A 72,089-nucleotide genomic window follows, 5' to 3' on the forward strand; every position below is an offset into this window, starting at 1 on the left:
ATTTATAATAATATATTTTATAACTGTATAGTATATAATAATAAAATAATATTCTATTGGTTTGATTTCAACTGGTGTTGAAGGGTTTGATAAAATTTATAGACTTTTCTTAGTGATTGTGACTTTGATATTCATCATAATATTAGGTGCTATTAAAAGAAAATAACTAATAACAATAGCTAACATTTATAGAGATCTTTAAAATTTGCTAAGCATTTTAAAATTAGCATTTCATTTTATCTTCAAAATCCTGAGAAGAAAGTGTTATGATTATTCTCATTTTACAAATAAGGAAACTGAGAAAGTCAGAGATTAAATGGCCTGACTAAGTTGACCCAGGTAAGTTGACACACTTACCCAAGTGTGTAAAGCCAGATTTGAATTTGGGGATCAATGCTCTATGTACTATACCATCTGTGAGCTGCCATCTCTATCCTGTGTGAGTTGAAATTACTTCTCCTCTATCCAATTCCTTCTCTGTAAAATGAGGAGTTGGACTAGATCAAGAATTCCTACCCTTTTTTATGGCATGGACATCTTTGGAAATTTGGTGATATCTATGGACCCTTTTTCAGAAGAAGTTTTTTGTTTGTTTTTTTGATGATATTCTTAAATTCACAATTTAAAGAAATGCTAAATTTCATTTAGAAGTTTGGTAAATATCATATCTAATTGCAAAGCCCAGAAAGCCTAAAGGGTTACAGGGGACTATACCATTAAGGGTGGGGTGGTGTTCTCCAAAGCACCCCAAACTGTAAATGATAACACATTTGAAGGAATTGCAAATCAGCCTTTACTGATGCAGATGTTGTTTGTAATTTGGGAATGAAATAAATGGGAGGCAAGAGGAAAGAGGAGGGAGGTCAGAGAATGCAACTGCTTCTCAGTATGTTTATATCATTATCAATGTCTCACATGAAGGTATCTATTCTGCTGATCAGAATTAGATCCCCATCAGCCACTAGCAGGTGGCTCCCATAAGAAATGGCGCCCAATGTGGGGCACAAGAAACAAAGAAGCAGTAGCAACAGCATGAGAGCTGTTTGTGAGTAGGATCCTCCCAGGAAAGTTCCTACGGTAACCATAGGGAAGGAAATGGAGAAGAAACCCCGTAAGACTTTTTCAGTCAGGGTAATTAAAATGGGCCAACACATCAGGAGACTGATTATTAAAAATGCCTACTCTAACTACAATCCTACTTCTCTGTTTTTCAGAAAGTTTGCCTCCACAATGAACTATTATGATCTTAGAGCAAATTACATCTCACAAGATTCAATAGCTGCTATAGCGACTCACTCTGCAACCATCCAGAGGAACAGGATGGAAAAGACATTGATAGTACTCTTTGCATTCCTCAGCATGCAGACTCGGACTACACAATATTGGACAAACTCATTGACTATGCTGTTGGAGAAAAAATAATTGAATTCCCATAAAACAAACAAACAAAAAATGGGGAATTGTTAAGGACCACACCTAAGTGTGAAACACAGAAAGCCTATAAAGAGTTAAAGAGGACTGTACCATTAAAGGGAGGTGTGGTTCTCCAAAATCCCCACAGCTGTGAATCATAACACACTTGAAAGAATTGCAAGGCAACCTTAACTGATGTAGATGTTATTTGTGAATTGGGAATGAAATAAATCAGAAGCAATAGGGAAGAGGAGAGAGATCAGAAAATGCGACTGCCTCTCAGTCTCCTTGTATTGTTACCGACCTCTCATATTAAGGGATCTATTCTGCTGGTCAGAATTAGATTCCCACTAGCAGGTGGCTCCTGTAATAGAAATTAAAGATAAAGTTGTGCAGTTATCCCTTCCATATCACAGGAATTAGGGGCACAGCCCCTCTATGATCTGGAAAAACCATGTAAAAAATTTTGTAACTTTCTTGGTATCAGAAATTTGAATTTTTTTCTTTCTCTTCTATGGGGTGTTTATAGTATCTATTGGAAATTTTATGTTGATGTTATATAATACTATATGTATACCTTATGCAATTATAAGTTTATAAACTATTTCTGTATCATCTATTGGCCTTTGCATGTTATATGCAGTTCCTGGAAAACTCCCCCTAAAGTTCCAATTTAATTTCTTATGCCGACTAGGAATATATTGAGACCATGATTGGAAAAGTCACAATGTGACTGTGTGACACAATGTGGAGTGATAACTGTAATTTTTTTTCATCCAAGTTCATAAACTCCATGAAAGCTATTCATGAATGTCTTAGGAGTCTTTAGAATAGAGGATGAGAACTCCTGGACTAGATGAGCATTTAAGTGACTTCCAGCTTTAACCTTCTGTTAGACATCCAAGTACACAGAGGAACATCAACCATGATCTTTAGAAAACAAGAAGATTCCTATTTTTTACGATTAGGTTGCATACCACAATCCATCAAGCAGCTCACCTACTTTTATCAAGTACAGACCATATGGTCAACCCTATGTTAAGCACCAATGCAGATACCAAAAGGCAGCTGGTTGGGGCTGGGGAAGAGAAAATTGCCTCTAGTAATCAGAATCCCAGGAAGCCCTGTGGCACTCGTGGTAAATGTCATCAGGACTCAGATGTGGGCTGGAGAGGGCTGCAAAGCTTTGATGGAAGAGGTAGTACTTGAGCTGGGCCTTGAAAAATCATATTAGCATCCAGTTATCCAGAGCTTTATGGACACAAATCATTTTTACTTTTCAATGATATAATGAGGTACACAAGGTGCTTTGTAAACTATCACATAAATGCAAGTTATTATTGTGATTTCCCATTTGTTCTCATTTGCTCCTTAAAACAAATTGTGTTGCAGGTGCAATTATTATTAACTCCCATTATACAGATGAGAAGCTCAGCCTCAGAGGGGTGAAACATTAGGGCCTGAACCCAATTCTGCTGAATCTAAGCCAAGTGCTCTTTCCCTTATGACACAGTGACAGAAAGGATGTAAATGAGCGGATTAGCTCCGTGATACATCAGCCATCCATCAAATAAAGGCCATGGTTTCTGTCCCAGTTTTCTAGATGGTTCACGCAGCCTACAATTTCTATTCCCTGAGAACTCTAATCTCTAATGCTTATTGTCTAAGCCACTCATTGGACACTTGGCATATGTTAAATATATTGTTGTAGTGTTCACACAGGACATTTACCCCTTTTTGCCTCATATGTAGTAAATATTAAATAGAATACTGTATTGATTGAATGATTTATCTGGATTAAACCTTAGAAAATTCTTGTTTATTTAGAGCTCTTACATGACCAAGTCTAAGCATAAGACTGACTGACTCTGGAAAGTATACAGATACCCAAGAGATAAATGGTCAAAGTATATAAAGGTTTCCAAAGAAATCAAATGGTCAACAACAATATGGAGGATGATTCCAAGACACCAATAAGAGAAATATACTTAAACCACTTTCAGGTTACATCTCAAACCCATCAGGCTAACAATGATGAGTCACAGAAATAGTCAATGTTGGGAGAGCAGTGAGAAAATAAGTAGACTAGTACACTGTAAACTGGTCTAACCATTCTTCAAAATTATTTGGAATCATGCAAGAAAAACCATTTAATTGTTTATTGCCTTTGGACCACTGATTTCATTGCTATGCAAATATGCCAAGGGTGTCAGTGACAGAAGTTCCATAGATAACAATATATACATAGCTGAACTCTTTGTGGCTGTAAAAACTGAGAACAAAAAAAAAATGCCTAGATATTGAGGAAGGGTGAAAAAAATGGTGGTACATGAGAGTACCATATTTATTGAACCATGAGAAATTATGAAAATATATAATTCAAAGAAGACTCATAAAGAAAGAACTAAGAGATATGTACACAAAATGACTCCAGTAAAAGCAATTTTGGCGCTGAAAAATTAATGAGCAAATTATACATTCTTTCTCTTGGTAGAGAGGTGGAATAGTGGGGTATATGATAGTTTTGTGTATTGTCAATCCAGTCGTTGTGACAGATGGCTCTATTTAATTTTTTTCTTTGTAAAAGGACAAGATCAGTGACTGAGGGATGGGATGGAATGGGGGAAATTATATAAAAATAAAAAGGCAATGATAAATCCTTTCTTAAAAAAAAAACTAAGAAATCTAGAATTATACAATCAGAGAATTCCTCAGAAATGACCTATTCTGACTTCTTATACACTGCAGGAATCTCCTTGACAACATTTCTGATTGATGGTCTTCCAGACTATTCATATGAGGGGAAGACTTACTATCTTTCTATCTCACAAGTCACCCCCATTCTGTTGCTGGACAGCTCCAATTGATTTTTTTTTAATTTCTTATTTTTATTGAGCCAAAATCTGTCCTCTGGAGCATCACAAAACATCTAATCTCTTTTTTTCTATGACAGCTTTTCTAATACTTAAAGGCTCTAGCAGCTCTTTCCCCAAATCTTCTCTGTACTAAATATCCCCTTTTTTCTACATCCTCATATGGCTTGATTCAGAATCTCTTTACTGTCCTGGGCTTTAGACCCTCTGAGAATAGAGGAAATACTCCTACTTGAGCTTGGAGATGGAAGTAATGGAAAAAAAAAGATCTTTGTATCAGGAGTCAGCTATAGACTAGAAGTCATTTATAGAAGTATACAGTGTGATTTAAAAATCAATTAAAGTCCCTTCATCCACCCAAATATGTGTATTTGTATATGTATGCTTTTAAAAACTCAGTGGTCTTTAATTGGTGGTCTTTAAAATGAGTCTGACAAAGTGAAGAATTTCAGTGCTATGAGGGAAATTATATGTATATGTGCATACATGTATATATGTATGTAAATGCAAGAAAGATAATTAAATTGTTTATACTCTGACTCAATGTTCCTGAAAATTGCTTTGAAAATTGCAAAGACATCTACACTTTAGCATAAATTTGTTTAATCAAATACTTTTTCTCTTTATAATAACCAAGATCATCTCTGAGGAAATGAGAGTTTTATTTCCATGGTAGGGAAGAGGAAAGGAAAGAAGAAGGCAAATTTATGCATGGTGAGCAAAATTGAGCTCCTCATCTCAACCACTTAGAATTCATAGATTCCTTCAAGATTCAGCTCAAGTACCACCTCCTTCATGAAGTCCCTCTTGATCTCTAGTTCTTAATGTTCCCCCTCTTCCCACAAATTTTTGTTATTCGGTCATTTCTGTAGTAAATCACTCTCCTTGACCCCATTTAAGGTTTTCTTGGCAGAGATACTGGAGTGGTTTGCCATTTCTTTCTCTAGTTCATTTCACAGCTCATTTTACATTATATTATACAGAGATTTAAGTGACTTGTCTAGGGTCACCTGCCTAGTAAGTATCTGAGGGCAGATTTAAACTCAGGAAGATATCTTCCTGATTTGAAGAACAGCACTGTATCCACTATACACTGCCCCCCAAATTACTGAGTATTAATTTTGTGCATATTTCACTTGTGTGGATATATATAATGATTCTTCCCACCTAAGTATAAGCTCATTGAGAGAAGTCACTCTCCTATTATCCTTTATCCCCAATACCTATCATAGCTATTTAATGCTTCTTGAATTGAACCAAACTGAATTGGCACATTGGAGACAGAGAAGAGGGAGTGTTAGGATTTTTACAAGGGGCTAAGTCACTGGAATGGATAGAGACAATAATTATCTAGTTTAGCATGGTTCAGTATGATTAATCCGACCCTACAAGGAGATGTTATGGGCCAGAACTTGAAACAAGGTATTGAGTGGAATTGAGGAGACAATGGTTAAATCTATTTTAGCATTGATTTAATTCAACAACAAATAATGGTTTCCTAGGGATGAAATGATTGGTATGTATTCAGTGGGCAGCACATAAAGAAGCAGCTCTCAAGGCCAAAGAGAACTTTGGGAGATTCAGAGTCAAGATTCATTCTAACTTCCACCTTTGTGCTGGCTGGAGACATTGAAAGGACGAGAGGCCAAAGCTGGCTAGAGAGATTTGGAGGGAGCTCTTGGAAGCAAGGAGAGAGATAACCGGGATCAGGAAAAGATTCAGGACTTTGAAGGACACAATACAGGATCTGAACTTTAACTCCTGGCTGCATTTGGGATTATTGAACTGAACTAAAATTAAGGCTGCCTCCAGAAGCTCCCCAAGAAACCTGCTCCCAGAGAACGATTAGAGAAAAGAACATTACAAGGGAGCATGTGGAAATCTTGTGGAAGACACATGCAAAAAGAGGGGTAGAAAGGTCACAAAAGACCAACATTGAGCATTTGTCTCAAGCCTGTTCTGGCCAAGTATAGCTCTGGACCTTGATATTTGGCCTCAGCTTCATTTTAACAAGTATGACTTTTCCAACTGGTAGGCTTGAAGAAGGGAGAGCTGACCTAGATAACTCCTGAGGGAACCTCCAACCTGGACTCTGAGTCTATTAAATTTATGACAGATCTTCCAAAGCTAGAAATCTATTTTCCCCCTCACCAGTAGATATCTTGATGGTCTCCTCTTTTAGGAAGTCAGACTGGGAAAATCCCATTAACAGTTCAGAATAGAATCTGTCCTGGAGTTATGTAACAGTTCAAATCTTCTGAGGAGTAGAAATGCATCTTCCATGTCAGGATGCAGCCTGGCATAAAAGGAAGAATATATTACTTGGATAAGAAACAGTGATTTTTGTCTTAATTCATGGCTATTATATCACTTTCAAAGAGAGATAATAAAGGCCTGAGGTAGGCACAAGATAATGGATATTACATTAATCTGCCCATAACCACCACTAATCTGGATTGTATGTACAAGATAATCAGGTTTTTGGCTGAATCTTACATCTGGTATTTGAATCCCTACAAATAAAATACTAGAAATATTGTAGCAATAGAAGAAAATCCCCAAGAGAAGTCTTTCTGGGTACCTCTAAACCACATCCCTCCCTAACATGCTTTCTGGCATGTAACTACCATTGCAGGAAAAATGTCTCTTAAATGTAGTTAGCTCTGCAGACTCAACGAAATAGGACACATCTTGAGGGATTTTAAAATTTTGTCAGGGACTGTATTTTCATGCAACAGGAAAATGAGTATACCTTAATATTAGCAAATAGTCTGGAGCATATAAGAACTTCTTCTGACTTATTTATAAGGGCAGAAGTCCATGGATCACAATGTCGGGGAGGTTCCAAAGAGAAACTGGGTTTTGTCAATCATTTGTACCTATGTCTCCCAAATCAAGGACCTCAGTGTCTGTGTTATGGGATACCTCTCAGATAATAATAAGTCTTTTGGCTATATTTTGGATGAGGTCAAAAATGGTTCCACCTTATTTATGAATTCCATTCTATTGCCTCTCTCATAATGTTTGGCTGTGTCATTATTTACTATTCCTCTGTTTTCAAATTTTTTAAGGGTTATTATACTAAAGAAAATTATTTTTGTTAATGCAAAGGGCAGAATTAGATCAAAATGGGGGAGTTATAGGAACACAAATGGTGGCTCTTTTCCAAAAAAGAATGGATGCCTCATTAGATATTAACTCTTTAGTTATTGTTTCCCACAACTGGAGGGGTATTCGTTTGTTGTTGTTGTTCAGTCACTCTTCAGTCTTCATGACCCCAGTTAGGGTTTTCTTGTCAAAGATAATGGAGTAGTGGACTATTTCCTTTTCTAGCTCATTTTAGAAGTGAAAACTGAGGTGAATACAGTTAAATGACTTGCCCAGGTTTACTCAACTAGTAAGTATATGAGGTCAGATTTGAATTTAGAAAGATGAAAGACTCCAACCCAGTGCTCTATCCACTACCTACCTGCCAGGAGGTATTCAAGCCAGGTTTTATTGGGGGTGATTAAGAGGTGATTCAACTATCAGATCATGGATTATTCAAAATAACCCCTAAGAGCCATTTGGCCTTCTTATGAATTTATCATTTGGCTCTCAAACTCTCCTAACAGAAGATATCATTAGGTTGAAAAGGAGCATACTAAGTGTCTTGACATACTAGAAAATTGGGATGACTCTAGTAAAATGAAATTCATATATTTGGGTTCAAAAAATCAACCCTACAAGTAAAGGAGCTGGGAGACATAGCTAGAATAGCAAATAACATTTTGGTCTCATTAAGACAGGCATAGGTTCCAAGAATAAGGAGATCATTATTCCTCTGGGCTCTATCCTGGTCACACCATATCTGGAGGGCCACAGTTTAAGAACACTGTGAAGCTGGGAAAAATCTCACAGAAGGGCACTGAAATTGGTAAAGAGACTGAGTCCTGGCCATGCACAGGTTAGCCAAAGGAATGACTGGGGTTTAATTTGGTGATGAGAAGACTTAGGCTTCGGAGCCATGAGAGCTATCTTTGAGTATTCGATTGGTTATTGTGTGTAAATGGGTTCATTTTATGTTATTTGGATCCAGAGAGAAGAACCAAGCACAAAGCTTGGAAAGAGTAGTGATGGACAAATTTAATTTTGATGACTGAGAAAAAACCTTCCTAACAATTAGTGCTGTCCAAAGGTGGAACTGCACACCTTCAGAATCTCTTTTATTGGCAATTTTCAAGCAGAGGTTGGATGAGCTCCTGTGAGATATGTCATAATAGACTCCATTTTCCTGTGGGATTCGGTTAGTCATTGAAGTGCCTTCCATTTCTAAATATTCTGTTATTTTGGATTCCATAACTTTTCTAAAAGGCAACAGTAAGTATAACATGATGAAAAGGACACTCACACCTGAGTCAGAAAAGAATTAAGTTGAAATTCTGGCTCTGCCACTTATTGGGCAAATGACAATCTCAGTTTCATCATCAGAAAAATGGAGATAATAATAATGTCACATTTCTGTAGCATGTTGTAAGCCTTAAAATGTTATAAAAATATGGCATTATCATATGTTATTATCATCATTGAACTGCCTCCCTACCGAGGTATTGTAAGGAAACCTTTTGTAGACTTCAAAGTTCTACATGAATGGGAGTGACTGTTTTTTTCTGTAAGGATGGACTATGCTCCATTTGTCCAAAGCTTTGGAGATTACCAGAGGGATAACTGGCAAGGAAACTATGTTAACAGAGCACTTCCTGAGAGGGAGGGAAGGAAAGCTATTTCCTCAATATCAGCCCTTCCTCATTGAGAAACCTGTAAAATTGTGGAGAGTGTCAACACAAATAGAAAAACTGTCCCCTGGTCATTAAAGGTTAAAAAACTAAGAACATTTATTCCAGAGAGCCTGATGGAAGAATCGTTTGTTGGGGGGCTTTGTTCAACTAGCAGAGCTGAAGGAGGCTTTGCTGGCTTGTTTCAGAATAGTCCTCATGGTAGAAGAAGCAGTATGGCAGCCAACTTGTCACTCTGACAATCTAAGCTGCAGACAAAGTACCAACCTGCACTGAGATGGGAGCTTCCCCATTTGGAGCTCCTGAAACGAATGGCATCCAGACTAGTTCATGTTTCTTTCTCTTTCTCTTTCTTTTCTTTTCTTTTCTTTTCTTTTCTTTTCTTTTCTTTTCTTTTCTTTTCTTTTCTTTTCTTTTCTTTTCTTTTCTTTTCTTTTTTCTTTTCTTTTCTTTTCTTTTCTTTTCTTTTCTTTTCTTTTCTTTTTCTTTTCTTTTCTTTTCTTTTCTTTTCTCTCTCTCTCTCTCTCTCTCTCTCTCTCTCTCTCTCTCTCTCTCTCTCTCTCTCTCTCTCTCCTCATAGAATGTATGTTCTGCCCTAATTGTCTTTCTGTTCTCTGTGACATCCCATCTCCTGTCCCCATACCTTTGCACAGACTGACAGAGCGCATGAAACATACTCCCTTCTCACTTCTACCTCATCAGATCCCCAGGTTCTTTGCATGCCCAAGTTCCATCTCCTGCAGGAAATCTATTGTGGACCCCACACACACACACACAGCTCCTAGTGCTCTCCTTACCTCTACCACAGATATTACTTTGTAGATATTTTCTATTTATTTAACTATGAACATATTGTTTCCCCAAATTATTATTAACATCAATAAGAGCAGATTTTTTTTCATCTCTCTGTCTTCAGCACAATAGCACAGTGTCTGGCACATAGTAAATGCTAATAAATCCTTATTAAATTTGAGCTGTGTCATGATTTGAAAAGGAAGAAATCAGATTTTTGAGGACAAGAAAGATTTTTGGTTTGTTGTTATTTTTTTTCCTCCCGGGCTACCACGGCTTAGAATCCCTGGCTATTTCCTCCTGCCACGTGTGTCTGTGTCCAGACTGTGGCTAACGATTCCCTGAAGACACCGGAAACAGCCATGCTGTGTATGCTCACCCTAAGGAGCTCTTTATTAGAGCTGCTCAGAGTGAGCACCACAGGGAACGGTCTGTGAGGAATTTGTGTTTTCAGGTTCAGCAGAAGCTACGTGTCTGGCAAATGTGCACGGAGGCCACTTGCTTCCTTTGAAGGGTGTCAGAAAGGGCTAGTAACATGATAGAGAAAAGGATGCAGTAGAACCAAAGGCTTGGACATCTAGGAAGGGAGAGATCTACCAAGAGATCTCCATCAACTGTTCAGAGATTCTTCTGCTAAAGTGCTAAGCCATTTCTGGACTCTCTGTGTCATTTGGACTTGGCTCTAAATAACTGTAACAAATTTTCAGCAGCTTTGAAATGTGCATTGAGAAGTTCTGAGCTTTTCACTTTGAAATGATTCTTCAACAAGGGCTCAGAACAGCCTACACTTCCCACAGTCCAAAGATCCGGCTGCCAGACTAATAGCCTAAGCACATCCAAGATTCCACAGAATCTTCAAGTGTAGACAATGAAAATATATCTGGTCTCTATTCTATCCCAGCACTAAGAACAATGGAGATCATGTTCATTGAAATTAACTTGATGTGGATTCTCAAACAGGATGGGTGGATCACCAACAAAATGGAGAAAGAAAGAAAGAAAGAAAGAAAGAAAGAAAGAAAGAAAGAAAGAAAGGAAAGAAAGAAAGAAAGAAAGAAAGAAAGAAAGAAAGAAAGAAAGAAAGAAAGAAAGAAAGAAGAAAGAAAGAAAGAAAGAAAAGAAAGAAGAAAGAAAGAAAGAAAGAAAGAAAGAAAGAAAGAAAGAAAGAAGAAGAAAGAAAGAAAGAAAGAAAGAGAAGAGAGAAAGAGAGAGAGAAAGAGAGAGAGAAAGAGAGAGAGAAAGAGAGAGAGGAAAGAGAGAGAGAAAGAGAGAGAGAAAGAGAGAAGAGAAAGAGAGAGAGAAAGAGAGAGAGAGAAAGAGAGAGAGAAAGAGAGAGAGAAGAGAGAGAGAGAAAGAAGAGAGAGAAAGAGAGAGAGAAAGAGAGAGAAGAGAAAGAGAGAGAGAAAGAGAAGAAGGAGAGAAAGAAAGAGAGAGAGAGAGAGAAAGAGAGAGAGAGAAGAGATGAGAGAGAGAGAGAGAGAAGAGAAGAGAGAGAGAGAGAAGAGAGAGAGAGAGAGAAGAAAGAAAGAAAGAAAGAAAGAGAAAGAAAGAAGAAAGAAAGAAAGAAAGAAAGAAAGAGAAAGAAAGAAGAAAGAAAGAAAGAAAGAAAGAAAGAAAGAAAGAAAGAAAGAAAGAAAGAAAGAAAGAAAGAAAGAAAGAAAGAAAGAAAGAAAGAAAGAAAGAAGAGAAAAAGAAAGAAAGAAGAAAAGAAGGAAGAAAGGAAGGAAGGAGGAAGGAAGGAAGAAGGAAGGAAGGAAGGAAGGAAGGAAGGAAGGAAGGAAGGAAGGAAGGAAGAAGGAAGGAAGGAAGGAAGGAAGAGGAAGGAAGAAGGAAGGAAGGAAAGGAAGAAGAAAGAAGAAAGAAAGAAAGAAAGAAAGAAAAGAAAAGAAGAAAGAAAGAAAGAAAAGAAAGAAAGAAAGAAAGAAAGAAAGAAAGAAAGAAAGAAAGAAAGAAAGAAAGAAAGAAAGAAAGAAAGAAATTTTAACAAACAGCACAGAATTGTGATTTGATGTGTGATAGAACATTCACGGCATTGCTAATGAGATCTGCAAGTCCTCCTTCCCTTGAAGGTTAGGTTTCCTAACCTGGGGAAAGTGTACCAGGACAGCCAGAAAACAAGAGTTCAAATCCAGGTTCATGTATAACTTTACACAAGTCACTGAGCCTCTCTATATAAAATGAAGTGAAAGAATCTACACTAATGAGTCTCCATAGTTCTTTTCAACTATAAATCTATGATTGCAGCACAATGGAGCTGGAAGATGGCAGCAGGGAAGAATTGGAGAGGAAAGCCACCAGCATCATTTCAAGATGCTGAGGACCCAAATCTGGGAGACTGGCAAAAGCCCAAGGTTGGCCCGTCATTTATTTGGGTAGCCATTTTCCAATGGCTGTAGAGCAAGAACTCTGTCTTTAAAACTTAGAAATTCTTTTTCTGGCATCTCTTTTAAGATAGACTAACCTTCATTCCCATCAGCAGGTGAGAAAGGCGGCAGGGGAAGCCTTTGAAGGCCATCTCTTCCTCTCTCTTTAGGTCATTTGCTGCCCCTTCACTCCCAAATAGGCTTCTCAGTACAGGGAGTCTACCACTCCCATATGCTTATACAGATAGGAGGCCCAAGCCTCTTTAGAAGCACTGTAAAAGAGTGCAGAGTCTAGGCTCAGAGTCCACACTACAACATAGTATTTGAACTCTTTCTGTTATTGTTTGCTTGTAATTTAGTTTTTCTTCCCAGATTATTTTACCTTATTTCTAAATTCGATTTTTCTTATGCAGCAAGATAATTGTATAAATATGTATACATATATTGCATTTAACATATACTTTAACATGTTTAATATGTGTGGGACTGCCTGCCATGTAAGGGAGGGGGTGGAGGGAAGGAGGGGAAAAGTTGGAACAGAAGTTTTTGCAAGGGCCAATGTTGAAAAATTACCCATACATATGTTCTGTCAATTAATAATAATAATAATAAAGAAGAACAAATTATGCTAGACTAACCGCCTTTCCTTTTTTGAAAAGATGAACGAAATAACCCATGGTGGAGAAAGCATGTGAATATATTTTACCTAAATTTTTGCAAAACTTTTGAGAAAGTATCTCATACTGTTCTTGTGAGGAGTGCATGCTAGTAGATGATAATACAATGAGAAGAATTCAGAACTGGTTGGAGCAAGCAGGGAAGGGTCTTAAGTTCATGACATATAAGAATCAGGTGAAAGAATTTGACATCTTTAGCATGAATAAAATGCAAGTATTTGGAGGATTGTCCAGTAAAGGGAGATTTGTCTTGTTCTAATCAGTTCCACAGGGCAAAACCAGGAAAAATAAATGAAATTCATAAAAAGGAAAATTCAGGTTTTAAGCCAGGAGAATCTTCCTAACAACTAGAGATGTCCAAGAGCAGAATGTCTTGGTTTTAAATCATTCATCCTTTGGAGGTCTTCGAAAAGAGCCTGGCTGACCAATTTTCAGCTACGTTATAGTGGGGATTCCTCCATATATAAGTTGGACTGGATGGTTATTGCATTCCCTTCCAATTCTCAAATTCTGTGATTTTGTAATTCTTATACTCCATTCTTCTACTTTGGCCACTTTTCCTTTCTTCCTTCTAATCAAAGGCTCCATCTTTGACCCTTTTTCTATCATTTGCTTGCTGGGCTTTAACTTTTAACTCATCATGGATGATTCCCATCATCATTCCCCCATTTCTAGCTACCTGCAAGTCATCTCTACCTGTATATACCAGCAATTCTTCACAAGCTCACTACATTCAACTCATCCTCTCCTTCCTCCCTCCCTCCACTCTCTGCTTCCGAGGAGCCATAGCTATGTCTGTTGTATTGCATTCATCAATTGGCCACTTGAAAGCAGGGACTATTTCAGTCTTTGTATGTCTTATCCCCATTCCTGGAATACAGTAAATGATCATAAATGTTTGTTGACTGATTAGTCACCTAAGCCCCAAACTCAGTTTTCTTTGGCTGCTTCGTCTGTATTTCTCATGTACGATAAATCATAAAGTCATCTTGATTCTACCCATGGGAGTGGTGTGGAATGCTACATAGTGATCAAGGAGATTAAGTCGAATAAGGATAAAGAGATCAGGCACAATGCAAACCTCCCTTCTTTCTGTCTTCAAGAGAATTTTTCTAAAGTAGTGAGATTAGAGACAATCTGTCTGAAATGTCAGTAACCTATCTACTCAGCTGAAACATTTGTTATTAAATAAAACATGTTGATAAACTTCTAAAACTTATATTTTCTCACAGACAGCTACCAAATTTTCTTTCCAAAACTGTTTTCTCTCTCCTCATTCTTCTGAGTTTATGGAATTAGCAACCCCACATGAACTGGGAACATTAAACTTTCCTCTGGAGGCTTTTGCTTCTTGCAAACAATGATTTCATCACAATTTAAGTATGATAAATTGCCATTATTTATGCTCATGAGCATGAAACTTTCCGAATGTTTTCCACAGAACCTACCCTGAAGTTGGCCTGGTTATTCTTGAAAACTTTTTCTAGGCCATGAAAACACAAGGTAGCAAATTCAGTTTTTCATCCCAGAAAATACATTCAAACTTTACTGTAATCCTCTTCATCAGAGACCTGGGATAAAGTGAGCCATAATGAATTATATCCAACCACAATAGCAATAGGATTTGATACTTACCAAAGTAACCTCTCTAGAAAAAGTCTATCTACAAAATGTGAGTAATCAATCCTGGGGCATCTGAAGGCATCCATTACAGTAGAGACCTTCAATTAGATATGTTCGATGGCTGTCATGTTTAACCTATAGTAGATAGGAAAGAGAGATAAAACAATTGGAATACACGGTTTTGCAAGATTTGGAATGTTGAAGGCAAATGTGGGAAACTATCTTTGCATGTATTTCAAAAATTAAGAGCTATTATTAAAAAAAAAAAAGTCCAGCAATTGTTCCTTATTTTGTCCATCATGGTCAAACAGAACCCAGTTAACCTTTTTTTATGGTGAGAACTCTTCAGAGATTTGAGAATAGCAATAATATTCCTCCCTGTTCCTTGTCTTCTCTTCTCCTAGATAAATATTCCTAGATCCATGAATTGATTCTTAGAAGCACAGTAGGAAGAGACAGGCGGACTAGAAATCAGAAAGAGATGAATCGAGTTCAAATCCAGCCACATATATGTACTAGTTGGACAGCCTTTCCCACTTTCCTCATCTATAAAATGGAATAATAAAAGTACATATCTCATGGGATATCATACAGGATGAAATGAAATCATTCTGATAAAGCACATGCAAGCTTGGAAGCACTGTATAAAGATGATCTATCATGATATTCATAGTTATATTCAGAGCACTTTCCCAGTTCTATTAACCCTTCTCTGGACATCTTCCAGCCAATCAAGACATGTGAAATTGAGAACTAAAAATAATAGCACCGATGAGGTATAACTAGGGAGAGTGCAAAAGACTCTTCCATGTCACTGCAGCCTAAAAATCAAGGTCCCCATCTTCCCAAATGCCGAATTAAGCCTTAGAGCATCCCCCAAGTATTAGCTAGTACTTCTCATTTACATATTAAACATTTTAGAGAGCCTCGTGCTTTTCAAAATACCTTCATGCTCATTTATCTTTGACATCTATATAGTATCTGAAACCTGTGAGGTAGCTGGGTTTAGCGTTGTTATCCCCATCTTAGAGGGAAAGCAAGAGAGGTCAAAGAGATTTGTGTTTTTGTTGAGGTCACCACAGCAATGAAATAATGTAATTGGACTTAGAATTCAGAATTTTTGGTCTTTTAGGCTTTTCAATGTTATCATGTTTGATAAGTACTTCAGTTCACACCATCTCAGGCTCCATCAAATTCAGACATTATTACCAAGTATATACTATGGGAGCAGCACGGGACTGGATACTAAGAAATGCAAATAAGTCGAAGACATAGCCTTGCCTTCCTGGATCTTACAGTCTATAGAGAGAGAGAGAGAGATGAGCTAAACATAGGAAAGATAGCTAATTGTGTATAAAGTCATTCATTTATTCATGCTACAAGCATTTTAAGTGCCAGCCACTTGCCAGACATTTATAAAAGGGCATCGTGGGATAGAGAGCCAGATTTGGAGAACTGAGATGACATATTCTGTCCTTGGGTAAACCATTTAATTTTTCAAGAGAGTAACCAGAAGCACAAGCAGGATATTAAAAGGTCTTGGGTCCATGTCACATGAGACACAGTTGAAGGCATTGGGACTATTTAGGCTGAAAAAGATTCATTAAGAACACTGGTGGTTTAATGGGGGAAGAGTGGTTTGATGTAGTCTGTTTGGCCCCAAAGGGCATAATCAGGAATAATCCAAGGAAAGTCTAAAGAGACACATTTAGGCTTGATTCCAGGAAAGCTTCCAAACAGTTGGAGCTTTATAAGTCAAGTCAGCTGCCGCAGGAGGTAGAAGGTTCCCCTCCTCTGCACTATTCAAATGGACACTGGATGGCCACTTGTGTTAGAGCAGGGATTTCCTTGGATCAGACTAGATGGCTGCTAAGGTTTTCTGATTTTAAAATCCTGTGATTTTTATGAACTATTCCTCATCTACCATTTTATAATTTCATTTGCTACAGGTGCAAGTGGTTTGTGAATCAAGCATCAGAGCAGTACAGTGGAAAAAATTTAAATCCAACTTCTCTATTTGCCTTCTGTATAACCTTTGGGAAAATATTCTTTGCTTTTCCTGGCTCCCATTTTCTCATCTATTAAAAAAGGAATTTTTAAGACTAAATGATCTCTATACAGAAAAAAAAGAGTACCCAACTGACCCAGGTCCAAATCTGGCTTCAGATACCAATAATGGATGATTTGAGGAAGTCAGGGAGCCTCTTTCTGTCTCAGTGTCTTCATCAGTACAATGATGGGGCTGGATCAGATGGTATCTTCCCACTCTAGATCTAGGATACCATGATCCTCTCCTCAAATCAGAGATGTAAGGAACCCTCTTAAGATACCCATTTCCTGGCACATTTTTACTACTAACTCACGGAGCCAATAAACTAAGTGCTGGAGTTCATGCTTTTCCAGGAAAGATTGAATCAAGAAGACTTAATCTATGGCCATTCACCAAATAAGCAGAAGACAGGGATGAAGGTGACCCAAAAAAGCCAGAGCTCCAGAGTGATGGGCTGTGCTCAATGAACAGTTGACTCCCTAAGATTCTGAATTGAGCATTCTTAGGTTAGGGAAGAATTCTTAGGTTAGAGAAGAATTAGAGCATTCTTCTCTACTCGGATCTGAAGCAAACTGTCTCCTACTTCCCCCATTTAATGTTGTACCTGTATTTTGTAATAGTTCACATCTGCACAGAACCTTATAATTTCAAAACACTCTACCAAAATAGCCTTCTCTCTTGACTAGTAAATGTTCCTTTTCTGGGATATTCCATTCCTAAATAGAAAAGCTTGGCTGACACCAGTGGACCTGATGAAACAAACTGAGAGAGCCAAATGGATTGTCTAATTTTAGCCTATGTCTTTAAGGATGTTTCTGTTTGAGAGTACTCTGAATTTTAAGACAATCATTGACATAGTAATTATTTTTATTACCTGAAACTTTATGTAAAAATTAATATGAACAATTCAGTAATGATTAGTATTGATGCAGTATTAATTAACCTCTCAGGCATAATGGTCCAAAAGTAGCTTAAACATATCTCAATGGGTTGACCCTGTGGCCTGATCAAGTCTCATTCTTATCTCATTTGGGTGATCTAAAGATTTTTCTTAGAGAGAAGTTTTTTCATGGTTTCTAATGGTGTTCTACAAAGTGTATGGTTCTTAGACCAATGCAAAAAATAATGGACATGGCAAGTGTCCCTCACTGTAACTTTGCCACATCTCTCTATTGCTATATCATAAATCTTCCCTATTTCCACAATAATAACAGCTAGATTTTATAAAGCATCTACTATCTGCCAGACACTTTATAAATATCTCATTTAATCCTCAAAACAACTCTGTGAAAATGCATTATTATTACCATTTTGCTTATGAGGAAACTGAGGCTGAGAGAAATTAAATAACTTGCTCAAGTTCACACAACTAATACATGTCTGAAAGAGGATTTGAACTTAGTTCTTCCTTCCCTGGGACCAAGTACTCAATTAACTGTGCCACTTTATGGGAACTCTGAAAATAATCAAAATTAAATAGATTTACAATTGCTATGTAGGCTATCACAGTTGGCAATTTTTATTTGAAATACTTTCTTAATATTTTTAAAGTGGGAACTAGATGATTTATGCTGCTGGAATTGGAAATCAGGAAAACCTGAGTTAAAATACAGCCTCACAAAGTTAATAAATAGCTCTGTAACTCTGGATAAGTCACTTAATTTCTCTCAGCCTCAGTTTCCTCATTTACAAATGGGTGATCATGACATCACCTATCTCACCAGATTCCTGTAAAGACTCAATGAGATCAGAGATATAAAATCCTTTGCATACCATAAAGCACTATACAGATGGTGGTGGTGGCAGTGGCAGTGGTTTAGTGATAATGGAAATGGTGATAATGAAGATGATGATGATGATGATAGTGAGAATAATGATAATGATGCTTGAGAAGAAGATCATGGTTACAATGATGCTGATGATTACTCTGATGTTGATCATGATGATGATAATAATGTTGTTAATGATGGTGATCATAGTGATGATAAGGTGATAAAGTGACAAAGATGTTAATGTTATGTACTGAGAGTCAGGAAGCTTGATATTTTGTCTAGATTTAGTCTAGTCTGGTCTAGCTTTATTCTATCACTAACTATATTTACAACTTTAGGAAAGTCACTCAAGCTTTTGGGGTCCCAAGAGTTTTGGGCTAGAAAAAGGAGATAAGTTGAACAATGGATTAAAGCCTTCCATTTGGAGTTGAAAGGTCTGGGTTCAAAACTCAATCTTTGTTCTTCTTCTCTATGATGGACAAATCACTTACCCTGAATTTCTCTGCTTGTAAAATGAGGTTTTGAGATAAAAAGGACATTTCTAGCTCTGAATCTCTAATGTTAAATGAGTCCTCAACTTCCCATTAGCTTCTAATATGCTATATTTTTGCCCTAAGGTCCTTGTAGGTCTAAAGTTTTGAGTTCTAAGATATTTTCCTTCCATAACATGTACCAAAGTCCCTTCTAATTTAACATTTTAAAATTCTAAGAATTCTCATTCCCTATAACCGTTAATTATCTATACCATACATTCAAATATTTGACGATATAGTGCAGTGGAAAGAGCATTGGATTTGAAGTGAAAGAACCTAGATTCAAATCCTAATGCTGTTACATGCTCTCTTTGAAAACTTGGAGCTCATTTAACCCCTTTGAGTCCCAGTTTGTTCAACTTTAAAATTGGGAACTTGGACAAGATTACCACAAGTGTTTCTTCCATATCTCTATGCTATGTTCTTCCTTGTCCAAATAGAAGCCATTACTAAATATAGACTGTACCACTAAAAGAAGATCTGATTTAAAAGAATATGTATGTGTATACACACACACACACACACACACACACACACACACACACACACACACACTAAATAATAGTTAGAATTACAGGTCACATTCAGAATTTATCCAAACCAGATTTTAAGAGGAAGGGAGTGAGGAATAGAGAGGTAGAAAAAAGAACCTGATGTATATAGACTAAAAGTAGTTATTATAATGAACAGAGAAATCTAGAAAAAGAAGAGTCTTACACACTCTGGCTGTGTGGCTCTGAGTTACTCATTTAGCTTTTCAAAAACACAGACAACTTTCTAAAACTATAACATCTAGAACAGGTACTGATCTGTTTTGCTAGGAAAGTAACCTCAACAAAAGTCCGCTATAACAGTGGAATCATGGGAAAGCTGTTACAAAAAAATTCAGACCACTGTAGTACTTCACAAGTGTTAATTTTCCCAATGATTCTAAAATCCAGAAGGATGAGGAATGTGATATATAATTCCTTTGTATCCCCCATCAGTATTTGACATAGGATGACCTCTCAGGTCTTCATTAGTTGTTCTGCAGATATTTGCCAAAATAAGTTAAAAACTACTACCACCTGTAGTTTTCATCACATTTTTCAAAATTCACTATCATTTTAGCAATTACAGCCAAAAGCATCTACTCTGATATTTAATCCATTTTATTCAATGACTCATTTCCTATTAATTTTTTTAATATATTGACACCTTGCAAAGTTGATAACTGGCAAACTAATCAGATAATTTCCTCTACATCTCCTCCATCAATATCCTACTAAGAATTCAAGGTCCCTCAGGTAGCCAGAATTTTAAATAATTATGACCATATAGTCCTAGAGAACAAAAGATGAAATATACTTTCTCCTCAAAAGAGAAGTAGGTGACTACATATATGGAGCATGGTATATGCTGCCAGATATGATGATCATGTTAGTTTTATTCTGTCATCTGTTACAAGGGAGAGTTCAGCAGAGTTAATAAACATTTATGAAGCACCTACTCTGTGACAGACACTATACTAAATGAAAAGATTCTGGCATAAACGCAAAGGAATTAATATAAAATTTACCATTTAAAAACAGAAATATGTGTTTTAAAATTCCACGAAATGGCTGAACAAGTTGTGATATATGATTATGATGGAATACTATTGTTCCATCAGATGAGGGTGGTTTCAGAAAAACCTGGAAAGATTTACATGAACTAATGCAAAGTCAAATGGGCAGAACCAGGATAACAGTGGACAAGTAAAAGCAATATTATATGATGATCAACTGTGACTGACTTAGTTATTCTGAACAAAACAATGATCCAAGAAAATTTCAAAGGACTTTCAGAAAAAAAAAAAGAATTGATGGAGCTTGGATGCAAATGGGAGCATAATTTTTTTATTTTTTTGTTTTTCTTGAGTTTGGTTTTTTTCCTTGATCTATGTTTTTTTTTTCGTAACATGTACGTTTTGCATGACTGCACATGAATAATCTAGAGCAAATTGTTTGCCTTCTCAAAGAGGAAGGAAAAGAAGAGAGAGAACTTGGAACTCAAAAATTTTAAAAACAGATGTTAAAATTGTTTTTCATGTAATTGGAAGTATATATATGTATATATAAAAATTTTCACATAAAAAATCCATAATCTTGAATAAAATCTATTTAAGAGTTCAGGAGAGATAGAAGAATTTCCTTGTTGCTCTGGGTCTACTGAAAATAATTCACTAAGCACTATGAATGAAAAAGAAGTACATTATTCTTGAACTAAATTAATCTATATGAATTAGGCTGATATTTAAATTGTTTTCTTTATGTGAATTTCATTATGGTTACTCAAAACATCATGCTGTGCTAGGGTGTTAAGTGATTCAGGAATAGAGTAGAAATGCCAAAATTAATAGCACAGCTGTGCACCAAACAGAATCTGTATTTTGACTCCATTAGGCTTTTCATTTCTGGGGGAAAAAACAGTACCATAAAAATTTAAAGTTTGTGAGAAGAAAATGATAAAGGAGTGCTTGTGAGATGCATGACAAAAGCAGAGCTGGACTTTTGATTCAGAAATGGTAAATAAAATAAAGCCTTTAGTCCAACTTTTTAAATTTTTAGGTGGAGACATCTAAAAAGGTGAAGCAGTTTTCTCCAAGGGAATATAATGAATTAGAATGATTCTAAACCAGAGCTTCTGACTCCAAGACACCATGATATCCTTCCACTATGAGACTTCAGGCAGTCTAGGAGCCCTACATACTATTGGGATAAAAGTACTTTACAGATCATCTTATAAACAGGAAGTATTAATTATAATAGCTAATATCTGGATAGAGTTTTGTAAGTTTGCAAAACTCCTGGCACACATTAGCTCACCTTCTTATATTCAAATTTGAAGGTCACTTAAAGGGTGATGAGATACTTGATGAGTAGGAGTTGGCTGAAACAAATTACCAACAAGGACGTGCATGGGAGAAATCACAGAAAAGATGTAATATGTCATCAGAGCTGTGCAAACAGAAAAAAAGTGAGCAAAGAATAACTGATAGACAAGTTTTATGCTCCACTAGTAAGCACACAGTGATAAAAGATTTAGACAAAGACTCAATTCCTTACTCTAAAACATGATGAGAAAATTTGGGAGAGGGTATGAATAAGACCTGCCCAGCATAGAAAAGCATAAATGGACTGAAATCTTCACTAGTGGAAGCAGTTCTAATGTTAATGAAATCCACAGGTGTGCTGACAAGGGGAGGAGCGCAGTGAATAGCATGCCCTTTCAGTTTAATCTACATTAACATTTTCTCCTCCCTTTTTTAAATCTAAATGACCAAGAAAACAATATATCAAACTTTGATTTATAGTGTATGCTGGTTTCCAAGGTGTAAATCAAAAACTGCTGAAAATTTAACAATTGGCTCTTGAGAATTTGAGTTGTACACAGCATACTCCTGAGATCACCCTTCCACTGAAATTTCAGATATGTATTATTATTAAAGGGACTAAGGTGAACTGTGATCATATAATAGCTAACATTTCTGAAACACTTAGATTTACAAAGTTTTTTACATTTGTAATCTCATTTGATCCAAAAAGAAACCTGTAAAGTAGATGCTAGAATTTTCCCCATTTCACTGGTCTGAAAACTTGAGATTTGCAGTGGTCCAGAGTCACCCAACTAGTAAATGTGTGAAGAAGAATTAGAATTCAGATCTTTCTGACTCTTAGTTCAGTCATCTATCCTCTATGCTGTCTAGATTAGATAAAGAAAAGCTATAGGTTTTTCATGGTAAATGGAAACCATTATAATGATCAAAGGTCACTAAGATTCTAGGAACCCAGAAAGATTCAGAAATATTGTCAATAATAGAGCAAACATAAATGTATTACCAGAAATCTACATCTTAGCCCTATATACATTATATCACTGCTAATGCAATTACATGTCAAGGATTAATTCAACAGGGACTTACTAAGTAAATATTTAGAGAAAAGTTGAATTCTTACTTTCAAGAAACTTTAGTCTAGGTGGGGGAAAATTCTGGGAAGATGGTGGAGTAAGTAGATGGGTATATTTTTAAGTTCCCCCACAAACAGGACAAATTTGTGCCTCAGTGTGAACACAGACTGAGGAAAAAACAAGAAAAGTTGGGACAGAACCGGGGTCCTCCTGGGAAAACCCAAGAATATCTGAAGAAAGATCCCAGACTAATCACAGGATTAGCTCCTGTGAAGTACAAACACCTTCAGGCTGGCTCTGCTGAAACACTAAGTGGGGAGCCCTGGGGTGAGCTGGGTTTGGCTGGAGCCTCAGCAGGAGCCACAGAGACTTTCATCTCCTGGACTATGTAGAGTTGGGGGTCTGTATCCATGCAGACTGAGGGAACCTCTGCTGATCAGGAACACTAGGCCCAGCTGTCCTGCAGAGATGCAGTCCTGGGAGGACAGGAACAAGCTCCCAGTGAGTGGGGAGGGGATGCTGCTGGCCATAGACATTTGCAAGAGTGGGGAGCTCTTGGTTTGGGGTTCCAGATCAGAAGGGAGAGCTGAAGTGAAGCCAGGGGCAGTATCCCCCACTCCACAATTACATATGTTTACACTAATACTTCTCACTTTTTAAAATTGGATAGACAAATAAGAAACAATTAACCATAGAAATTTACTATGGGAATAGGGAAGACCAGGGTTCATCTTCAAAGAAGGACACTGAAGTTTAAAAAAGCTTCTTCTATCCTCAAAGAGTAACATTAAGTGGCTCTCTGCCCAGAGAGAATTTATAGAACTTAAAAAAGAATTTAAAAATCAAATGAGAGACACAGAAAAAATAAAAAATGAAAACCATCCAAGAAAAACAAGATTTTATGAAAAAAGTTAATCAATTAGAAAAGGAGATACAGAATCTCAAAAATGAAAATAACTCCTTGAAATTTAGAAATGGGAAAATAGAGATTAGTGAAGCTATGAGAGACCAAAAAATAACAAAACAGAATATAAAAAATGAAAAAATAGAACAGAATGTGAAACATCTTCAAAGAAAAATGTCACATTTGGAGAACAAATCAAATAGAGAAAAAATAAGAATAATTGGACTACTTGAAAGTTGCAAACAATAAAAGAACCTTAACATAATAATGGAAGAAATAATCTAAGAAAACTATCCTGAGATGAATGGATGTCCATCAATTGGAGAATGGTTGGGTAAATTATGGTATATGAAGGTTATGGAATATTATTGCTCTGTAAGAAATGACCAGCAGGATGAATTCAGAAAGTTTTGGAGAGACTGATGCTGAGTGAAATGAGCAGAACCAGAAGATCGCTGTACACTTCAACAACAATACTGTATGAGGATGTATTCTGATGGAAGTGGAAATCTTCAACATAAAGAAGATCCAACTCACTTCCAGTTGATCAATGATGGACAGAAACAACTACACCCAGAGAAGGAACACTGGGAACTGAATGTAAACTGTTTGCACTACTGTCGATCTACCCAGGGTACTTATACCTTCGGAATCTAATACTTAACATGCAACAAGAAAATTGGATTTACACACATATATTGTATCTAGGTTATACTGTAACACATGTAAAATGTATGGGATTGCCTGTCATCTAGGGGAGGGAATAAAGGGAGGGAGAAGAAAATTTGGAAAAATGAATACAAGGGATAATGTTATAAAAAAAAATTACTCATGCATATGTACTGTCAAAAAAATTGTAATTATAAAATTTAAAAAAGAAAAAGAAAAAAAATAAGAAAAAAGAAAGAAAAAAGAAAAAGAAAACTATCCTGGAGTGATACAACATGAAGGGAAAGTAGAAACAGAAAAAATTCCACCAATCACAGCCTCAAAGAGATCCTTTGTGAAAAACACATAGGAATATTATTGCCAAATTTCAAAATCCCCAGGTTAAAAAGAAAATTCTGCAAGAAACAAGGAAAAAACAATTCAAATATGCTAGAGGTACAATTAGAATTGTACAGAACTTCTCAGCAGTCACATTAAAAGACCTCAGATTCTAGAATCATATATATCAGCAATCAAAAGAGTTGGGCCTGCAATCAAACATATAATATCCAACAAAATTATCCATAATATTGAATGAAAAGAAATGAACATTCCATAAAATTGCAGATTTTTTCTTTCAACCAAATCCAAACTCAATAGAAAATTTAACATATAAGAAGCAATATAAAAAATCAGTTTCAAAGAACTTGAATATGGACAAACCATTTGCTTTTTGCATGGAAATATATAACCATATGTTTAAGATTGACATTAGCAACTGAGTAGCTCAAAAGAAAGTTTGTGGCAGAGTTGAGTAGATTCTAAAAAGCAAACTTCCTAGAAAAAGGTAAAAATAGTAATTATGTCATGTTATATTACGTTATGAGGACAGAGAAAGAATAGAGAGAAACAGGCATTAAAGGAAGAAGGAGAGCTCTAATCATATAGAAAGTGTGTTAATTAGGCAACACTATATACATACCATAAAGGGAATAGCACCCTCCAAAAATCTCTAAAGAAATAAAGGGGGAGGGATAAGCGGAAGCAGAAGCAAAAGATGAATAAAGGAAATAAGGGAGGGATTTATGAACAGGGGAGGTTAAGTAATAGCAAGACAAGCAGAATTATAGCAAAAGAGTTAGCAGGGATAAGAAAGAACATAAGTCAAACCTAAAAATTCAATTAAGAGAGAAATCTACGTTATATATCAGCCATATTGATGTTTTGGATGCACATTTGCATGTGGATGGATGCCTGTGTATATATATGTCTGAATATATGTAGATTTGTATGCATATTGCTCTAGATATGTGTGTATGTATGAGTGGGTCTGTGGGTGGGTGTGAATGTGTATGTATATGAATATGTATGTGTGTGTGAGTGGGTGGGTGGGAAGTGTGTACATGTGTGTATGTATATATCTATTTAACATATAACTAAAGCCTGCTTAGGGGAGGTGAGAGGGGAAGAAAGGAGAAAAAAAGGAATAAAGTTTAAAAGTATGCAGCAGAGAACAAAAGAATAATCTACAAGGAAGCAAAGAAAAGATAGATACCCGTGAATATAATTTCTTCTACTATTACATATCCTTGGCAATTTATAGTTATATATTTTGAATCCTCCCTGATATTTTGCTGGACCCTTGACAATGTTATATTTTTTCTGTTTTGTTTTCCTTTTTTCTATTTCAAAATAAAGGAAAAACAGAAACAAAATTAAAAAGAAAATATTTTTTAAAAAAGAAAGAAACTTCAATCTAGTAGAAAAATAATAAACCAAATAAAATAGCTACAATGAGCACAGAAAGGACAAAATAAATCCCCCCTCTGCTTCTTGATTTAAAAAAAGCTGCCCAAAACAATGGTGATTTTCCTGTGGCAGAAGGTCCCTGAGGAGTTGACAGAGTGTTGTCATGGCTATTTCTCTGTCTATAAAAATTACTACTTTTTTGAGACATGGGTTAAAAACTCAAGGCATTTGAATCATAACCCACCCCTGATCAGAGTAGCCACAGTAAAAACATGGTATGTGGGAAAGGTCCTCTAGCCCAAGCTACACACTAGCAGGAATCCCTGCTACATCACTTAACACAAATATTCGTTTACCCTTTGCCAGAGGAGCACCGATAGTGGGAAGCTCCCTGTGTCCTGGGACAACCAGGTCCACCTTGGTAGAATTCTGATCCGCTAGGCAGTTTTCACTCCAAAATCTGCCTCTCTGCAAACATCAAAAAGCATTTATTAGGAGATGGATCCAAGATGGAGAAGTAGAGGACGCACTACAATCAGACTCCTCTAAACAACTTTAAATAATGATCCAGATCAAATTCTGGAGCAGCAGAGCCAACAGAAGGTCAGGGTGAGACATTATTCCATTCCTAGACAATCTGGAGATAGGAAGGAAAGGTCTGTCATATTCAGTATGAGCATACACTGCAGTAACCCCAGATGGGAGCTTTGAAGGTAGAAGCTGCAGCCTTGAGAGCTCTGCAGAGATTTTAAGGGATCCATTAGCTATTAGAAAGAGCCTAGATAGGACTCCCAGACATGCACCAGACAAGAAAACAGTATTTTTGCAGTCACAAGGAAGCAGTGTTTCACATCTCTCCCTAAATCACACTGCTTTGGAAGCACCAAAAACTTCCAAACCCCCAAAACTAGTTCTGAAAACAGCTCAGGAAAAAACCCAAAAGTTCCCCCTTTTCTTTCTATGCTGTGGAAGAAGCCCAACTATAACAAAAAGTTTAATGGCTCAATAGGTTGAGCAAAATCTAACCATAAAAAACTGCTATAGTGATAGAAGAGATCAAGTCACGAACTCAGAAGACAATGATGTCTAAATAGCTACAAGGGAAAAAAAAGTTGATTAGACACAAGTCCAATAAGAATTTCTGGAAGTAGCTTTACAAATTAAAATTCAAATAAGGGTGGAAGAGGGAAATTTGGGGAACAAATGAGAAGCCAGCAAAAAAAAAAAAAAAAACACAATTAATAGCTTGACAAAAAAAAAAAAAAAAAAAAAAAAAGGTATAAAAATACCAGGAAAAAAACAACAACACACACACACACACTAAAAACTGGGATTGGCCACAAGGAGGGGAAAGGTATAAAAATACACTGAAAAGAAAACAACTTTTTGAAAAAGCAAAATTGGCAAAATTAAAAAGTACAAAAGTTCTTTGAAGAAAATAATCCTTTAAGAATTACAAGGGAGAAGTGGAAACTAATGATTCCATTACACATCAAGAAACAATCAAAATTAAAAGAATGAAGAAATGGAAGAAATTGGAAAAACCGACTCAGATGGATAACAGATCCTGAAGAAATGATGTAAGATTGTTGGACTGGGGGCAATTAGATGGTTCAGTGGATAGAGTAGATGGATAGGATTGGAGTCAAAAGGACCTGAATTCAAATATGGCTTGAGACACTTAATGGTTACTAGCTGTGTGACCTTGGGCAAGTCATTTAACCCAACTGCCTCTTAAAAAAATAACACCAAACCAAGAATTAGTGACTACCTAAAAACAATGATCAAAAAAAGAGACTAGCCATAATATCATCATATTCCAAGAAAGTATAAGGGGAAACTACCCAATATCCTAAATATAGAGGGTATAATAGAAATTTTACAAACCCATCACTCAATCCCTGAGATTCCAAAATGAAAATTCTGAGATACGTTATAGCTAAATTCCAGAGCTGCCAGGAAAAAGAGAAAATACTTCAAGCAGCCAAATACCAAATATCATAAAGTCAGTATCACCCCAAATTTAGCAGCTACCACACTGACAGAGCAGAGGGCTTAAAAGATATTCCAGAAGGCAAATAAAATATAATTACAACCAAGAATAACCTATCCAGCAAAATGGAATATAATCCTTCAGGATATAAAGTGATCATGTAATGAAATAGAGAACTTTCAAGTTTTCCTGATTAAAAGACAAGAAATTAGTAGACTCAAGAAAAACATAAAAAGGTAAATGTGGAAGAAAAATTGTAAACAACTCAGCAGGGTTGAATTGTTTGCATAGGAAGAAGATACACGTATCTCCTAAAAACTTTGCTATTATTAAAGCAGGAGTAACAGAGCACAGATACAATTCAATTATGTTGGAATTTTCACCCACATGCACACAAAACAAAAAACTTTATGAGCAAAAAAGAGGGATGCACTGGGAGAACTATTTCAAATAAAAGAGGTATCCAAAGATGACCTTTTACAGTGAAGGATGAATTGGGAAGGGACAGACAATGCTTAAATCTTCTCATGTTTATCTGAACTGGTTTGAAGAGGAAAAGATATATTCAGTTGATATAGAAATCTAGGGTAGCTAAGTGGTACAGAGGGTAGAGTCCCTGGTCTGAAGTCAGACCATCTTTATGAATACAAATCTAACCTTAAACAATTATTTTCTCTGTAACTCTGGGCAAGTCACTTAACCATGAACCTTAACCTCAGTTTACTCATCTGTAAAATGAACAGGAAAAGGAAATGGCCAACCATTCCAGTCTCTTTGCCAAGAAAATCCTGTATGTGGTCACAAAGAACCAAACATAAATGAAATAACTGCACAACAGATAGAAATCTAACTCATCCAACAAAGAAGTAGGAGGAAAAGGGAATAATAGAAAGGAGAGAGAGATGAAAAAGAGAGGGCAGATTAAAAGAGGGAATGGTCAGATGCAAAACAGATTTGAGGAGAAGCAAAGTAGAAAGAGAGAAAGGACAAATACAAGAAAATAGGATGGAAAGTAATGAACAATTAATAATCATTGCAGTGAATGTAAATGGGAGGAATTCACTCATTAAACAGAAGCAGATATCAGAATGGATTCTAACAATATGCTGTTTACAACAAGCACATTTGAAACAGGGAGACATAAACAGTATTTAAATAAGGGTCTGAAGCAGGATTTATTATGTTTCAGCTGAATCTCAGAAAAAGGAAAAGCAAATATAGACCCAATTAAAGAGATAAACAGAAACTACAGCTTACTAAAAAGCACCACAGACATTAAAGTAATACTAAAATATGCCCCAAAGAGCATTGCATCCAAGTTCGGAAAAGTTAAATGATTTACAGTAGGAAATAGACTGTAGTGTAAAACTACACTAATGAGAGGATCCTAACTTTGTCTTCTCAAAGCAAGACAAATCTAATAATTAAATAAACTAAAAACAAGTTAAAGAAATGAACAGAATCTGGGAAGTGTTATATATGATAAATTTCTGGAGAAAACTGAATAGGATTAGAACAAAATATATCTTTCTCTCAACTACATTGAGTTATTAATGAAATATACAAATGTACACATAGCACTTTCATAAAAATTGATTTTAAGACATAAAGCTTCATAAACAAATGGAGAAAAATAAATGCATCTTTTTCAAACAATAATTCCATAAGAATTAAATTCAATGAAGGCCATGGAAATATAAATTAAAAATTAATTGGAAACTAAATAATCTCATAGTAAGAATGAATGGATCAAGAACAAATCATAGATGCAATCAATAGTTTCATTTAAGAGAACAAAAACAATGAGACAACATAGCAAAATTTGTAAAATGCATTTAAATCAACATCTAGGGGAAATTTTTATGTTTCTAAATGTATACACCAATAGAAGATAAAGAAAGGAAATCAATGATATCAATGATTGGGCATTTGATTAAAAGAAAAACTAGAAAAAAGAACAAATTTTAAATCCCCAATTAAATACCAAAATACATATCCTAAACATCAAAGGAGAGACTAAAGAAATTGAAAATTTTTAAAAGTTCAACTGATAAAACTAAAAGAAGATTTTATTGGAAAAAATATATAAAATATTGGTTAATTTGGTTTTTAAAAATAAATAATAAAATCAAATTACTAGTATCAAAAAATGAAAAAACTGAATGCACTGCCTGCCAATAAAAATAAAGTGAAAACATTTATTAAGAATTATTTTGCTCCATTTTATGCCAGTAAAATTGATAATCTAAGTAAAATGGATGAATATTTACAAAAAAATATAAAATACTCAGATTAACAGAAAAGGAAGTAGAATTCATAAATATTCTCATTTAGAAAAAAAGAAAAATTAAACAAGTCAGAAATGAGGTCCTTAAGAAAAAATTCCCAGTCTACATAGATTTACAAGTGAGTTCTACCAAACATTTAAGTAATAATCAATTCCAATATTATATAAACTATTTGGGGGAAAAATAAGAAAAGGACTCCTACCACATTCCTTATATGATATAAATATGAGTTTGGTGCCTAAACCAAGAGAGCAAAAACAAAAGTAACTATAGATCAAAGTCTTTAATGAATATAAATGCAAAAATGTTAAATGAAATTCTAGCAAGAAGATAATAGAAATATGTGGGATTTATGTCAGGAATTCATGGCTGATTTCAAAATTAGAAAAACTATAAACATCACTGACCACATTAATAAGAAAAACAACAAAAATCATATGATCATATCAATAGATGCAGAAAATAGATGCAGACAAAATACAACACCCATTCACATTTGAAACACCAAAAAGCCTAGGAACTAATAGAATTGTCCTTAAGATAATAAGTAATATCTATCTAAAATCAAGAGCAAATTTTATCTGAATGGGGAAAAACTAGATGCTTTCTCAATAAGAACAGGGGTTTACTAAGGATGTCATCATTATTTATTGAATATTGTATTAGAAATGCTATCCATAAATATTATTTTTCTATAGGAAATGACCAGCAGGATGAATACAGAGAGGCCTGGAAAGATTTACATGAGCTGAGGCTAAGTGAAATGAGCAGAACCAGGAGATCATTATACATTTCAACAGCAATACGATATGAGGATCAATTCCTATGGAAGTGGCTATCTTCAACAATGAGAGGATCCAAATCAGTTTCAGTTGATCAGTAATGAACAGAACCAGCTAAACCCAATGAAAGAACACTGGGAAATGAGTGTGGACCACAACATAGCATTCTTTCTGTTATTGTTTGCTTGCATTATTGTTTTTTTCTTCTCAGGTTATTTTTACCTTCTTTCTAAATCCAATCTTTCTTGTGCAGCAAGGTAACTGCATAAATATGTACACATATATTGTATTTTATATTTTATTTAGCATATACTTTAACCTTTAACATGTATGGGATTGCCTACCATCTAGAAGGAGTGGAAAAATTGGAACAAAAGTTTTTTTACAAGGGTTAATGTTGAAAAATTACCCATGTATATGTTTTGTCAATAAAAAGATATAATAAAAAGGTAAATAAATAAAAAGAAATGCTACCCATAGCAATATGACAAGAAAAAGAAAATGATGAAATAAAAACAGGCAAAGTGGGAGCAAAAGTATCCCTCTTTGCAGATGATATGGTGGTATACTTAGAAAACCCTAAAGATACGAAACAATTAGCAAGTTTGTCATCGTATATGAAATAAACCCTTATAAATCATCACCACTTCTACATATTTCCATACATATTTCCAACAAAACCCAGAAGAAAGAGATAGAGAAATTTCTTTTAAAATTACTGCAGACAATATAAACTATATGGAAGTTCCTCTGCCAAGACAAACCCAGGAACTAATGGAATACAATTTACACAAAGATAAATCTGAATAACTGCATAAATAGTAATTGTTCATGAGTAGACTGAGTCAATATAATAAAAAATTATTTTCCATCTAAGTTATTTAATGCCATACCAACTACCAGAAAATTATTATATAGAACCATAAATTTTAAAAAAATTTATCTGAAAGAACAAAAGGTAAAAAATAACAAGAGAATCCATGAGAAAATATATATCTAAAGGAACATATCCTGGCAATAGCAGATTATAAGCTATATTACAAAGTAATAATCATAAAATCAATCTGGAACAGGCTAAGAAATAAAGTGATTGAGAATGATACACAATACACTGCACTAATAACCACAGAAATGTAATATTTGATAAACCCAAAGTTCCAAGCTTTGAGGGAAAGAAGTTACTGTCTAACAAAATGTATGGGAAAACTGGAAAGCAGTTTGACAGAAACTAGAGATAGACTAATAGCTCACATACACCAAAATAAGGTAAAAGTGAATAAATGACTTACACATTTATACATATCATAAGTAGATTAGGAGGGCATGGAAAATTTTACCCGTTAGATCTATTGATAAAGTAAATGTAACCAAACAAGAGAAACAAGAGAAAGAAAGAAGCATTTGTTAAGTACCCACTATGTGCCAGATACTGTTCTAAGCTCTGGGACTACAAAATTCAAACAAATAAACAAGTCTTACCCTTAAAGAGCTTACATTCTATATGGGGATAATAGATATCTAATCTAATAGATAATCTAATAAAAAAATAAATTACTGAATGAATAAAGATGAATGCACATTAACTGGAGAAGGGCAGTTCTACCTGAGAGGACCAAAAGGATCTGCAGAATATGGATATCTTGAAGGAAGAGTGAGGCTCTTTGGAGGCAAAAGTGAGCAGAATAAATTGCAAGTATGAAAGGCAGTTAGTACCAAGTATCAGAGACAGGAAAAGCCCTGAAAGGAACAGAAAGAAATTCATCTTGGCTGGAATACAGGGCATAAAGAGAGGAACATCACCAATTATCAGACAGTTAACAGGCACTTAAGTCCTTACTATGTGACAGATGCTCTGCTAAATGCTGAGGGCTCAAATACCAGGAAAAAGTGAGGAAGGAGCTTACATAAAAAGAAGCCAAAAGAGGGGGGATGGGAGAATAGACTCCAATCACCTGCCCAGGTAGGAGATAGAAAAGGTCTGGAGGGTAGCCATCCAATCAGAGGCTGATTGCTAAGGGGGAGTCCCTGAGCCAGAGTGAGGCTTCCCAACAAAGATCTGGGGCAGGGAAATCTGGAGAAGTACATGGGACTGGAAATAGAGCTCGGCTCAGGTTGTGAAGAACTGAAAAGCCAAAGAGGAAATTTATACAGGATTCTAGAGGCAACAGGGAACTGCTGATTTGTTGCACAGAGAAATGATGTGGTCAGGTCTGAGCTGAAGGAACGGCAACAGCATGGAAGGTTGCGATGGACACAGACTTGAGGCAGAAACACTCAGTAGGAAATCATTGCAATCGTCTGGGTGAGAGCTGCTGAGGGCCTGAAGTAAGGGAGGGACTTGTGAGTAGAGCCAGGGGGTTAGAAGCGAGTGTTTGTGGGGGTGTATGGAACAGCAAGATTGGGCAATGGGTTTAGAGATGTGGGGCGAGATAGGAGGATGGAGCCAGGGCACAAATGCAGGCGAATAAAAGGATAGAAGGGCCTTGGCAGGAATGGGGAAGTCTGGACAGGGGCCAGGGTGGGTGGGAGGAATACTAAGATCTGTTCTGCCAACTGTAGTGTTCTCCCCAAAATGCACTGTTCTCTTGTTGGGTTTTCTTGGGGTCTCTGGAGGCAGCCTTCCTTTCAGTTCAGTAATCACCACACGAGTAGCTGGGGTTAAAGTCCAAATCCTTAATTGTCTCTTTCCAAGTCTCGCCTCCTTTCCTGGGTCCTGGTTAGCTTTCTTAGAGGCCTGCCTCTCTCCTTGGTTCCGAGATCTTGAGCTCCCGCCTCCTTCTCTGCCTCTGAATCTCTCCGAATCCAAAGGTTGGTGCTTCGGCCTCAGCCACCACAAAGGTGGACGATGGGATGCATGTGTCTCAGCCTCCAAGAGCTTCTAGTGCGCTTGTCCTTCTGGCCCTCAGAGCTCCTCCTTATATGCTCACACTGAGTATACAACAATCATTATATCACTAGGAAACCATTATTTGTTGTAGGATTAAATCAAACATCCTGAGCCATGCTAAATTAGATAACCATTGTCTCATCAATTCCACTGAGTTAGTACAAAGAATCCTTTGTTTCAAGTTCAGAGTTCCGGCCCATAACAGCCAACTTCTACTGAAATGTCTTCATGACATCCTGCTTTGGGATGCCACGTCTGCCAGCTCCAAGTCCAGTGCTCATCCCACTGTGACATTTTACAGGCTACAGCCCGACCATTCCTTCCAGCCAGGATGCTCATGACTCCCGCCATCTAAAACCCATGGCGGGGATTGTCACTGAGGAGGATTTTTGCAGCCGCTCCTGTCTCAAGACAGCGGGGAAAGCATGACTAATGATTGGGAATTCACTGGGAGCCGGTGGGAGAGTGACAAATCCTCCTTCCACCCCGACTCCTCGAGCCCTTGTCATCGGCAGGATGAGCCACTCCCCCTTCAGCAGCTCATAATTGGGTTTCTGCACTCTCACTCTTCTCCAAAGGCTTCATAAATCTGGAAGTGACTGCACCTGAGTGGGTGTATTTGGGTGGTAACTGCACCGATAATGCTGAAATCTCATTCCTTCCGAACCTGAAGGAGATAGAAGATGGATGGTGAAAAGTGCCACTAATCGGAAGAGTTCCTTTGGTTGGGTCCCCAACCATTCTGCCGCCTTTCAAAGCAGCAATTTATGTGGAAGGAACGAACCACATCCCAGCCACCAAACTGTTCTGTGGGGTCACCTCCGTCTCTCTCCAAGATTGTTTGGAAAAAATGGGGAACAGCCTATAGTGATTGCTCAAATCCACGAATTTCAACTGTAGTACTTGACAGATAGAAACAACTAGAACTCAAATCTTCCTCTCCAGCCATTTCTTTCTCCACCCAAAAATGGTTAAAAGAGCGTTAAAGGAAAAATAAACTATACCCCAAAGAGGCAGCAACAAAGCAGGCTGCACCCCGCTCTGCCACTCACTCCCAACCCCTTCACAACTCAGTGAGTCCAGGGCCTGCATCCAGGGCCTGCATCCTACTCACCGAGCAGGATGCTAGATCTTCAAATTGTTTATTAAAATGATACAATTGAATTGTGATGTTGCTCACCGCCATCAATCCAGTGCTGCGCTGCACAGGGGCTGCCTTTGGGCAGCTTTTTTTCCCTTCATAAAATCAGTAACACGACCCCGCCGCTCCGCCTGGTCAGCCATCCAGAAACTCCATGCATCAGTAAATCCTCCCCGGTCAGAGAGCTCCGGTTTGGAGCTGGCGAACGTCTGCAGGAAGGGCGACCAGAAAACTAGAGAAAGAGGGTGGGCAAGGGCTGGGAGGGCCTTCAGTGTGTCTGCAGGACTTTCACAGAGAACCAAGGAGAGATTTTGATGTCTCCCAAAAAAAGCCAAGTTGGGTAAAAAAAATCATTTTTGTCCCCCCTACCCCCAGGAACTAGGTCTCTATAAATCACAGGATCTGAGCTCTGGAGCTGAAAGGAAGCCCCTCTTTACAGATAAAGAAACTGTCCTAGAGAAGTTAAATGTCCTATGCAAGACCCTCAGAGAGCAATGGCAGAGTGAGGATCTGAAAACAAATTGCCTGAATCTTGGGCACCTTATACTATATCCTGCTACAGGGTTGGTGGTACTCCTGCCTTTCAGTGCCAGTGAAGGACTCCATCCACGTGGGAGAAAGGCAGCCGCATTTGCCGGGGGCTATGAATCCTTCTGGCTCCTTGGTTTCAGGAGGAGTGGGATTTGGAGGACAAAAGTCTCTTTCAGTAGACAACTTGACACGACCCATCCATAGCTGGGAACTGATGTGCTTGCTTTTGCTCCCCATTCCCCACTCTGAACAATATCTCTCAGAACACTTGGGATTAACAGTGCTGGCGTTCCCCCTAAAGCTCTATCTTCCCAGGAGACCATGCAAACATAGATCTTGGTAAGTGGGACTTCCTGAGGTGGGGACAGAAAAAGAATGGAGACCTGTGAGAGAATCTCCCTCCGTATCTTAGCCAGCCCCTGGATCTAGGGAATGGAATTCTAGTTACACTAACGGGAAAACCAGCAGGCACAAACCCAAATTCACATTGAAGGATAAATAGAGAGGAATAAAAGAGAGGTGAGAGAGAGATGAAAAGAAAGACAGAGAGAAACAGAGACAGAGCACTTTCAAGTGCTTCTGATGTACAAGGGATTGTGCTAAGCAATTGGGATACAAAGAGGAGTAACCACAATGGTCCCTGTCTTCAAGGAGCTTACATGTGAATGAGGAAAGAACATGTAAAGAAAAAGTAAAAGATACAGTAGAGAGAGAGAACACTGGCCCTGGAGTCAGGGGGACCTGTGTTTAGATCGGGTCTCAGACATTCAATCTTTATTTTGGGCCATTCACTTAGCCCCAACTGACTCACCAAATAAATTGTAAATAAATAAAAAATAAGTGAATGAATAAATAAATAAGAAAAGTTAGAGCAGTCGTTGGAGGGAGTCCCTCATGAGAAGAGGAGCTTTCTTAGACGCTGGTCAAGTCAACAAAAGCAATGGGGAGATGCTACAGGGTAGAACCAAGTTCCTTGTTGTGTTGAGCTATATTACAGATTATAGATCTAAAGCTAAAAAGGAATTGGAGGTCATGTAGAACAAATGCATCATCTTACTTAGAGAGGTTAAATATGAGAATAAAATGCAATACCATATAAAAGTGCTTAGCAAATCTTAAAGCACTCTGCACGTGTTAGCTATTATTAAATAATCGCCCCGCCATTACATCACTCGGCAACGTCAGGTAGGGAATCCAACGATCTCCTTTTCTGAAATGAAGAGCAGTGATGGCCCATGAAAAATAAGAGTTTACAAACTGAGAGCTGAGCGTGTGACGTTTATACTAGGACATTCGAGATATAATTATTAGGTTACACAGGTAACTTTAAATGTGCAGGAAATTGCAGCTTGGATCAGGTATCCCAAATCTCATCATGTGGTACCGCTCTTATTATAATGAAGTTATTTCAACCAAAGCTTCTTAATTGTGAGGCATGACCCCATTTGGAATTGCACAACTAAATGGGGATGTCACAGAATTATGATTCATCAATAAATGTTTGATTTGAATAACTGTTTTATCTCCCTGTACACTGGATATTTCTCAGGCAAAGATGGGTCCCAAATGAAACAGTTTAAAAAGTCCTGATTTAGACAACAATAATATTTCATATTTATGTGGTATTTTGCTATCACAAAATGTTTTATATGCATTTATTTATTTCATAAATTTCCTCTAATCTTGGCAACAATCCTCTGTGGTATTGATTAGTGCAAGTGTTATCATTCTTATTTTACAGAGGATTTTAAACCTCAAAAGTAGTGAGTTCCTCAAGATCACCTAGTGACCAAGCTAGACCTTTGAGTCAGCAATTATTAATACTAGAAGGGCTATTCTCAATAGGTCATTTGCTATCAGGACTTCTTAATGGGAAGTAGGGAGTGGGGAAAGGGACATTTAAAAAAAAATTCTCCTGACTATATTTCAGTATAATTGCTTTCCTTTACAATTCCGTACATTTTGTACAGTGAAAAACATGTTTCTGAGACATGTTCCATGGACCTCAGCAGGATGCCAGAGTCCCAGGGACTAATCTGTTTGCTCCTTGGAAGAAGGTCAGCTTGGTATAGAGCAAATTTGGAGTCAAAAAATCCAAGCTTTTCAGGTTCTAATCCTCAAAGAGTTTTGTGAGCAACTCATTTGACTTTTATGAGCCTTGGTCTCTACACATGTAAGATGGCAAAAATATTATTTCTATTGACTCACAAGATTATCATGAGGGAAGCTCTCATTATTTAATCACATATTTAATATTATTAATTAGTACATGTCATTTAATAGCTGCAGAATGCATACCTCAAGGCAGGAAAGACTGGAAGCCAGAGCCTCCCTCTGGTGCTCTTTCAGCCCAGCCACGCTGCCTCCATGGGAAGTCTTGACTAAGATGTTGATGTGATGGTCCAGATCATATTTCCATGCGAGCATCTCGAGATTGACAAAGTCCTTCCTTCATAATAACTTGTAAACCAATGGGCAAGTCTCCCTCATATGCCTTATTCCCTGGGAGGCTAAATGCAATTAGGAAGAGGGAAGGGAAGAACTTGTCAGAATATAGCAATTCAGACTAAGATAGTACCCATGTAGCTGAGGCCATAGAAAGAAAAAAGCGCCCAACAAGCGCTCACTGGAGGCTCCCAAAGGCGAGGTACTCTCGAAGCCACTCGGAGCCTTTGGGGAAGAAGGCTGTTGTTTCAAAGGAGAGCCCGTAAAGGCTTATGTGGGAGAACCCCAGAGAGAGAGTGTTCTGTAGAACATGAAGGGCAGCGGAGCATTAGCAGTCATACAGAAAACCCAAGGCTCCTGACAGGCTCTGAATGCCACACTGGGCATTGGATCTTGATACGAATGCCCTGAAAACAGGCAAGCCCTGATTCTCATTTGTAAGCCCAATTCTCCTGGCCCAGAACAGACAGGCAGTCCCTGCCCCTTCCCATCCTCAAAGACCCAGCTTCATTTCCTGCCATGGCTGGGGATCTGCCCGATGGCCAGCCCAGGGATGCTGGGCTGACCAAAGACAAGACGAGGAAAAGCATCTCCAGCCTGGTCGTGGCGGAGTGGGGATAGCTCCGAGGCTGCTCCGTGACAATCTGCTCCCAGGCTCGCCTTCCAGGAATTCATTTGTCGTGGAGCTCTTCAGAGTAAAAAGAAACTGGCTCTGAGCTGGCTCTGTGACACTGATGCTCCCCCTCTCTGAGCTTTAGTTCCTTCATCTGTACACAAGGTTATGGCGCCGGGTTAGTAGGAGCAAAGACAGGGTCCCCTTCTGAGTGACCGAGAAATGTGAGTTTTTATTATAAAAAGGATTATTTCATTTCATCCTCACATCCACCCTAGAGAAGCATAGCATCTCTCCTACCTTACAGTAATGGTGATAGGACTCCAATCCAAGTCTCCTGACTGAAACCGCTTCCATGGGCTAAGGGAGGGCAGCGGGAGGACCACTCATCTTCCAACTGGGTCAGTCCCAGCCATGACACTTGCTACAGGAGGCAGCATGGGGTAGTGGAAAGATCAGCATCAGGAACATTTGAACTCAAACCTCTAACTCAGACATTTTCCAGCTAAATGACCCTGGAACGTCACTTTGAACATCTTTTTCTTCACCTATCAAATAAAATAATAAATTAGTGTCAATTGAGCTCCTGCATGGGTTGGTCTTAGGAAAAACCCTACCTGAATTTTAGAGCACTCCCAGGATCAGTTACTAATTTAAATGTGAAGTCTAAAACTAGTGTAGGGAGCCACTTGGGCAGAAGAATTACCACAGAGTAGAGTCCTAGACCCTAAGCTAAGACCTCAGCAAGCATTGCTAGTCCACCCTCCCAGGGACTCGTCCTCGCTTCCATAGGCAACAAAGATGGGGTGGGAATCCAGGTTTTCCAAACCACAGGCAGAGTTATTCCCATCAAATCACTGACTCTGCTGAGCTCTACTGTCCCACAACGAAGGTCTTTGTCACAGCATGGCTCCCAATGAGTTGGCAAGCCATCGAGATCTGGATTGAGTTGCAAGTAAACAGGTATGCTGACTCTGCCAATTTGATGATACAAATCCAAGCTATATCCTAGCAGGCCTAACCTGCCTCCCACGTGTGCCTTTATCACGTCTCTGTCATCCTGGGCTGGATGGCTGGGCTCACCGCCCTACGGAGTTATTTTTAATCCACCTGAATTGTATTCAAGTATAGTTCAGATGTGATTATTGCAAACAATTGCAGGAAGAGATTCTTTCCCAATCACACAACATTCATCGGTGAAGATCTAGGAGACAAATGAAAAAAGGGCTAAGACAAAATAATACTCTGTGTGTGTGAGAGAGAGACAGACAGAAATAGAGACAGAGACAGAGAGAGAGAGACAGAGAGAGAGAGAGAGAGACAGAGAGACAGAGAGAGAGAGAGAGAGAGAGAGAGAGAGAGAGAGAGAGAGAGAGAGAGAGAGAGAGAGGGGAGAGGAAGAGAGAGAGACAGAGACAGAGAGACAGAGACAGAGACAGAGACAGAGAGAGAGACAGAGAGAGAGAGAGAGGAGAGGAAGAGAGAGAGAGAGAGACAGAGACAGAGAGACAGAGACAGAGACAGAGACAGAGAGAGAGAGAGAGACAGAGAGAGAGAGAGAGAGAGACAGAGACAGAGAGAGACAGAGAGAGACAGAGAGACAGAGAGAGGAAGAGAGAGAGAGAGAAGGAGGGAAGGAGAGGTGGGAGAAAGGAAGGGAGGGAGAGAAGGATGGAAAGATGAAGGGAAGGAAGAAGGGAGGGAAAGAAGAAGGGAGGGAAGGAGGAAGGAAGGAAGGAAGGAAGGAAGGAAGGAAGGAAGGAAGGAAGGAAGGAAGGAAGGAAGGAAGGAAGGAAGGAAGGAAGGAAGGAAGGAAGGAAGGAAGGAAGGAAGGAAGGAAGGAAGGAAGGAAGGAAGGAAGGAAGGAAGGAAGGAAGGAAGGAAGGAAGGAAGGAAGGAAAGAGAGAGACAGAGAGAGTGGGGGAGAAAGAGAGAGAGAGACAGAGACAGAGAAGTTATCCAACTTTTGTTTTTGTTCTTCCCTTGGCTGTTTCCATTAACTGTGAAAAAGAGAGAGATTTGGCCACCTAGCCACCTTTCAAAGAGACTAAAATAAAGACTATCTCCTAGAGAGCCACATGGTATGTTCCAGCTTGGAAACAGAATGTACCAGAGCCCAAGCCAGTCTGTCTGTCCACAAACATTTATTTAGTACTTACTATGGCACCTAGTACTAAGCACTAGGAACATAAAGAAAGAGAAAACAGGCCTTGCTTGAGGGAGCTCACTTCCAAATGAGAGAGGCATTGTATTAATAACCAGGCTCGTATATGCAGAGAAAACAGTCTGAGGAGCCGGGTGAGGGACAACCTCTTAGAGGAGTTTCTTGAGATTTGAGCTGAGTCTTAAGGGAAGCCAGGGAAAGTAGGACGTGCAGGTGGGAAGGTAAAGCCCACCAGACATCAGATACCTCAAGAAGGAAGACAGAGATGAGAGATGGGCTACCGGGTTCAAGAAAGAGCAAGCGAGTCATTGTAGACCATCCATGCAGAGTGTTTGAAGGGGGTGAAAATATAAGAATGGGAAGGTGGAAAGAGCTTTAACCTCCAAATTTGAGGTAAAAGGAAGCCACGGAAGCTCAATGAGCAGAAAGTAAACACAGACCATTTTGGGAGGGGACAAATTAAATTGGAGAGAGGCATAAGGCAAAGAAACCAGATGTTATTGGGCAACCATCCAAGCAAGAAGGACCAAAGACCTGAACTACATGATAACTATGTGAGTGGAGAGAGAAAACAAATATGTTTTGAGATAGTTTTGATGGTAGAAACAAGATTTGGCAACATATTGGATGTGCAGGTGATGGAGATTGAGGACCAAAATTCACACCAAGACCATAGACTTAATAAATAAATAATTAACAAGTAATGAAGGGAAGGAAAGGAGGGCTTGGCGGAATAAAAGGTAATGAATTCTTTTTGAATTCAAAAGTATATCACAAAACTGTTTTGGCCATGGGATGTGGGGTGCTCGAAATACATTGAAGGAACCCATAATACAAGTCCAATGAACTCCGTAAAAGGAAATATACTATGTCCATTTCAGAAAGATCTTTGTTTGTTGAGAAACCAGTTACCTTATGTGTAGTGAAGAACTGGGGGCCTGGCTGTCCAGCTGATTTAAGAAAGATGGGAATGCTACTGAACCTGGCCTACACAGGAGTGGGGTCGCCTACTTTTGGTCTATGGAAAAGAATCTCTGTCAGCTAGCCAGGGATTGAAGAGTTTTTTGACCAAAAGATTAAAAAGGGTGGGAGGGATGTTCCACTGCTCAGAATGGGGCTCCTTAGAGATCATTTTCTACCCGTTGTGATTTGGTTATGTTGTCTCAGTGTTGAAGAGACCAACCATTCTACTTCCTTCTTGAAAGAAAAAAAAAAAAAAAAAAAAAACCACTTTCACACTCCAACTTCTTTAAATATTCCATCCATTTGTTTTGCCAGGAATGGAAAGGAAAAGGAAAACAGAGGAAATGAAGATGATCTACAAAATAAGACATCAATGAAAATTCAAATACTCGATTCACCATTTCCACAGCTAATGTTAAAATTGTTGCTATGTGACTAGTGTCTACATCCTATCAGTAGCAAATTCCTTCCTGAGATTTTTCCTTTTAAAAAAAACAACAACAGGTTCTACAAAAAGTATGTATCTTCAAGGAACTTGGCAAGCGAAGTAGCGCCCAGCTATAAGTCAACATATGGTTCTCTTCTTGTTATTTATTTATTGAGTATTTATATTCTACTTCAAACTTCCACAAAAGATACAAGGCAGATTTTTTTAATCAATATATAAAATAAATATTAAAATAAGCACCAGATTCCTGACAACATAATGACTTACCTGCCTCCCCTGCCCCTAAATAAAAACCATGTTGCTTTGTGTCTTTTTTCTGGAGAAATCATTCAACCAAATATCATTTCCCTAGAAGCTAAATGATTTAGAGGGGAAAATATTGGAGCTTTGAGTCCAGATGGAGTCAAGGCTTTGCTCCTTAGTCTGTTTGACATTGGGCTATTATATACTTCACTTAGAATAGTGTCAGCCTTTTCATCTCAAAATGGCCTAATAATACTTAAGAAAGGACACAGTAGTCCTAAGATATACTATAAAATATTTAATATATATGGGAATGCCTGCCATGTAGGGGAGGGGGTGGAGGGAAGGAGAGGAAAAATTTGGAACAGAAAGGAGTACAATGGATAATGTTGTAAAAAAAAAAAAAATTACCTAAGAATATGTACTGTCAAAGAAAATGTTATAATTATAAAAATTAATTTTAAAAAATTTTTAAAAAAGGAAAGGACACAGTAGAACACTAGGAAAAGATTGGCCTTGTGTCAGAAATACCCAGGTTGAAGTTATGCTCTTGGTATTGATTATATGACTTCAGGCAAGTCACATAATCTTTCAGTTCCCTGTAACTCTCATGAATTATCTAACTAGACTGGTGCAGAGACTTTCCACACCAGGAGTTTTCTACTCAGAGAAAATCACAGCTACAACAATGGCACTTTAGTAACCCAAAGTTAGAGCCCCACGTCTGAAGTAATAAGAACTGAGTTCTAACAAATTTTAGAGCAAGGGATAATTTACCAATCAGATCTTTGGGAAAGCGAGGAATTTTTGACCAAAGAAGAACTACTGAATATTATGAAAGGCAAAATGGACACCTCTGATTACATTAAATTTAAAAGTTCAAAGTTTTTGCACATTAAAAAACAATAGAAATAAGATTAAAAGGGAAGCACAAAGCTGGAAGGGAAAATCTTTATATCCAGTGTTTCTGATAAAGATCTCATTTCTAAAATATATAAAGAAATATGTCAAATTTATAACATATCATAAAGTCATTCCCTAATTGATAGTCAAAGGATATAGATAGACAATTTTCAGATGGTGAAATTAAAACCATCTATAGTTGTAAGAAAAAATGCTTTAAATCACCATTGATTAGAGAAATGCACATTAAAACAACTGTGAGATACCACATCACATCTCTCAGATTGGCTAAAATGACAGGAAAAGATGATGATAAATGTTAGAGGGATGTGGGAAAACTGGGACACTAATGCATTGTTGGTGGAATTGTGAAATTATCCAACCATTCTGGAGAACAATCTGGAACTACACCCAAAGAGCTATAAAATTGTGCATATCCTTTTGATCCAGCAGGGCCATTAACTGGGTCTATATCCCAAGGAAATCATAAAGAAAGGAAAAGGAACCACCTGTGCAAAAATGTTTGTAGCAGCTATTTTTGAGGTAGCAAAGAATTGGAAAATGAATAGATGCCCATCAGTTGAGGAATGATTGAATAACTTGTGGTATATGAAGATAATGGAATATTATTGTTTTATAAAAAACAAAGAACAAGCTGATTTTAGAAGTCCTGGAAATATTTACACAAACTGATGCGGAGAGAAACCAGCAGAACCAGGAATACATTGCACACAGTAACAGCAAGATTGTGTGATGATCAACTAGGAAAGACATGGTTCTTTTCAGTGGGGTTCAGTGGTCCAAAGCAATCCTAATAGACTTTGGACAGAAATTGCGATCTGAATCCAGATAAAAGAACTAATGAGATCAAATGTAAATCAACCCATGCTTTGGTCACTTCTTTTTTCTGTTATTTTTTTTCTCATCATTGTTTTTCCTTTTGTTTTGATTTTTCTCTCCCAACATGATTCATAAAGCAATGTGTATTAAAATAAATAAATACAATTTCCTTAAAATATAAAATAAGACCTGTTCAAATTTGTCCTCAAGCATTTAGTAGTTGTGTGACATTAGATAAGTCATTTAACCCTATTTATCTTAGTTTTTCCAACTACAGAATGGGGATAACAATAGTATCTACCTCACAAGGCTATTGTGAAGATCAAATGAGAGAATATTTGTAGAGCACATTAACAAGCACATAGTAAGTATCTAACAAACATTTGTTCCTTGAGGACTGAAGGAAAGAAGGAAGGGATGGAGGGAAAAAGAGAAGATAGAAAGGATAGTGGAAGAGAGGGAGGGTAGGAGGAAGGGAGGAAGGGAGAAAGGGAGAAAGGGAGGAAGAGAGGAAGGAAGGGAGGAAAAGAAGGAGGGAAGGAGGGGAAAGAGGGAAGGAGAAAGAGGGAGGGAAGGAAAGAAAGAAGACAGAAAAAAGGAAAGAAAAGAAAAATACTGTACTATATCTCGGGGTTGTTGTAAAGATAATGTGAGAAAACATTTTTGAAAGCATTCCATAATTATAAAAAGCTATATCCATATAAGCTTTTATTGTATCAGCCCAGAGCTAAAAGGTGAGCGATTCATTCAACAAGGCCCATACAGAAGAAAAATAATGCTTTGGTGTGCTTGCTGGGGAAAGATGAATACTCCTGACTATGGCAAAGTGCACTGGTTGCCCACCCGTCACCACAGTGAACAAGGTACGTGTCTTTTTCTGTCATTGTGAATGTTAAAGCAATGGAATGGCACCATTTTATGTCTCAGAAAGGCAGAGAGAAGAAATTATATTATTGACAACCCTATTATAATGGAGAATTATTTTAAGGATATTTCAATAGCTGTCCAGAGGAGACACCGTGACTACCAGATGGCTACTGACTGCCTCCAACAAGGGAAGATAAAGGCTCGAAAGGAAGGGGGCAAAATGCATCAGAACAAGAAGCGAACCCACTCAGAAGACGTGTGAATAGGAACCCTGTTTACTAGCTTGCCTGGCCCTCTGGAGACATCTGCGAATAACCTGCTGTATGTGGAGTTGACAATAAAAGCTTTATTTATGTATGGAGCACCAGAGAAGCACATGGGACCCCCTGACAATTAAGGTGCAGATAGCAAGGAGTGAGTTTCCTTCTCACCACTAGCAGCACATGCACGTGCTCTCCCTCCCTCCCTCCCTCCCTCCCTCCCTCCCTCCCTCTCTCTCTCTCTCTCTCTCTCTCTCTCTCTCTCTCTCTCTCTCTCTCTCTGTGTTTCTCTGTCTCTCTCTCTTTTCTCTCTCTGTCTCTCCCTCTCTCTCTCTCTCTCTGTCTCTGTATCTCTGTGTGTGTCTCTCTCTTTCTCTGTCTCTCTCTCTCTCTCCATCACACACACTCATACAGAGAGAGAAGAATGTCTACAGATAAAGATAAATATCTATCCAGATAGGTAGTTAATAATTAGTTAATAATCCACCAATAAACATTTATTAATTGCCTACTATGTATAGGAAATATGCTAAGCTCTAAGGCACTCTTCCTCCCAATAGATATAGATATGTCTATAGATATACATATACATGCATTTTATACACTTAAACACACATACTCATCTCCATGATATATAAGGAGATATCTCCATATTCCTAAGGGTTTATCTTCCACCCAGGACATGCTCCAGGTGATTCCCCTCAGATGGTAAATGTTGATCCACCCAGCATGCTCCAGGTGATTCAGATGGTAAATGTTGATCCATGTCCCTTTGACTCTACTGTACCACATTGCCATCTTCTGGAAAGTTTTTTTTTTAATAAATGAATTAACAAATCACCTATTTGTTCATTCTTTTAAAGGTCACATTTGCTTCCCAATGCTATATTCAATTCCTCCGACACACAGCAGAATATTTCTTTGCAATAAGGAAGTCTAAGTAAGCAAAGCCTATGTTAATTGCATCCTTAGAACTCAGCACTACACCTAGCAGAGTGAGTGGTTAATGAATGCTTATTGGCTAGCTAAATGACAAAACAGACATACTATCACCACCTGATGGGAATTCTGTGCCTGTAATTTACTACCACTCTACTAAAAAGAGGAAGTTTTATTCAGTCAGTCTTTCAGAGTTGAGATAACATATTGCTTTTAATCAGGATTTTAATGTTTTTAAATGGGATATCCCAGTCACTATTGTTCTTTTGGGTCAGTTGCCTTTGCTCTACACATTTTCTTCTCTTGAAAAACTGGCATTTGCTGTCCTGAATCACCATGACGCCAAGAACTCGGCGCCCTGATCTCGCTTCTATCTCTTTTGTGTCTTTTCTTTCCTTACTTTTAGATGAGCAAGATAGGCAGTGGCTATGACTCTGGAGGCTTGGGAAGTTCAGGAACATGAGCACCCAGCTTCCCAAGAGTTCCTGAACTCAATGACAATAGCTGCCAGAAGCCAGATGGCAAGAAGCACTACCAAGCCCAGCACTAAACGAATTGTAGATCCATCCAAACATCTCACCGACACTACATTTGGAAGCAAACTCAGTGGGGCAAAGGCTAGAAAGGTAGAAACTCTGTTCAGTCTGAGCCCACTCTACCCAAGAGCTGTTATCAGAAGGATAAGTATATGTACCCTTAGGTGTCAAAAGGAAAATGTGTGTAACTTCTATTCTTGCTACATTTTGGTAGGAAATATACTTCTATAAAACTCTTTTTAATTACATCCTTTGAGACTGATCTATCAGTAAATGATTGTTTTTTTCTATCAGTTCACGATACATCTTAACAGAAGACCTTCATCATAGACATTTGATTTGAATTCCCCCCTTCAATAATTCTCTTTCTGTTATAGTAGTATTTTGTTTATATAAGAACTTTTTCAACTTTATGTATTAAAATGATCTATTTTATCTCATAGGGCCACTTGTGTCACTTATTTTGTTTAAGAATTGTCTTACTACACATGGATCTGAAGGGTATCTCCTTTCATTCTTCTCTACATGTTTAATGTTGGGGGTTTATGTTAAGATCACTTATCTGTTTAGAGTGTATTTCTGATTTATGGTATAAGATGTTGGGAGTGGAGAAAATCTAATTTGTGCCAAACTGCTTTACACCTTTCCCTATAGTTCTTGTTAAATAGGGAGTCCTTTCGCCCTGATTTATGTTCAAGATTTTATCAAACATGAGGCTGTTATTTCCAGTTGCTTCAAGGTCTTACTTATTGAGTCTTTTGTATTGATCAATTTTCTATTTTTTTAACTAGTAGAAAATAGTTTTAATATTAAATTATTTATATTATAATTTGAGATCTATCATGGCTGGGATCCCTTCAATTCTACATTTTCATTTTTTTTTTTAATTCTTGAGATTTTGTTCCTTCAGGTAAGTTTTGTTATTATTTAGACTGAGTCTATAAAGTAATTCCACTGTTGCTTGAATCAGCATCAAACATATAAATAAATTTAAGTAAATTAAGTAATATTAATTTAAGTAATATCATTTTTATAACATGTGCGATGAATCTCTCTCTAAAATTTATTTCCTTTATTTCTGTAAAAAGTGTTTTCTAGTTTTATTTAATTAAATCTGGAGTCTTTCTTTGTAGGTTAACTTTCAAATGTTATATGCTTATTCTAATTATTTTAATAATTTTTAATAAATAATAAAATTTCCTTTTCTGACTTTCCTCAAAGATCTATTTTATAATATTCAAAAATCTAATGATTTGTGGAAATTGATTTCCTATTCCTCACTCTTAAGAAATCCCTTTCTATTAAGGTTTATTTCTCTTCCTGGAATTTTAAAATCTTACCCATTCTGGGTTTTTTTTGCCAGGCAAATGAAGTTAAGTGACTTCCCAGCTAGGAAGTGTTAAGTATCTGAGGCTAGTTTTGAACTGAGATCCTCCTGACCTCAGGCCTGCTGCTCTATCCATTGTGCCATCTAGTTGTCCCTCTTACTCCTTCTTTATGATCAAACTGAAACTCATCTAAGAAGCTTTCCTTGTTTATTGGAAGTCATCATTCTTTCTTCTGAACATTGTGGTTTGTATTTTCCTTAAGTTCTTATCGCTCTCTTCTGACAGAGTAACTATAATGCATAATATTACATGTTTGTCTATGTCCCATACCCCTTCTGAAAAATTATGAAGTCTACGGGAGGAAGGGTCATATATAAATTGCTTTTGCATCTTCCCCAGTTCCTAGAACACTTGATTTTTCACATGGCAGAGGCTTGGTTCATGGATAAATGAATAGTTGTCATCATCATCAGTATTACTTATATAGGGCTTTATAGCAGATAAAACGTTTCTTTATAATAGCTCAATAAAGTTGATATTATAGGTACTTTTCTTTCCATGTTGCAAATGGAGAAGTCAAGGGCAAAGGCATAAAGTAACACAGCTTATGAGTGTCAGAGCAAAGTTCGAAATTGGGCCTATGGAATCCAAAAACAGTACTCTGTCTTCAAGAAATATTTACAGAGCATCCCCAGCATACATAATACTGCCCTTAATATTTCAACAAAGCAGCCATCTTTGTGTTTGCTGGAGAAATATTCTTATGGTATTTGGGGGTCTTGGAATCTCTAGATCAGTGGTCTTCAAACTTTTTAAATAGGGGGCCAGTTCACTGTCCCTCAGACAGTTGGAGAGCCAGACTATAGTAAAAACAAAAACTTACACTGTCTCCGCCCCTCAGCCCATTTGCCATAACCCAGCGGGCCACATAAACATCCTCAGTGGGCCATATTTGGTCCGCAGGCCGTAATTTGAGAACTCCTGCATCTAGACCCAATAACTGTGGAATTGTGAGTTACACTGTTGAATTCTGACTCCAACACAAGCTGTCTGTGGGTCTGACTGTAGGTGAGTGAATCCCTTGGATGTTCAGAAGTAAAGAGGCTCCTCTGGAAAAAGCAAAGGATAATATTTGTACTAGTTACCTCATGGGGTAATTATAAGGAAAGCATTTGGTAAACATTACAGCGCAGTGGATATGTAAGCCATTTTATCTAAAACTCAGTAGATAGGTAGCTGTTATTATTTTTGCAAGAAAAGCTTTGCTTTATGAGGCATTGAGGAAAGAATGGATGTGACCTGTTAATGCTCAATATCCCCTATGCAAAGTTATTGGCTTTGACTCTCCTCCTTCCTCAAGCACAGAAGGTTTCCTTGTTTTTATCTTTCAGCAAGCTCTGTCATATCTGTTCTTCCAGGCCTTCTGTCAAGAGTTTAGTGCACAGAGGCTGAACACTCCCAAATTACCTCTGCTTTTTAGCCTGACTCTAAAAGAAAGATGCTCCAGTTAGATTGGGATATGTGGGCTCTAAAGCAAGCACCAGAGGATATTTATTGTTTTAATTTGGTCTCATCTTTATACAGACTCCATTTAGTATCATGAGACTTTAATAGAAGGCCATCCTACCCAGCACAATTATTACCACCGAGCCTGAGAACCATTAGAAAAATAAAACGTGCAACAGGCAAATGATGGCCTAGAAACGGATCTCAACAGCTCAGCAGCACACGTACACAGGCAGACCCAGAACCACACTCAGAGGAGGAGCCTCTACCCAACTCTGGAGATTGATCAAAGCGGGCTCTGGGAGATGCTTTGCAAGAGTGTTGAGACTTTTGTCTGCTGAGGATGACTTCCATTGAGCCCAAAGGAAGGCAGGAAGGGGAGGAGATCTTGCGAAAGACTTAAAAAAACAGGAGCCAGAGGAACCAGTTTCATTTTGGCTCTGCCACTGAGGAGACATGTGAGTGGTTTAGGGAGGTTTTAGATTAGATAATTCCAGGGTCTCAAAAAATTAGGATTCTAATGTGAGACATTTGACTAGATCATTGTATGGCCGCGGACAAATCATTCTGCTGGGCCTGTTTTGTCATCTTCCTAATTAATTTTGATATTTGCCTTCCCTAGCTCTGAGCAAAAGCTCTAAGGCTGGCAGAATACTGTTCAGATTTTGGAATTAAGACCTATAGGGGAGACCACCAGGAGCTAGGCTACTCTTGGATTTTTTTTATTACATTACAAGGAAAACTGGCAAATCCATTCTGAGTTGCACCCAAGAGAATCCACCCAAAACAATCTTCTCTATATCAAGAATTATAGTCAGATAAATAAGTGTCAAGAATCAGTGAAAGGAACAGATATTGGAGTCTTTTTGGCCAATAACTTTCCCTGTACCTATTCCTATTACTATTGGGTAAAGGGACATTAAAGACTGAATCAGTGGAGGGTTCTGTTGCCAACAGCATAACTAATTAACATTATATTTAAGTCATTCTATTAGCAAAACAGGGCATATGCCCTTAACAGCCTGTGAAAGAACTGGACTTTTGCGTCGTTTGGGGAAGTGATTACTTATATCAAGAATACTTCATCCCATATCTCAAATCTCCAAGGGAATCTCTAGACGTTAGAGCTGCCTTAGTACATCTAGATGCTAGGAATATGTCTGAAGTTTCTTTTTTTCCTCCATCAAATGTAAGCTCCTTAAGGCAACTGCTGTTTCTTATCATTTTATCTCCAGCACAAAGGAGAGCTCCCATCATATAGTGGCTATAGCAAATATTTGGTGATTGACCACTTTGGGACAAGGTAAAATTTCTTCCAAGTATTTGCTGAGTTCTGAAAAAATAAGCTATTACCAATTACCTAAACATCCTAAATTATCCATTCCTCCTGTGAAGAAGTTTACCAAAGAAGAAAAGAGAGTGCTAGCCAAGATTCGAAAAGATTGTCTGCAACTTAGCACTTCATACCTGGTCAGCTTCAACCACAGACATTGGGAGTTTGGGTTTGGAGAATGAATAATGCTTAAGAAGTAGAAAGATCTGAGGAAAGAACAAGCAGCACTAGTTTTAAAGAGTTTTCACTGAGTTCATGGGACACAGGGGAATAGGTAGGGAACCAAAGATACTCTTTACCTCTAGTGGTTACTTCCATTCTGAGAATAATGTTGAGAAAATTGCCTTGTCTGAACTTTGTCATTCTTGAACAAGTCACTTAAACTTAGCTACTCCAATTCAAGATTTCCTCATCTATAAAAGGAAATGATTAACCTGGACGATCTCTAGTTCCGTTCCAAGGTATCTATAAATCCAGAATTTCTTATAAATCTGGGAAATCTAGTGATCTTGAAATAGCAGCCTGTTAATTCTAACACCACTGTATATGAGTCCATTAAGGAAGACCTTGGAAGGAAATGAGGGAAGACTTCTGAAGGCACTGGTGTTTGCTTGTTGGGAAACTATTAGCCTAAAGCTGCTGAATGATAAATGCCTATTTCTCCAAAAAGCTTTTGTCACATATACAAATCACCATTTTATGGGAACAGAGTCCTGAGAAAAAGAAATACTCGCAGAATAGCCACTTTTAAAATATTATTATGAACTAAAGCCATCTCTAGGGATTTGATGTTTGGGGTTTGTGGGGTTTTCTTAATCAAAATCCCATCATCACCCAGTCCCTCAGGGATCCCACTCCTTGATGTAATGAATTTATTTAGTTCCCCTATGGTTACACGAGGTGTGTCAGACCTGGCTGAGCCCCTTTGCCATTTTTGATCTCCTCTTCAAGCTTTCTTCTGGAGATTCCTTTCAACTATATTCACGATGCACTCATGAGCAAGCAGATCACCTCTTGGGCTCAGTTTACTCATCTAACAAATTATGCATGATTTGGACCGCCCACCTCTTGGGTTTTCATGAGGAAAGCAATTTGTAGACATTATTGTTAGCTATTTGGAATCATCAGGGTCCATAGGAGAAGCAAACTAAATTCAATATGATAAAGAGTAAGCACCTATTATGTGAAGAGCACATAGTCAGCAGGGAAGACAGAAATAAAAATAAACTTGTCCCCACCTTCAGGAAACTCACATTTTACTGGTCACTCCTTTACATCATGACATATAAGTAAATACAAGATAATTTGAAGAAAGAATACTAGGAAGTAGGGGGAGAGGAGAAGAAGAAAGACTACAGAGAAGACAGCTTTTGAATAGAGCTTAAAAGAAAGCAAGGGATCCAAAGGGGCTGCTAGGAAGCACAACAGTGCCCAGAGAGCTCCAGTTCTGGAGTCAGGAACCACTTCTCCCTGAGTTCAAATCTGGTCTCAGACACTTCCTAGCTCAGAAGTCACTAACTCTGTTTGCCTCACTTTTCTCACCTGTAAGATGAGCTGGGGGAGGAAAAGGCAAAACACTCTAGTGTCTTTGCCAAGAAAACCCCAAACGAGGATGTGGAGAGCTAGCCCCGACTGAACAACAACAAGAGATTGAAAGACACAGCTTTGAACTACTGGGCTCCATGCAACCTCATCTTCATTCCAACTCCTCCTCTAAATTCCCCTTTTTTTCACCTCTGGGTCTAAAGACCATAATCACATCCCTTGCTTCTCAATAGGGTGTCTTAATGGATTCCTTTTAAGTCTTATCAAATCCTAATGACTTCCCAAATTAAAACACTTTTCCCTAGCCACCACTTTCCTTTGTGTGGGATTTGCCCCAGTTAGAATATAATCTCCCTGAGAGTACATCCTGCTTTTGTATGTCTATACCCAGGACTTAGCATACCTAGCTCGGGCACACCCTCAAACAAAGGGTAGTTTGAACAACAGGAACTCACGGATCAGAACAGGAGGCCACAGAAGCAGAGGCATTTCCAGGGTGAATCAAGCTGTTGAGGTAAAGCTAAAAAAAAGGGTAAAATCACTTTATTCAAAGATAAGAAGGAATCTCATGTCAGAAATGGAATAGCCACTTTGGTCCCCAAAGTCAGAGCTAGAATCAACAGATGATAGAAATTGCAAAAAAGGGAAATTTTTCTGTTTAATAGAAGTAAACATTTTGTAATAATTTGATGGAAAGGGCCACCTCAAGAGATAGTGAGTCCCTAGTCAGTAGGAGTATTCAAGCAGAAGCTTAACCGCTACTTGCCACCAGTGTTGTACAGGAGATTCAAAGATGGCTCCCGAGCTTCCCTCCAATTCTGAGATCCTAATGATCCTCGGGAAAACTACAGACACTCTGATTGCCTTCAAGGCTCCAAGGTCAGTAGCAAAGAAATAGCTGCCTTACATTCTGAGTCGGAGCCTCCAAGTTGAGGGGGAAGTAGCTGCCATCCTGATATCTGAAAGCTCAAGCAGGAAAGAGCACCATTAGAACACTCTTTAAATAAGAATTTCGAGTTCTAAAGCCCTCAGATCTCACTCCCGATAAGAGGATGGGTTTCTGCTGCAAGATCAAGTTTGGCTTCAAAGGAACAAAGTGACAAACTACAGTAGAAAAAGACATGAAGAATCTGCATTATCTACTGGGGACCATTTAATAACTTTTGGAGTCCCACTGTTAAAGTTCATTCAGATTAGCTCTCATTTTCTCAACAAAGAAAAGCATTTGCTTATCAAAATATGTACCACATAGTAGCTGGGGAAACCAAAAGAGAAAAGCATGAAAGGGGAGAGGGAGGGAGGGAGGGAGAAAGGAAAGAAAAGGGAGGGGGAGTAGAAAGAGGAAATGAGTGACAGAGCAGGGACAGAAGGAGATAACGGGATAAAAAGAGACAGAGACACAGAGGGAGGAGAGAAAATAGAAAGAGGAGATGGATAGACTAAGAGGAGGCAGACAGAGAGACAGGATAGAGACAGAGACACACAGAGGGAGGAGAGAAAATAGAAAGAGGAGATGGATAGACTAAGAGGAGGCAGACAGAGAGACAGGAGAGAGACAGAGACACACAGAGGGAGGAGAGAAAATAGAAAGAGGAGATGGATAGAGACTAAGAGGAGGCAGACAGAGAGACAGGAGAGAGACAGAGACACACAGAGGGAGGAGAGAAAATAGAAAGAGGAGATGGATGGAGACTAAGAGGAGGCAGACAGAGAGACAGAGACAGAGAGGAGAAAAAGAAAGGAAGGGAGAGGAGAAGGAAGAAAGAGAGAAAGGAGGAGGAGAGAAAGATCTTCATTCTATCGTAGCAATAAAGGTTTCCTTCGCCAGTGATAATCAACTCTGCATAATTAAAATAGCTCAGACTGCTGAACTAATTTTCAAACTGGAGGTTTCTTCCTGTAGCAACACTTACACACAAAGTTTCTACTGTGAATGAATTTAATCGTGAGTCTAATTACAATTTTAATGAATATCTCGAGCACTGCATGTAAACTTGCACTCTGCGGCATCGCTATCTGGGAGGGAAGTCGGAGGTCTTTTTACATTTCATATAAAGGATTGCTTCTGCAAAATGTTTATCTAAAACAGCAGCTCTCCTTTTTTTCTCTTTTAAAGGGAAAGCAGGATGTAAAATAAATATCGAATGCGTTTGTGCCTTCTCTTTTTAGGCACTTGACCTTTACATTTCGAACTGTTGTTTTGTATACAGCTTGGGATGACAGCCATCAGTTGGTAACTGAGAAAGGGTTGTTTATTTGTTTGTTTGCTTGTTCTTAACAAGCATTTTTTGTGACACCCATTGTGGCTGGGTGCTTTGCTAAGCCCTTTGTACAAATGTGATCTTATTTGATCTTGATGACAATTCCGGGAGGTGGGTGCTATTGTTATTCCCATTTTACCGATGAGGAAAGTGGTCACCAGCTAGAAAATGTTCAGATCAGATCAGACCAGGTCTTCCCAACCCCATCTAGGACGCCATATACGCCCTACTACTATCTACTCTCTAGGACCAATGAGCCAGTCACCATGAGACCATGGTACCTGTTAAGAGAACCTTCGTAGAAGTCACAGAGCGCACCTCTTCTTTTACAGATGAAGACACCAAGTCCCACGAATTAGGACATGCATTGTTCAAGGTCGTACAAGGAGCGAGGAATGAGCAAGATTCAAACCCAAGTTCCCTGACTACGTAGCCTGTGTTTGTTCATCACACTAGCTGTGACTCCAAAGTCATCACAAAATTCAGGTACAATTTATAAATGGTAAGGGAGGTGAAACAGGATCATCCCTTCCTTAAGGAGACATATAAAATGGGAAAGAAAATGGAGGAAAGAATAGTTGATCACTAAAGAGACAAAAGGCAGACTGGTTTTTAAATGATTCCTCTACAAAGGGTAGATGGATATAACAGGATGGATAAGCTACAGTGTAAAATGTGCTGCATCTGAGTTCAGATCTGGGTCCAAACCCTCCCCTAATATTCACTACCTATGTGACCTTTAATGAATCACTTAGAAAGATCCTGTGTGAATCGCAGTTTTTCCATCTAGAAATGAACAGATTGGGCCATTTGGTCCCTTCTAGCTCCAAGCCTGTGCTCTTCTATGGCCTGGGATGCTCTAGAGACCTTGGATTCAAAGGAAGCAAGAAGGATCCCCCTGGAATTTTAAATAATACTCTCACTATCCAGGTAAAAGTGAGCAAAGTGAGCTCCACATTATCACCCCCTTAATGAATTCACTAAATGCCTCAGGGTATAGATAGAATATAGACAAGGCTTGTCATTTCATTGGCATGAGGAATTAACAGTTCACAGTTCAGCACATGCCTTTCGATTTTAAGTCTTAGAGAATTGCCTCAAGTGGAGGTGTCAAAACCCATTGGCCAGCCACCAGAACTAGATTAAAATGGAATTTGGAAATAGTCAAGGAAAGAAAGAAAATCACGATACGACCCGGATAATACTGATTTGTGATTTTCTAAATCACTAGGCAGCCAGAGTTCCTCATGCATGTACTGGTGACTTCTGGGACACGGTGACGGACACCACTGGCCAAGAGGACCGAAAAGTCCACTTAAGTTGCCCAGAGCCACACAGCCAGCATCCCAATGCTGGAAGTAAGACTAGAAGGGCAGCTTGCTATCCATGGCCCCTAAGGATTCAGCTGCTCCTCACGCCTCAGTCCCTCTCATTTCTGTGAGCATTTTACCTGGAGCTCCTGGTAATTCCCCCAGAATTCTGCCGTGGAGCCCGGTGATTTATGTGCACATCATGTCCCCCAGCAGCAGCTATTGGAATGGAAGCTCCTACAACGCCGGAATGCTGAGCTTTTTCATTATTTTGTACTCCCGGTGCCAAACAAATTTGTTCTTGTTCAGTCACATCTGACTCTTTGTGACCCCATTTGGGTCACCCAGCTGGGAGTCGTCTGAGGCTGAATTTGAACCCAGGAAGAGAAATCTTCCAACACCAGCCCCGGCACTCCATCTACTGCACCACCTGGCTTGGCGCGGCCAGATGGCTCAGTGCTTAGAGTGAGGGGTCTGGCTAAGGGAGAGCTAAGTTCAAATCAGACACTTAGCTGTGGGATCCTGGCAAAGTTCACCTAATCCTGTTTTTTCGGATTTTCTCACCTGTAAAATGAGCCAGAAAAGGAAATGTTCAAACCACTCAAATATCTCTGCCAATGAGTTGGACTCAACTGAAAAAAAATAATAATAATAACTTGCATATAATAGAAATTTAATAAATGCTTTCTGAACTGACATGGTTTTTGTGTAGTTCAGGAATGTTATTTTTCCTTTTTAAAATATTTTCTTAGAAGAGAGATAGTTGAAAAGGAGGAGTCACACATCTCCCAAGCAGCTGTCTGGAGTGACAGTGTATATACGGCACCGTTCCTGAAGTCGGGAGGATTTGAATTCAAATTTGGCCGTAGTCACTGACTGGCTCTATGACATTGGGCCAGTCAATTGCCTCCAAAAAGAAAAGGAAAAAGCAATTATGTGGGAGCTTTCCTTACTAAATGGGTTGTATTTTTTCAAGTCAACTTAATCTTGAAATCATCTCAAGAGCTAAATTTGAAACTTTAAAAAAAATGTGTTTTGAACCTATTGGAAATATTCAATAGCTCTAACACTCCACATGATTCAGCTCTGTCCATGTAATGGCGTGCCTATTTTACAGATGGGGAGACCCACTGAGAGGGGCCATAATTTGACCAAAACCCCTGAGTCCAGAAAGCTGCGAGCCAGGACGCGGAGCCAAGCTTGCCACTGGACTTTCCTCTCTGCTCTGGATGCATACAGCTGGGAAGATTGTGAAATGCTCCCCTCATAGGGGTACAAATAATCACAGCACGATTTTTAGAGCCTTAAATTTTCCCCCAAAGCGCCATTCTTTACCTCCTGAATTTGGGGGGAGCCTAAAGGGATGTCCTTCAATGGAGATTTGCTCTAGCTGTTTCAGCCTTCTCTTCGTCCTCCCCCACGCTCCCTTTGTATATCATCTTGTTCATAAGGTAACACACATTTATCTGGTCATGTGCTGATCCCTCCAGTCTCAGGAGACAGAAGGGCCAGGAACGCTTTTCATCCTGCCTCTGTATTGCCACCTAATTCAGTACCTTGAAGTTAGTAGTTAATAAATGATGGGACTGGCTCGAAATTGAATTTCTAAGTGTGGACCAGGACCGTGATTACATTACTCCTCGAGTAGCCTCTCTGGCTCGTGTTTAACCTCTCCACAAGGCCAGAGTTGGAATCTCAGCCCTGACACTGCTTGGCCATTTCTTCTAATATTTATCCAATTACCAGACAATATGTACTCAGCCAATTACAGCTTCCCACTCCACAACAATATTAAGGACCCCTCTCGTATCTCTCCCAAGCCACATAATCCATGTCCTCACTCGGATATCTGGGGTTCCCAGGGGCCAGTGATGGTCTGCCAGAGCATCTCAAGCCCTTCCCCGACAGGGCGCCAGGGCCCTACATCCCCCTCCTCCCACTTTCCAAGGTCTGCCCACACTTCGCTCCAACCACAAAACCTAGCTTGTCTCTTAGGCTTTTTGTGTCCCTCGCCAACGATCAGAGGACTAGGGAGAAATCCAGGCTAGTGCATGCTCAGCAGAGGGCCGGGATCCCTGCTTTGTATTTTAAAAGAAACTCTCAGTTCCCTCCTGGATGCTCAACACAGTCATTCGTGAACGGTTTGGGCTCCCCAAACTGTCTGCTCTGCACTCGACTCTCTCCAAATTTTCCATTGGCAGCCAATTGTAAAAGGGCTGCAGTCAGCTCCTCTCCCCCACCCCCTGCCCATGGAGGGCATTTAGATAGATTGGAAGCAGTAAAAGACCCAGGATTGATCCCCTGGGAATCTACTTAATACTTTACCTAAATAGAAATTGCTTCTCTTCACAGCCACCTCATTCTGCACAGAGTCACTGGGCACTTTATCTCCTGCCACACGCCCAAATCTTCAGGACAGCAAAGTTTTCCTATGGCCCTGGAACTCTCCTAACACAAAAGAGCCTAGATTTCCCGGTCCTTCCTTCATCAGGTCCTGCCATTAGAGCCTTTCTGGGGCTCAAGCGTCCTCTCCTGCAAAGAATATGATCATGTTCTAGTTACAGAACGTTATACTGTTGGTGAAAATATGGTGAATTTGAAGGCAGGAGAGCCAAGTTCGAATGCCAGTCGTGTCCACAGAGAAAGCACCCAAACGTCTGGTGCGCCAGGCAAGGCTCTGCCACAATGAGTGACAGTGATACATTCTGGATCTCTTACAATAATCTAGAAGACCTGGCTGGGCAAAATCAAGGCTCTTAGTAAACCATCTGGGTCAACTTTACCTCCCTCACTTACAATCTCCTGGGCAACAGGCAGCCTTAATGTCTGCCGAATTCTATCTCTCCGCACCTTAGCTCCCCAAGTCAATCGCCAAGTCAACAAGCCGTTTGTAAGGGTCTACTATGTGCCAGGCATTGTGCTGAGTCCCACAGATACAACGAAAGGCAAAAAACTCCCTGTTCTCAAGGATCTCACCATGTAATGGGAGGGACATGTGCAAAACAAGATTGAGGCTGACAAACTGGAAGTGATCGGGGAGGGAAGGCACTCAGATTATGGGCTACAAAAGGCTTCCCACAGAAGGGGAGAATGGAGCCATGGAAGAAGCTGATGAGGAAGTTCTGGCCTTTAAAATGCTCTCATCCACCTTCCCACCACCATTTTGGGACTTCGGGTGTGAAACGGCTTCTATCAGACTTTCTCCAAGTGTAGACGACGTTGCTGAAATTGCTTTTCCCTTATTTTCTTTTTTATAAGAGATAATTCTCCTGTCAGTCAGAGAATGGCTGAAAAAGTTGTGGTATATGAATGTAATGGAATATTACTGTTCTGTAAGAAATAATGAGTGGCGGATTTCAGAAAAGCCTGGAAAGACTTACATGAACTTATGCTGAGTGAAGGAAGCAGAACCAGGAGATCGTTGTATTCAGCAACATCAAGATTATGTGATAATCAGTTCTGAGGGATGTGACTCTTCTCAACGGTGAGGTGATTCAGGCTGATTCAATAATCTTGTGATGAAGAGAGCCATCAGAGAGAGGACTATGGGCACTGAATGTGGATCACAGCATAGTATTTTCACCTTTTTATTATTGTTTTTGTTATTGGGATTTTTTCTTTCTCATTTTTCCCCTTTGACCTGATTTTTCTTGTGCAGCATGATAGATGTGGAAATGTATTTAGAAAAAAAGAGTTCTCCAGGAGGGAAGAGTGAAGAACCTCATTAGGAAATGTAGTTGTCCAGTCATTTTCAGTCAGGTCCAACTCTTCATATTCCCATTTGGGGTTTTCTTGGCAAAACCCCTGGAATAGTTTACCATTTCCTTCTCCAGTTCATTTTACAGATGAGGAAACTGAGGCAAATAAGGTTAAGTGACTTACCCAGAGGCACAGAGCTAGTAAAGTGTCTGAGGCCAGTTTTGAACTCAGAAAATGAGTCTTCCTGGCTTCAGACTTGGAGCTCTATCTACTGTGCCCCCAAGCTGCCCCATGTCGGTGATGTAAAAAGAAAAATAGTAATCAAGAAAATGGTTATTGGCCATCACCCTCAGCATAAGAAAAACTAGCCTAGATGCAGAGACAAGTATGAATACTAAGTGATGATGACAGTGTGAACGGAGCAAACGTTGTACTTAAGTCTGCCATGGAAGATGGCAAAAACTTTCCCTAAGAAACTTCCATTAAGTTAAAACAGTCTGCAGTTCAAGTGAAAACCTTAAATTGCAGGAAGCACCAGCAGCCAATTTGTTTCAGGAAGGCACGCTGCATGTTTTAGGGGTGAAAAGGAGCCTCCAAAGGAAATGGGGAAGGAGAGGAAGGAACCTAATGAAGCTGTTCAAAGCCCATAAGGATTTGGAGGGAATAAATAAAACCATCCCCTGGCTCAAAAAAAAATTGATTTGACCCAGCCAACAGAACAAAAAAAAATATTCTTTTTAAATCAAGATCACATATTTCAAAGTAGAAAAATATTCTGGAAGGACTGACTGTTCCTTTTCAAATTTTTGCTTTTTTTTCCTCTATAAGGATACAATAACAGAAATTATTATCATAACTATCATTTATATAGCACTTTAAGATTTACAAAGTGATTTATATACCTTATCTTAACAATCCTGTGAGATAGGTGCTATTATTATGCCATCTTACAGAGGCAAACGGGTTAAATGACTTGCCCAGCTAGTGTCCAAGGCAGAATTTGAACTTGCCATCTTGAGTCCCGCTCACACAGGTAAGTATGATGTCAATTCAAGTTTTCTTGATTCCAGCCAAGCATTCTTTTCACTACTCAGCTACGTTCCAGATTAGCTTATACACAATCGTTGAAGACTTACAAAGTACATTCTCTACCAATGTGATCTCAATTATCCTCAAACTAAGTAGATGCAATTGTTATCCCTAGTTTATGGGTGAGCAGTGAGGTGGACAGAAATGCAGGGACCCGCCAAAGGTCCTCAGTGAGTAAGTCCAGGAGGGGGAGTTGGAAGCAAGTTCTGCAGAATCCAAGACGGGCCTCTTTCCATAGCTGCCTCTGTGGAATAAAGTACATGGAAAGAGGAGGGCCCTGATTGACTCCAGCTGGGGCTTCCAGGAGGGAGGAGAACTTCCACAAATCAGCAGCCCCAGATGATATTCCTCTTTGGGTCTGGAGGGATGTAGCTCACTGACTCAACCGCAACAATTGGTCTATGGAGCCAAGGCGGGCCCCGGAACCCTTATTGTTTGAAAGAAGTGTGGCTCACTGTGTGACCCACCGGCCTTTACTGTTCATGTTTAGGTGCATCCCTCACTTGGGTCCCTCTTGAAAGGGACTTGACTCAATGGGAAATCAGAAAAGGAAGCCCCCCGTCGTTGAAAGCCTGGGAGAAGTGGGCAGCTGAGGGTGCAGAGTGGGGTGTACCTGGATCAGCAAACACCATGGGGCTGCCTCAGACTCCAACCTCCCTATCCCCATTTATCTCCCAGGATTGTGGTGAGGATCATGACAATGTCCATGAAAATGCCCTTATTTCTTTCATGGAAAGCTCCAGCTACCTCATCCCGGCAAGTATTTGGGCAGATGAAGGATGCAGGTGCTGCAGGCAGGAATGTCAGAATCCCAGACCCACTTTCCACTCTCATGTGACCCTGGGTTGGTGAAAACCAGATAATCCAACTCTATCTTTTTACAGATGAAGAAATTGAGCCCAAGAGAAATGCACTCATTTATCCAAGATTGAAGAGCCATTAAAATACAGGAGAAAGAAAGGGATGGGGTGGGTTACACGATAACTTTATTATATATTTATTTTTTTTATGGTAATTGATTCTTTTTTTTTAATATTATTTTTTTATTATATATATATTTTTTAATAATATTATCCCTTGTATTCATTTTTCCAAATTACCCTCCCTCCCTCTATTCCCTCCCCCCGATGACAGGCAATCCCATACATTTTACATGTGTTACAATATAGTCTAGGTACAATACATGTGTGTGAATATCATTTTCTTGTTACACATTTATTATATATTTAAAAAGAATAGCAAGTTGTACTTAATAGACTTGCAGTTTCATGTGCAATCATCTTTTTAATTAAATTATGTTCTACAGATACTTGTTTTAGTCCATAAATTAAAAATTAAATTAAGAAAAAATTAAAAAAAGAAAATTAATGAACAAAAAATAGAAAGAGGCAGAATTTAACCCAAAGCCTCTGACTCCAAGCCCAATTTTTTCCATTGTACCACAATCTTAAGATAAATGTTCATTCCATACCTAGGGCAGTGAAGTCTCACCTCTGCCATTTTCTTGGACACTTTGTTTGTCTCTGGACACAAATTTCCTAATTTATAAAGTGAAGGGATGGAAGTAGATCAGAGGAATCAAACGTGGAATCCTCTATCATGAGAACCAGATCAAATTTGTGAGTGGGAAATATTTACCAAAACAAATGAAAATACAGTAGAACATAGATAATGGTGACATGGGGTTTTCTAAGTGATTTACATTCAGAGGGATTCCCTGTCTCCCTATCCAATATTCCACTCACTCCAGTGACAATAGCACAGTCTGGAGTGAGACACCACAGGGCAAGGTCATCTCTAAGGCTCTTTAGCTCCTGGTCTATAAGCCAATTGGTTTTGAAACTTATTAACAAATAGAACTGCTAATAATGGGGGAATGAATTATATCAGCGACAGACAGCTTTTATACAATGGTTTAAGGTTCACAAAGCACCTTCCACGTTATGTCATTAGATCATCTTAATGGCCCTGTAAGGTAAGCACTATGAAATATCCTCATTTTAAAGGTCAAATAAATGAAGCTGAGAAGAGTTAAGTGACTTGACCAAGCCCCACTGTGCAGCATTCAAATGGGGCAATTCCAAGTCCAAGAGCCCTACACCTATCCCACCTCCTCCTCGAGATACGGAGCATCCGTCCCTCATGGCTTTCAAGCAGAGGCCAGATGACCACGTGTTTAATGGAGGATAGCAGTGGATCATGTAAAGGACCCGAGTGAACAATTCCCTAAAAGATACTGAGAATTCCAATCTATTAGAATCTCCCAGAACAGTACGGGAAAGGATAAAGAGAATCCATGTTAGATTAGGGAGGGGTTTGCCAGCAGGAGATGCAGCTAGAGACAAAAGCTCAGAGCGCCTTTCCAAAAGTGCTGCCGACAGAAGAGAAAGGTTCCTGTATCCTGGCGAAAATGTGACCCAGGAACAATCGTTGGGAAAATGGTCAGATTAAGGGGATGACCACAGTCACCCTATCACATGGGATATACTGAGGAAACAGGCTGAATTGGGGCCAGAGTTAAAAGGGGGGAAAAGAGGGTCAAGAAAAATGTTCATTTCTTTGGAATAACGGGGCTGCCCAGACTCGATTCCGAAGGAATTCCCTCAGTGACAAACACGGCCGACGCCAAATCTTCCATAACTCTCCCAGTCTTTTCGAAGCTTTCCCTTTCTCTGCTGTTGGTAAACCACCACGGAAAATCCATTTCATGCTTGTCTACTCTGGTAAGACCCCAGAATGAATTGAATTGTTACAAAAAGGTAAAAATTAGAGATGCCAAAAGTCATTTGTTGCATCTAATTAAGAGCAGTCACCTCAGAAGATTTGCATGTGATTCTGACTTTCTTTACCTAGAATTCTATCTGGTTTTGTCTTTCAGAGAAGGAACTGGGGGAAAAAAAGCTTTCTACCTGTAATAATCTGAACCTTAAAAAGACCAATCTGGTATCAATTTCGTGTGGTGGAATTTAGACAGCTTTTAGGGGTCCAGATCTGGGTCTCAGGGAGTTCTTTAAAACGCTGGCATGCAGTGGTGTGCTATTAAATGTATAACAACAAAAGTACATACATACATATATGTGTATAGACACATTATCTAAATGTATGTACATACATATGAACTATACCTAGACACACATGTGTGCATATACAAATGGATATTTGACATATGTGATATGTATGCACACACTTGTGTATATATGGACAATTCTCTTAAGCTTAATATGCATTATTCACATCTTCACCATCATTTTAAGTCAAAGCAATCAACAAAATGACCAAATGAGCTCTGATTTGGGAGCGTTTGCCAGTTTCCAAGCTGTAGGTGTTTACACTGGAAATTAAACAATCAGTTAAGCCCCCTAAGCTGACTTCAGCCGTATAGGAAGCCAGCACTTGGAAGTGAGGAGGGAGTCTAATGGAACATCAGTGGAGAGGCAGCTAGTCAGGAGACTGCCCAGTGGGAGAACCAGCAAGGGGCCAACATGGCTCAATGACAGCCCCGAGGCAGAACTAGAAAAGAGAGAGGAGCCGGGGTGTGAAGGAGTTTTAAGGGCAAAGAAAGGATGTCATAAATTTGATCCTGGAGATAACAAGAGCCACTAACATTTGTTATTTAAGATCTGGGAGCGGGGGATGGGGGTGAGATGCTCCTGTCTGTACTTTAGCCTACCCTGTAGGCTTAAAGGAGAAGAGATCTGAAGTAGTAAGACCATGCAGAAAGTTACAGCAGTGGTTCATGGAGAAGGTGATGAGAGCCTGAACCGTGGGGCAGCCATGTACGAGGGGCCATGGAGGAGAGAAGCTAGGAAGAGAGAGAGAGTCAATGGTCTAAAAATGGAATCATATCAGAGTGGTTGAGAATGAAGAACAAAGGATGACCCATAGGTTGTAAGCCTGGGTGCCTGGGAAAATGGAAAAAAATAGTAGAAAAGTTAGGGAGAGGGAAGGACTTAGGAGGAAAAGATAATGAATTATTTTTGAGAAAAGATGAGTGTACAGAGCATCCATTCGGAAGGCTTCACACATACCCACACACACACATAACACATACATACACACATATGTGTGTGTATGTATGTGTTTATAAAGTATTATGTGAGGAGGAGATTACCCAGCAGGGGAATAGGGAACACTTCATGCAGGAGGTGATGGTTGAGTTGGACTTTAAAGGATTTTCACTAACACACAAATGACTGGTAATAGCTTAAAGCATAACCCCTCCCATATATATAAATATAGATAGATGATAGATAGATAGATAGATAGATAGATAGATACATACATACATACATGCATTAATGTAAAGCTGTGGATTTTAATTTCATTGAATTATATAATTATAATTATGTGGATTTTAATTATTTTTTATTTTTACCTTTTTATATTCTCCTTGTTTTTACATTAAATTCATTTTCAAATATAACCCATTGTCTTCCCTACTTAGTAAATCATCTTTTGCAATAGACAGAGGTACTTTAATAAAACCAACCAATACAACTATGTATGTGCATGTGTACGTATATGCAGTTTTCCGTACCCACATTTCCCCACTTTAACAAAGAAGAGAGGAAGACACATTTTTGGAACTCTTCCCTGGGTCAGGAATTATAACTCTATGGCATTAAGTTTTTTTTCCTTATTTCCCATTTAGATTACCATAATTAATTTCTCTGTCACTTTCCTGGTTCCACTGACTTTATTTTGCATTGACTCATAGGTCTTGCCATCTTTCTTTGAATTTCTTCATAATTTTAATATCTTATGGCACACAATAAGTGTCTATTACATGCACGTACCACAATTTATTTAGCCATTCCCCAACTGATGGACATCTGTTTTGTCTCCAGTATTTTTTAATTACTACAAAAGGTGCTGCTATGGATGTTTTTATGAAAAAAGAACATTTGTACTTGCTTCTATTTGTATCCCGATGCTATACCAGTGCCCAGCACATAATAAGGGCTTAATAAATACTTTACCTCATCTGCTCTTCGGCTAGAAGTACCATGGATATTTTAGTCATTTGGGGCATAATTCCAAGTTCCTGCCCTGATTAGTTGGGCCAACTGACATTTCATCAATGCTTTATGAGTGTGGAATCAGTTACACCTTAACTTGTAAGGGAAGGCTTGCAACTTAAAAACCCGAGGGCATGAAGGGGCAAGGATACATCTAGAGCAGAGTCATGGCAGAGACAGTTCTCTCCAGAGTGGGAAGAATATGTGAGGTCCTTCATAATTTTACTTTGGTGAAATTAAGTTCAGGACTTGGGTAGAGGAGAAAGGATCTATGATCCCATAAGAGACACCTTTCAGACCTGAAACCTAGCTTGTGCCAGACTCATTCTCTCCTTCTCAGCTCAATAGGACCTTGGGGTCCCATTCCACCCAACAGATTTGCTCAGTGATGGAAAAGGGGAGCAGGTATTTTATAGGGAAGGTAGAGGTTGGTCTTAGGATGTGTAATTTGTTTTCCACCCACGCTGTCAAATGGAGGGAGGCACCAATTAGAAAGGACCTATCTTTCCAGACTCCTTTAGCATTACTCCTCCACAGGCATGCTGCCTTTCTGCCACATGAGCCTGTTTTCTGTTGCCTGCACATTTTGCATGGGTAATCTCCCCATCCCCAGAATGTTCTCCATCACCTGTCCTCCCTAGAATCCCTCTGTCCATTCCAGTCTCACCTCAGTGTACACAAAGCCTTCCAGCTTTCTCTCAATTGGTAGTTCTTTCTTCCTCCCAAATTAGTTCTTGTTTTCCTAATACAGAAATTATATTTACTTATCTGTGAATAAGTTATTTCCTCCCAAAAAATAGAAACTTTTGAGGCAGAATCTCACAAAGGTGTGTACATGCCCATTAATGTAAATCTATGGGTTTTAATTATATTTAATTAAATAATTATAATTACATAGAATCCAGAAAAGTACTTGGAACACAATAGGTGCTTAATAAATGTTTATTGTTGAACCACGGTTGTGAGAGATAGATAAACATTTATAGCATGGAAGATTTGGGGGAGGAGAAAGAAGGCATTCTACAGCTGGGGTGTTTTGTTATGCCATTAAACCCCACTCCCAAACCAGTGGTTTTCTAGGCTCACCCAGTCTTCCCTTAAGGATTTTACCTGATGGAAGGAAACAAGACCGCAATCCATGTAGGGGCACCTCAGAAGACAGGTGCATTAGTACATTAAATGATTAAAAACAAAGGACCGTGTTAGGAGGGGATTACCATCCAGGGGATCAGGGAACCCTTCATGGAGGAGGTGATGGTGGAGTTGGGCTTTAAAGGATTTTCACTAACACACAAATGACTGATTACAGCTTAAAGTATTACTCCTCCTAGAGAATTTCCATTTGGAAAGCGATCGAAGCATTTGGCTAGAAGGATGGGGCTCTGGTAGTAGGATTGGGGGAGGGGGAGCACTGGGCATCTCTTGGGGACTTTGTGATTCCATCACACGGACAGATGCTTTTTCATTGCTCAGAAGGACAGAACTGTTCCCGGGGGCAAAGCAGAAGGAAGTGAATCCCATTAAAGCCCATGGTAGTAGAGGAATAAATGTGTCCCCACAAAAGCTCCCTTTCCTGGTCATAGTCAATAATCACACACAAAAAACCAGAAATATACTGAAGATTTTGCCCCTTCTTTGGGCCTTTCCCTTCCAAGTAGAATCTGGGTAGCCAGGAAGTAGAGCTTGTGCCTACTGAAAAGGAACACATTTTCCTAGGGCTGGATTTTCTGTGTCTAAAAATGGACTCTAAGCAGAAGGCCAAGGCATTCCCGCTGCTAGAGAACCAGTGCAGCCCACAGACAGTCTCCCCAGGCCCTGGGCAGGGACTGTATAAGAGCGAGGCCTCAGAAAGCAGACAGGGCACAGTGTAACTGGCTGGCACAGCTGTCCATCAGCAGCCACTGTCAATCGGGAACCGGACATAAATGTAATGGCTTATTATACTGTAGCTAGCTACTCTAATGCTGATTGACGGCCCAGCCAACCAGTGATAGGGAAAACAAGAATTCTGGAGGATGCTGGATTTCCTTTCTGTCCTTTTTCTCTCCTTCCCTTTCCATTGATTCAGCACAAAAACAAATGCGGTGGCAGGAGCAGAAGCATCAAATATGGAGACAAGAGACTGGAGTTCTAATCTTGGGTCCAATGCTTACTAACTGCCCACCTTGAACAAATAACTTCCCATCACCAAGCCACAGTTCCTTCGTCTTTAGAGTGGGGAGACTTCTCATAGCTGTCATGAGAAAGGATACTGTGAACTCAGAGATTGGGAGGGGAAACAGAGAGAGCAAGACTGAGACAGAGAGGGAAGGAAGGAGGGATGAAAAGGGTGGAGGCAGAGGGAAAGGGTGTAAAGATAAAAGAAGGGAAAGAGAAAGGGAGGAGAAGGGAGAAACAGAAACAGAGAGGGAAGGAAGGAGGGATGAAAAGGGGGGAGGCAGTGGGAAAGGGTGTAAAGATAAAAAAAGGGAAAGAGAAAGGAAGGAGAAGGGAGAAACAGAAACAGGGAAGGAAGGAGGGATGAAAAGGGGGAAGACAGTGGGAGAGGGTGTAAAGAGAAAAGGGAAGAAAGAGAAAGAAAGGAGAAGGGAGAAATAAAAACAGAGAGGGAAGGAAGAAGGGATGAAAAGGGGAGAAGGCAGTAGGAAAGGGTATAAAGAGAAAAGGGAGGAAAGAGAAAGGGAGGAGAAGGGAGACAGAGACAAAAGGAAGGAGGGATGAAAAGAGGGAAAATAAAGAGAAAATATATAAAGAGGGAAGGGGTAAAAAGGAAGGGAGAGATGGAGAGAGAGAAATAAGGAGGAATGAAAAGGGGAGAAGACAGTGGAAGAGGGTATAAAGAGAAAAGGGAGGAAAGAGAAAGGGAGGAGAAGGGATAGAGAGACAGAGATAAAAGGAAGGAGGGATGAAAAGAGGGAAGACAAAGAGAAAATGTGTAAAGAGGGAAGGGGGAAAGAGGAAGGGAGAAAGAGAGAGAAAGAAGGAGGGATGAAAAGGGGGAAGACAGTGGGAAAGGATGTAAATGGGAAAAGAGAAAGGGAGAAAAAGAAAGAGACAGGGAAGGAAGGATGAAAAGAGCAGGAAGATGGTGTGAAAGGGCATAAAGGGGAAAGAGAGGGGAAAGAGAAAGAGGGGAAAAGGAGAGAAAGAAACATTTTATATAACCTTTTTGTGCATTATTTAACTTGAACTTCACAATAATGATGCGAAAGATAGTAAAAGGATATTTATCTCCATTTTACAGATGAGAAAACTGAGGGCTCGAAAAGTTAAATGAAACTGCTGTCAAAATCTAGACTTGAACCCGGTTCTAGTAAGTTGAAGTCCAGTGCATTCTTTCTCTGTAACTGGATATATGTATGAGATTGGGACTTTCAATTGAGGTCCAGACATCCCTAAATGGGTCACTATCCCTCCAAAAGCCCTTCAGAGCAACCATGGCCCTGAATTTCAATCTATCCCTTTGTAAACTATCCCTACAGTATATTGAAATCTTCACACAGGACCTGACATTTAATAAACACTCATTAAATGAATGAATAAACGAATGAACAGATCATCAAAATAATCTCAAGGACAGAAAATTCATGTCGGATTTGGTTCTGGTAAAAACCAATAACAGATCTTTGCACACGAGTAAACACATTTCAGTTTTTATCATTGATATGTGGCTATTTCACTGGGAGTTAAGCAGGTGCGATGAAGGGGAAGCTGGGGAACATGGTTCAAGGGAACAAAGAAAAGGATTCAAGGAAGAAAGATGGAGAGTAAGAAAGAAACAAAGAAAGGTCGATTCGAATACCTCTTTGCTGACCTGGGATTCTATAACTTAACTCTCTCCAGAGTGAAGGATTTTTTTCCCTTTTTTTTTTCTTTTTTTCCTGCAGTTAAACTCAATGGAGTACATCAAATCTGCATTCACCAGTGCAGCAGGATGGTGCAGTTGGCAGCAGCCCTAAATAAGGCTAGCTTGTAGAGAACATATTATGTCAGCAGTCCCTGGAGTTCTGATGATATTCCTTCAGGTCAAAAAAGGACATTGGTTCATTACCATCAGCAGAGCTGTCCTGGTGCTGATCTTTGAGGCTATATCTTCAAATTCAAGTCCAAAGAGAGGGCTTTGTTACTAAGATCCTAGACTCGAGACCCAGAAGCAGAATATTCTCACAGGAGAGACCACCTCAATAGCCTCTAGCGAGTGTCTATTATGTGCCAGGCACTAGGGATACAAAGCAGGGGAAAGGAACAGATATTTTACTAAGCACCGCACAAATCTCATTTGATCCAAATCTCAAAAATAAAAAAATCAAACAATCTTTCCCATTAAGGATCTTATGAAAAAAAATTTGATCATAGATGATATACTCCCACAAAACTGCCATCCCAATTATACACATGCACATACACACAGGTACATATAAGCATATATACATGTATGTATATATATATATATATGTATATTACCTTTTATAGACTATATGAATTACTACTAGGTTAATAATTATGTATACTAGAAGAATTATATAACAAAAACAAGAAGGATGAGATGTATATGAAATTTTGTGTGTGTCATGATCAAGCCTGTTCTTTAGAGAAAAGACTAGCCTTTGACAATTAGGCAGAGCAGAGACGTGAGGCAGGGAGAACAATTAGCATGCTATTTTAGTAGTCCAGACAAGTATCCATGAGTGCCTAAACAAGAGTGGCTCTCTTGAGTGGAGATATAAGGATGGATGTGAAGGATGATATGAAGATAGAAACAAAGGCATTTGATTCAATTTGTGAAATGAAGAAAGTCAGTGAAGATGATAGAGGTTGTGAACCCAGGTAACTGAAAGGATAACAATTCCCACCCCACCAAAACAGGAAAATTTAGAAGAAGCATGGGTTTAGGGCATAGGGTTTTTTTAATAGTATTTTATTTTTTAAATATATGTAAAAGATAGTTTTCAACATTGATTTTTGTAAGACTTTATGTTCCAGATTTTTCTCTCTCCCCCTTCCCTTCCCAAGACAACAAGCAATCTGATAGAGGTTAGTCATGCAATTCTTTTAAACATGATTTCATATTTGTCATGTTGTGCAAGAAAAATCAGATCAAAAGGGGAAAAACCATGAGAATCAAAAAAATGTGAAAATACTATGTTTCGATTCACATTCATTCTCCATAGTTCTCTCTCTGGATGTGCATGGCATTTTCCATCTGGGGGCTACACTATTAATGAGATCTAGGATGCACATCACAGCCCATTCTTAGCTGCTCATTTTGTATACCTTGTTCTGACCCACTGAAAATGAAAAGGAAGGAACAGGGTTCTTATTCACTGCCCAGGGGAGCAGTGTGAGATGAGTATGTAAAGTTCCAGGCTAGCTCCCCTGAAGGGCTCAGAATAAGTCCTTGCCCCACATTGGGCGCCAAAATGTAAAGTTCTGTCGTCTCTTCAATTATAATTCTTCTTTGGGAGGAGATTTCTTTTCTCTGTGTGCAGGTTTCTTGGGAGGCTTCTGGGGTCTCCAGCCAGACTCTTCTTCCTAAATCCTGGCTCTGAATCTCCTCCAGCTCTTGTCCTTCTCCAATCCAGACTGCTTGTCCAGGCCCAATGTTGTCTTCTTTTATCCTCCCAGAGAATGGGTCCGTGAGAAATCAGGGGCCTGCGGGAAATACTTCAACCAATGAACTTTCTCCTCTTAAAGGTGCAAACTCCTTTAAACATGTAAACTCCCCCCAAGAAGTCCAAAAGTGCAAACTCCTTTCAAAAGCCTGAACCAAAGGTGTGAACTCTGAGCTAGAGAATTGTTTAGACAACCTGAGTTACCACCTTGTAATCCTAACAGGAGTAGTTACTATGGGTGATCAGTGGAGTGGAAGAAGTGGAAGAGGACGAGGTTTGAGTACTGTGAGGGTAAGATAGCAGAATTCAGCCATGTAACTGCTGATGCACTGAGGCTGCCTAAGTTGTCCCTGAGTTATACCACAAGGTTGGCACCCAGAAGAGAAGAAAAGTTGGCAGCTTTCATGGGCAGGGGAGGCTGATGGCAAGAGAGGGCAAAGTGA

The 72,089-nt window shown here is 38.9% G+C and overlaps 1 long non-coding RNA gene across 1 annotated transcript; it reads right to left on the reverse strand.

The window, feature by feature from the left end:
- Window positions 1-6,441: 6,441 nt before the first annotated feature.
- Window positions 6,442-39,324, reverse strand: LOC141545466 (uncharacterized). Its single transcript, XR_012483022.1, has 4 exons — window positions 39,083-39,324; window positions 38,023-38,234; window positions 14,529-14,651; window positions 6,442-6,582 (listed from the first exon to the last, which is right to left on the reverse strand). It is a non-coding gene; the product is annotated as an uncharacterized LOC141545466 (long non-coding RNA).
- Window positions 39,325-72,089: the final 32,765 nt, after the last annotated feature.

The sequence above is a fragment of the Sminthopsis crassicaudata genome, chromosome 6 (genome assembly GCF_048593235.1).
Source record: "Sminthopsis crassicaudata isolate SCR6 chromosome 6, ASM4859323v1, whole genome shotgun sequence".
NCBI lineage: Eukaryota > Metazoa > Chordata > Mammalia > Dasyuromorphia > Dasyuridae > Sminthopsis > Sminthopsis crassicaudata.